At 39.6% G+C, this 55,199-nt stretch overlaps 1 protein-coding gene across 5 annotated transcripts; it reads right to left on the bottom strand.

Moving 5' to 3' along the window:
- Positions 1-4,431: 4,431 nt before the first annotated feature.
- Positions 4,432-48,169, bottom strand: tcea1 (transcription elongation factor A (SII), 1). Of its 5 annotated transcripts, none has more exons than XR_009514164.1 (11): positions 47,957-48,169; positions 38,851-38,913; positions 31,917-32,022; positions 31,245-31,332; positions 30,043-30,188; positions 25,445-25,501; positions 21,048-21,202; positions 17,038-17,183; positions 16,473-16,659; positions 15,647-15,733; positions 9,944-10,082 (listed from the first exon to the last, which is right to left on the bottom strand). XR_009514164.1 is itself a non-coding variant. In XM_059981040.1 (10 exons), exons 1-10 carry the CDS (start codon positions 48,029-48,031, stop codon positions 4,732-4,734), a joined length of 918 nt encoding a protein of 305 aa, XP_059837023.1. In that variant the 5' UTR covers positions 48,032-48,156; the 3' UTR covers positions 4,432-4,731. The 5 variants fall into 5 exon arrangements, 1 of the variants encoding a protein (XP_059837023.1); XR_009514162.1 differs by having other exon boundaries at positions 16,473-16,662; XM_059981040.1 differs by lacking the exons at positions 15,647-15,733; positions 16,473-16,659; positions 17,038-17,183 and adding exons at positions 4,432-4,740; positions 8,335-8,406 and having other exon boundaries at positions 9,936-10,082; positions 47,957-48,156.
- Between the last annotated feature and the right edge of the window lie 7,030 nt (positions 48,170-55,199).

Consider the following 55,199-nt stretch of genomic DNA (forward strand, 5'->3'; position numbering starts at 1 on the left):
TGAGATGCAACAGCTGCAGTCAGGCAAACCTTCCTTTGCTTTCTTAATCCGTCGTATCGGTGTGGTCATTCAATTATGACCTCTCCGTCCTTCTGCTAGACCGTTCTTCTGTGGTGGACTCGTCACTCTGGCATGAGTGGACACACACACAAGTCCCCACCGGCCCTGCGTTAACACTGATAGCCTTAATGGCCGACCTCCTGGTTTGGTCTTCGAAGCCCCCACCTTTTTTGTGGGTTCCAACACTCAACCAATGTCCACTGGTGTGTCTCTCCAGACCTGTCTTTTTATCCCTACTAACAGGGACTCAGCTATCCATCACCCCTGAATGTCCATCAAATAAGGCCACTCCTTCAGTCCACTGAGGAATGTTTATGAGCAAACTATTGTCCTTGCAGTGAAACAGTAAATAATTCAAAAAGGAGTCACAATATGGTTAATCAGCAATTTCCCCGTCTCTCTTATCTGTCGTCGATGTTCTTGCTTGTTTTTCCGTCTCTCTTTCTCATGGTCAGCATAGTAACAGTAATAGTTCGTGGTTCTCAGGAGGGGAATGGTTAACTACCCCATTGTCCATCAGGTCTGTTCATCACTCATAACAATAATGATAAATAAGTAAACAATAAATATTGAGAATGTGAGATGAAGAGTCCTTGAAAGTGAGTCCATGAGTTACGGGAGCAGTTCAGTGATGGGATGAGTGTAGTTTTCCCCATTGTTTTCTCTCATTCAATAGTGCAGAGAATTCCAGTAAACTCATTTATTTTTTGCTGGGTGAGGCATACTATTCATTGATGCTTTCATCAAGGGTGAAAGTGGACACCTGACAGTGAGAAATAGTGACCCAATTTAAGTTAACTCCTGGCTTGAGTCTGAATTTTGTCAGAATGTCTGCACAGAGGCTTTCAACCGACTGGACTTTCTATTATCCAGTGATGCAAGGCCGAGTGGAGAGTCAGTGAGATTCACTGTAGATCTACCATGGCATTAGGCAAACTGAAGAAATTGCAGATCCTTGCTTAAGCAGGAGTTGATACTAGCCATGACCAACCTCTCAAAGCTTTTCACCACAGTAGATGTGAGTGCCACTGGGCAGTAGTTACTGAGGCATCTCACACAGCTCTTCTTGGGCACAATATGATTGCTGCCCTTTTGAAGCAGGTGGGAACCTCCAAATGCAGCAGTGAGAGATTCTGCACAAGTTTTCAGAGCCCTACCAGATACACCATCAGGTGCTGACACCTTGCAAGGGGTCACCCTCTTGAAATGTATTCTTATATCGGCCTCCAAGACAGAGATCACAGGATCTGCTGATCCCTTAGGTACTTGCACAGGTGTAGTTTTATTCCCCTTTTCAAAGGCATTGAGCTCATCTGGAAGTGAAACAGCAGAGCCATTCATGATGTTAGGCTTCACTTTGTAGGAAGAAATGGCCTGCAAACCCTACCAGAGCTGACATGCATCCATTTCTGTCTCGAACCTGAACTGGAAATTGTTTTTCACCCTTAAAGTAAGCTTTTGTAGGTTTTACCAGTATTTGTATACTTCTCAGTCACTGGTCCTGAGTGCTATAGATACAGCCCTCAGCAGACTATGAATTGAGTTCATCCACGGCTTTTGGTTTGGGCATGCCCAATATGTTCTCAAAAGCACACACTCATCCACATAGGCCTTGATGAAGTCTATGACAACTTGGCATATTCATTCAGATTTGAAGATGAATCCCTGTATATCGTCCAGTCCACTGACTCAAAAAGCAGTTCTGTATGCATTCCTCTGTCTCCTTTCACTATGCTTCATGTCCTCCCCACTGGTGCTGCAGCCTTTCATCACTGCCTATACCCTGGGAGTAGAAGTACAGCCAGGTGAATGGACTTTCCAAAGCGTCAGCATGGGATGGCACAGTAATTGTGGTTGATGGTGATTTCACATGGTCAAGTGTGTTGGCTCCTCTGGTCCTACAGGTGATATGTTGGTGGTAGTTTCTCTGAGACTTCTTCAAGCTGGCCTAGTTGAAATTCCCTGTAATGTTAGGGAAGGAATCAGCGTAAGCTGATTCAGGCCTGCTGTTTACAGTGCTCTGGTGCCTGCCTGAACTTGGTCTGAGGTGGAATGTACACCACTACTAGAATGATGGTGAAAACTCCCTTGGATGATAAACAGGACATTTGACTGCTAGATGCTTCCAGTTGGGAGATCAGTACTGAACCATCACATCTGTGCACTATGATAATTATCATAAAACAGACTCCACTTCCTCTACCTTTAAAAGTGAGCTGTCATATCTTTGTGGGGAATGGTGAATCCACCAGGCTGCAGCACTGCATCAGAAATGGTGAGGAAAAGCCATGCTTCTGTGAAGCAGAATACATAGTAGTCCCTTAAGTCCCTCTGGTACAGCAATTTTGCTCAGAGGTCTTCAGTTTTATTTTCCACAGCCAGTAAGATAGATGGAAATGGGAGTCTAAAGCCTTGATATTTCAATTATCCCTGTTAAACAGCATGCCACCCCGTTTCTGTTTTCTTAAAGGGCAACTGCACTCCCAAACCAAGTCTTCAGGTTTTGAGTTAACAATAGTTTTAAATGTCTTAAAATAATGTTGCTTACTTAAGTTCCCATGGTTGTGAGCGTAGATTTCAGCTGTAGTAGTCCTAAACGGGAATACTTGATGATTCCCATCTGAACTGTATATAAAGTGTCACCATCTTAACTGAACTGCAGAGCAAAACCATATTATTATTTTAGCTTTAGTATTTAGAAATCAGTAGTCAAGGATATTTATGCATTGAGAATCTTGGTGGTCAATTCCCAACAGAAAATGCATTTCCTCCATGCCTTCTAAATTAACCTAGTTTTTTCCAAAATCAATTATCTTCCAAAACATTTGAGGGAGCAGTAGAGATCAGTGGGCACTGTTGCAAATTAGACCCTGGATAAGCTAATTCTATGATACTATACCATATATGCATTTTTTTTTACTCTCTTTGGACTTCAGGTTAAGGTTGCATAACTGGACAAGAGAAAATAGTGAAAGTATATACTTGGTATGTCAGCGTTGTCATAGGCAATGTTGGAAATAAAAATTCTGATCCCAATCCCATGAGACTTTACAGAAATCTTACTTTGTTGTATAGCGGACCTTAAAAAAGTTCTAAGCATTGCTATCGATGCTATTGTTTCAAAGTTCCACAATGGAAACTGAACCATTTCCTTATTTCATAAGCCAAGCAAATAACTCCCCTCCTTATTTCTGGTGTCATTGGATTCAATTTTAATGCAGAACTTTCAGCACAAATTTTTTTATCACTATACTGTCAATTTCAAAAATAGTGAAAATATGTGGGGGCATGTGGAGGAAGGCCTGTCACTGAATTTTAGCAGCGATGAAACTGACATACTTGATCTTTAGGCCAAATTATTGCCTCAAGCAGAACACAATTTTTACTCAAAGAAATTTATTGATATGTTCTCACCTGCAAAGTATTTGAAAATTGTAAAATCAGTTTCTTCTTCAATGTTTGCTGTGACAAGGTGATACACAGCTTTACGAGCCACCTACAAGGGACGTAAATAAATAAGAAAAAAAAGGGAGTGTATCTCCATTTCACTGGTACTCTTTGTAACTCTGGCAAAAGATGAATGTAAAATCTTCATTTCTACTGAATTTGTTGAAATTGTAGTAATTCCAAGAACTCTGGCATAGTCATTCCCAATTTGTGTGCTGTAATCATGGGAAAATACCTGATCTAATACAAACTTCCCTTGTAGACCAGAGATGTTTTATAATTCCTTCAATAGTCTCCACTTTAGTAATAATTTCAATTTTGTTTCAAGACGATAGAAATTGTACAAGTAATTCAACTATTACAGAATATAATTCTGGTGTAAATCCCATCTTATTGTGCGTGACTACCACGAGACCCACTGGTTTAAAATGCATGTTGAAACAAAAAAAATTAAGGAATTACGCAATTAAATATTTTGTTGTAGTCTTGTTTTAAATTGTGCAATAAACTTAAATAGGAGTTGTAGGAACACATGTTTGTAAACAAATGCATGTTCCCCCAATAGTCCAGACAATAAAAAGACATGTAAATAATTCTCTTTTCTTTCATTAATATGGAGGCCAAATCATGGAATTTTCTAGTATAAAGAGTCCATTACTTCCTCAAAGTACCACTTATGACATCACCACTCAGTTCCTATGTCTAAATAAAAACAAAACTCCAAATGTCAGCCAACTATAACATGATTTTTTCATCTGTTGGTATTCCATCCTCCCACCAACCCAGAAGACATTAATAGAAGTAATATTATCAGCAGATGGTTTACTTGTGAAAAGGTTTATGTTTTTATTTGCAATCATTTCACAGAATGCTTATGAAGCAAAGTAATGAGCAACTGCCATAAAATATGTTTCAAAAGAAAAGAAACAACACTTAAGGACTTTTAAAACTTTAATGTCAAACTACATATAAAAAGAAATCTTACATACACTTAGATGCTGCCTGGTTGTATAAGTGAAAAGTTTTTTGTTTCAGTGAACTATTTTGCAAGGAAAATACAATAGAATGGTGTTAAGGAAACTAGATTTATACAAAAATGACATGGGGATGTATTGTTCTACAAATATTCTTGAAGTTCTACTTCTCATTTGTACAACTAATTAGAAACTGAAAAATCATTAACTGTTGGTCCAAGGAATTCTCTTCTGCTGCTTCTTCAGGATCTCAACAGAACTGTGAAAAGCAAAATAAAAATTAATCTGCTATACCATATCACAAACAAGAATCAAGTTAGCCGGCCATAGCCACAATACTGCAGACACTAAATTCAGAAATAACAACAGAAAATGCTAGTAATACTAATAGGCCAATTATCTCTCATCAGAACAAGTGTTAGAAATGAGCAAGTTGGGAAAAGTAATAAATGATTAATAATTTGGTGCTTGATCAACTAAGTACTTCCAGCATTTTGTGCTTTAACCAATCATATTAACTATACCAATATTTGAATACTGAGATAACAGTGTCTGAATAATAAAACAAACTAATACACCAAACTTTGCAAGGAATATCTAGCCAAACTAGAAATTCAAATTTATATAATAAATTATGTACATTTATCCCTGATTCTACAGAATACTCCTCCCAGACTAATACTTCACGTTTAACACAGCACAGAAAAAGGCTCCTTGGACAATCAATTATTCCCTGCCAACAGTCAACTTACACTAATCCTACATTAATCCCATTCTTTGTTTCCCCACACTTCCATCAACTACCCTAGATACTGCTACTCACTTATATACTAGAAACAATCTACAACATATACGAAGGGTGACTGATATGTTTGTGGCCTAAGGTAGAAGGAGTCAGCTTTAGAAAACCTAGCACATTTATTTTTCAACATAGTCCCTTCCTACATTTACACACTTAGTCATGGAGCATACAGATCTTGGACTTCCAGAAAGTGTCCACGAATGAGTGATTGATAAGTTTCTGGCCTAAAGTAGAAGGAGATGAGTTATACAGCTCTCGTTACATGCACATGCAGGTCAACACTTTACGTGATTATGCAGAAAGTTTCAAGTTAATAACACACCTCCTACCTTAGGTCACGAACTTATCAATCACCCCGATGAGTTATTAACTTCAAACTTTCTGCATAATCACTCAAGAATTGAACTGCATGTGAAGAGAGCTGTATAACTCATCTTCTTCTACTGTAGGCCACGAACTTATCAATCACCCCTGCTGTGGACACTTCCTGGAGGTCCAAGATTTGTATGCTTTACGACTGCTGGACTAAGTGTGTAAATGCAGGAGGGGACTATGTTGAACAATAAATGCGCTAGGTTTTCTAAAATTGACTCCTACCTTAGGCCACGACCATATAAATCACCCGTTGTATAAGCAAGCTGGAGCACCTAAATAAAATCACAGTCTGAGGGAGAGTATGTAAACTCCACACAGATCTCCCGCACTGAATCAGTGGTTATACTTGCTGCACCACTGTCCTATTTGGTATACGAAGACCACACTGTGTGAGAATTGTTGGGGAGCGGGGAAGTCAATTGGTCCGCTCTTGGGAAACCCAAAAAGGCTAAATTTCTGTTCCAGCCCAAAACACTGACTATACTCTTTTCCACAGATGCTGCCTGGCCTGATGAGTTCCTCTAGAATTGTGTGTGTGTTGCTTGGATTGCCAGCATCTGCAGATTTTCTCTTTGTTTCTTTCAGATATGTCTAATTTAGTGGCAGATGCAGATTTTTATTTTTGTTTTATAGTTCTCAAATATAGTAGGTTACATGGAAGCTCACAAACTATCTGGTAGCTCAAGTGAGACGGGGAGGTATATGGAAAAACTGATTGTGGGTCAGATATCTGAACAGCAGAAAAAACAGAAAAATATGGGGAAGCAGCGGAGGGAGTTATTGGGTGAGTGGAGGAGCATGATAACAATTTGGAAAGACAAGGTGAAGGGGAGATGAGAAAGAACAGTTAGGAAGCACTTTGCCTTTGAATCTTTATGTCTCAAAGATCCTTAACACAGAAGATTCAAATTGACTGAAGGTAACCCTATTGAGGAAGAACTGCATTCTCCAAGGTGCTGGTCTCTTGGATGTCATAAACCCATATACCCATATGCATTCTCCAAGGTGCTGTCTCTTGGATGTCATAAACCCATATGCCATTTCAAGTTGTCATAAGATCAGCAGAGAAGGGTATAATGAAAACGAAGAATATGGAAAGAATTAATGTTCTTAAAATATCCTTGGGTTGAGAGGGAAAATAAATTGGCAATCATTGAATGAAATCAAATATGTGATGAGCGAAATGGCCTAAATCTGCTCCTATGTTTACATCTTAAAGTCTAAGCCCTGGAGAAACTAATGGGGTTAAAAGCAATTTGCCTGTATTTTGAAAGTCCATGCTCTAGCTTCTAAATGAGGTGGTTGCAGTGACTGCATATGTCCTGGTAGTAAACTTTCAGATATTATTGGAAAGCAGCAAATATATTTCTGGTATTCAGGAAAGAAAAAAATAGAATACTAGAGACAAATAGTTTCACATTGGTTGACAATAAAAGGGCAAGCATCTGCCATCAGATTTCTGAACTAACATTGAATCCATGCACAATACCTCACCATTTTCCCCTCTTTTTGCACTATTTACTTAATTTACAGTTTTAAAAATTATTGCACTGTACTGCTGCCACAAAGCAACAAAATTTCATTACATATCCCAGTGATATTAAACCTGATTCTTTCTGATTCTGAAAGTGATATAAAGAAAATCTTATAAAGAAAAGATATAAACAAAGTGTGCCAACAAATGTCTCAATCAACACTTCTGAAATCAATTGTCATACTGCTGTTTACAAGAACTTTTTTGACTGCATTTTGAAGTACTTCTGTAAATCTGGTGAAAGACCCAGACCAAAGTACTAATTCATTATCTTCCTGGATTAGAGAGCGAGCTTTGAAAAGGCCAGGATGACACAATAGAATTCCATGTGGGAAACTGGTTGCCTGCATATTTGTTATAATTGAAACTGGGTTTATTCAGGATGAAAAGAGTTTGGGTTTAAGATTCTTAACATTTTAAACTTCCTAGCTAAACATATTGGTTTAACATCCTAATTTCTGGGTTCATAAATTCTGTAATTACAAACTTAATGCAGCTATACTTGTTCCCAAATTACAAAAGCACTTTTCATGATGCATCTAATTGCCTGTAGAATACACTCAATGGCCAGTTTATTAGGTACAGGTATGTTACCCAGCAGACTTCTGCTGCTGTACCCAAACACTTCAAAGTTCCATGTGCTATGTGGTTTCAGACGCTCCTGCACTCAACTGTTGGGTGTTCTTATTTGAGCTACTGTCGCTTTCCTATCAGCTTGAACCAGTCCAGCCACTCTCCTCTGACCTCTCTCATTAACAAGGCATTTTTGTCTACAGAACTGCCGCTCTCTAGATGTTTTTTTCTGTGTTTCACACCATTCTCTGTAAAGTCTAGAGACAGTTGTGTGTGAAAATCCTAGAAGATTGGCAGTATCTCAGATACTCTGGCACCAACAGAAATAAAACCATCAAAGTCACTTAGATCAGTTTTCCCCACTTTATTGTATGGTCTGAACAATTACAGAACCTTTTGAATATGTCTGCATACTTGCCACGAATGGATGAACAGATATTTGCATTAATGAGCATGTGCACAGGTGTAAGTTAATGAAGTGCCCACTGAGTGTATATACAACTTATATTTTACATTCAAGTTACTCAACTATTGTTCAAATTTACATACTTCAAACTCAATCTTCTTACCTTCCATCTATTTCCACAATTATTGCATACGACAAATGTAGTCATTGGTTCATCAGCACTGCGAGTCTGAACCTAAGAGAACATGTTAAAGTTGCATTAGCTATTTCCTCTACAGAACATTAACCAGGAAATTGATAGGTGACAGAAATTCAGAAAATATATAAAAACTAATTTTAAAAGCTACTACATGGAAATTGGGAGCAATGAAAACAGAAATAGAGACTAGAGATAATAGTTGTTTGCTGGTGACAACTGCATAGTCACTGCTAACTAAAACTGGATTACAGTCCAAATTGTTATTTTTCTTGTCATTTAAACTTCATTAAGATTGCTTATATTTTTGTAATAATCACATATTTGTAATTATTCAGTAGATTATTTTAATAATCTGCAGTGGAGTTGGTTGGGTACTTCTGTAGTTTCTTTAAGCCTGTAAGCCTGGGATGTCATATAGCATAAATCAAAGGTGTCCTTGTTACCTCATAGGCTGACCCTTATTTATCCAGCTTGAAAATTTTTCGGTATAAAGACTGCCCATGAGGCAAGTTTTTTTTTTCCTTTTTCTTTTCTGCCCAATTACAGTAGAGCAGGTTGGTTACGGTTATTCATCTGTGTTACTGTTATTCTTTTGTTATGAACATCTAATAAAATAGTTATAACCACCAAGATTTGCCTCTCATTCTTGACTTCCGAAGAACATTCTGTAAAATATTATCTCCAGATCCAACACTGCTAACCAGATTATTTTACAGTCAGTGGGGACAGAGGCATGCCTTTGAAATTCTAATTAGTTTAAATACATAAGTATGTTTCTAACATGTATGCAGCAAGCAACGTGGAATTAAGTTTCACCAGAAGGTTTTGATGAGTGGGGAAATTCAGCGCAGTGAAGGGAGAAGAGCTGTTTTGCTACTTTATTTCTGCTTTACGATTTATGCAATAAGCACAGGCAAGGCAGAACATCTCAAACCTGTGAAATGTACTTCTAGTGACATTTTGTCCTATGTCCTGGGCAACTACAGCCAAAGGTACATATGAGGCTGTCACCTGGAAGAAGGTCCAAAAGCCTTCAAATTATCATCTTCAAATTTCCATCAATCACCTATCCATTTTTGGAGAGCTATGAGAATGGACAGGATTGTTTTATCACAAGCAGATACAAGCGAGATGGGGTGAGATACAGATGAGGAGGGTTTGGAGGGATATAGCCCAGGTGCAGGTCAGTGGGACTAGGCAAAAAAATGGTTCAGCACAGCCAAGAAGGGCCAAAAGGCCTGTTTCTGTGTTGTAATGTTCTATGGTTCTATGGTAAGCTCCTTTGTGCCATAGTGACTATTATTTTATAAATGAACCTTCAAGAAAACACAGTAAACATCTGAACTCTCTAAGATTCAATTTGAAAATTGGGTATTTAAATATCACATAATTACATCATGTAAAATAATGATATAATTCTGCAAGTTAATGTCAATTAAAAACTTTGTAGGGTATCTGGAAAGTTGTGGGATATAGAAAACAGTTCACAAACCTGTGAGGCTAACTCTTTTTTAAAAAATTCCCTTTGCATTAGCAACATGCAATTCTTATCCACAACCCTTTACCTGAGTATAGGTGCAATTCTTCATCTTGCACTTGCCACACTTGAATAAGTCAGTTTCAGTACCACCAGTCTTAGCCATTTGATGTTCTCGAATGGCTTCTTTGGTTAAAGCCTTGCGCATTTCTTTAAGTTCATCACTTGCCATTTCCTGGAATGATTTATATCAAAGCAATGAGTTATTAAGAAGGCAAATGGAATGTTGGCCTTCATTGCTAGAGGGATTGAATTCAAGAGCAGGGAGGACATACTGCAAATATACAGGGTACTGGTGAGGCCGCACCTGGAGTACTGTGCGCAGTTCTGGTCTCCATACTCGAGGAAGGATATACTGGCTTTGGAGGCAGTGTAGAGGAGGTTCACCAGGTTGATTCCTGAGATGAAGGGGTTAACCTATGAGGAGAGATTGAGTCACCTGGGTCTATATTCTCTGGAATTCAGAAGAATGAGAGGGAATCTTATAGAAAGATAGAAAATTTTGAAAGGGATAGATAAGATACAAGTATGAAAGTTGGTTCCATTGGTAGGTGAGACTAGAACTAGTCTCAATATTCAGGGAAGAAGATTTAGGACAGAGATGATGAGAAACTGTTTTTCCTGGGAGTGGTGAATCTGTGGAATTCTCTGCCCAGGGAAACAGTTGAGGCTTCGTCACTAAATATACTTAAGAAACAGTTGGATAGGTTTTTACATAGTAAGGGAATTAAGGGTTATGGGGAAAAGGCAAGTAGATGGAGCTGAGTTTACGGACAGGTCAGCCATGATCTTATTGAATGGAGGGGCAGGCTTGATGGGCCAGATGGCCTACTCCTGCTCCTGTTTCTTATGTTCTCATATAAAGCAATCAAATCAGAAAAGGATCTCCAAAAGAGATGGCAATTCAGCAGATGAACTACTCAAAAGATCACTATTGATCAAAAAATTATCTACAAATTAAATACAAATCAGACTGAAAGCAGACAGACAAATTAGGATTTGGATAGCACTTGCCACTTCAGGCCATCGTCAAATGCTTACAGCCAATAAAAATACCTCAACTGGATTACCTGTTGCAAACTACAGCCAAATACAGCAGCTAATTTAAATAGAATGAGAATCAGACTCATTATCACTGACTTATGTGAAATTTGTTATTTTGTTGCAACAGTGCAGTGCAAAGACACAAAATTACCAATAAACATTGCAAGATGGCGCCAATAAAAGGAGACTGCGTGAAGCTCTGATGGGAATCATCAAATATTCATGCTTGGGACTACTACAGCTGAAATCCACAGACACAGTGATCGATACTTCAGTGCGCAACATCGTTTTAAGATGAATAAAAATTCTCTTGATATTCAAATCTAGTGATATTGGCAGATGCTAGACTGTAGTCTCAGACTGCGAGTGCAGTTCCCCTTTAAGAAAACAGAAGCAGGGAAGGTGTGCCGCACTACAGGTACAACTGACAAAAAGAGGCTTTAGACCCCCCCTCCCCAACTCCCGACTATTCTGTTGCCACATGTACTGTCTCGGGAAAAAGACTGCTGTATAAAAGGGACATCGGAGACTGCTGTGTACTCTGTTTCTTGGAAATATTGCTCAGCCCTGCCATTTTGGACACAGCTCTGCAGCCTGATGGCTTCACCATTCTCCTCAAATACAGGAGAGCTCAGTCTTTTAAAGGGAGAGGAGGTGTAGTATGCTTTATGATTAACTCATCATGGTACACAGACATGGCAGTTCTGTCTCAGTAATGCTTACCCAACCCGGAACATCAAGCAGTCAAACATTGTTCTTTTTATCTGCCAAAGCAGTGTTCCCCAACATCCTGGTAGTGGTGCACATTCCACATCAGGCAGGCACTGGAGGAGCTGCACAGTGTAATCAGCAGGCACAAAACAGCCTTCCCTATCATTGCCAAAATCAACTCCTGCCTAAGCAAGGACTTGGACCTAGTGCAATTTGCCTACTGCCACAATAGGTCTTCAGCAGATACAATCTCTCCTGCTCTCCACTTGGCCTTGGATAGCAATACTTCTATCAGGCTACTGTTTCTTTCTGACAGCTCAGCATGCAACACAATTAACAAACTTCAAAACCTGGGCCTCTACCTACCTCTGCAACTAGATCCTTGACTTCCCTACCAGGAGACCACAGTCACTGCAGTTTGGAAATAACAACAGCTCCTTTTCACTGACCATCAACCACTGAAGGCAGCGTGGTTAGCTACAGATCTACTCCCTCAACATCCACAACTGTATTGCTAGGCACAGCTCAAACACCATCTATAAATTTGCCAATGATACAACTATTGTTGGCAGAATTTCAGATGGAATGACAAGGCGTACAGCAGCAAGATAGATCAAAAAGGCTGGTTGAGTGGTGTCACTCAAGTCAGTAAGGCCAATGTTCAAAGTACATTTTATTAACAAAGTACGTATATTCTGTACAACTTTGAAATTTATCTCCTTACAAGCAGCCACGAAATAACGAACCCCAATTGAAGCCATTAAAAACAAAAACAGACCATCCAAACACCCAGTGTGCAGAGACAGGAAAACAAATAGTGCAAACAATGAAAGCAAGTAAACAGCATTCAGAACTGAAGCTCACAATGCCAGACATCACAGTAGCTGACCTATCCTGGACCCAATATATTAATAAATTACAAAGATGACATGACAGCAGCTATACCTTATAAAAGAGTTTAAGGAGACTTGTTATGTCACCAAAGACTCTCACCAATATCTGCACTATTGAAAACATTCTAACTGGTTGCATCACCCTCTAATTTTTGCTCAGCCATTAGAGAGAAGAATTTCTCTGTAATCTAACTGCAATCTTAAAGTCTTTATTAGAGCATTTCTTAACTTTCTATTCCAAGAAGAATTGTGCTAACTCTTCCATATTTTGCTCATGATGGAAGTCATCTTCTCATTGCGATAACATACCAGTAAACTCTCCTGTCCACTATTGATTATAAACCCAAGTAAGTTTTATATCCTTTTTAAAGGAAACTATCACATCAGTTTGCTGAGGTACCTTTAAAATTTTGTGATTAAAAACACCATAATCTTTCTTCTTTCAAAGTTAGATTATTTTGAATTAGATCCTTTCAAAATGATGCCATTTTGTATTAGATCACCAAAAGTGGATTCATTTTATTTTTCTGTATTGACTTCCATTTGTCATGCTTTTGTTCATTTCACCATTCTAAATCATCATGTTTTCATCATCATTATAAGTTTCCAGCAGCTGACTCCAGGCAGTTTAGCTTGATGCTTAGGCTTATTGAGAAATTAAGGAGGCATGGGATCCAAAGGCACATTGCTGTGTGGATCCAGAACTGGCTTTCCCACAGAAGGCAAGAGAGGTTGTAGACGAGACACATTCCGCATGGAGGTCAGTCACCAGTGGTATGCCTCAGGGATCTGTTCTGGGACCCCTACTCATCGTGATTTTTATAAATGACCTGGATGAGGAAGTGAAGGATTGGGGTAATAATTTTGCTGATGACACAAAGGTTGGGGGTGTTATGGATAGTATGGAGGTCTGTCAGAGCTTACAGCAGGACAGTGTTAGGATGCAAAACTGGGCTGAGAAGTGGCAGGTGGGGTTCAACCCAGATAAGTGTGAGGTAGTTCATTTTGATAAGTCAAATATGATGGCAGAATATAATATTAATGGTAACACTTTTGGCAATGTGAAGGATCAGAGGAATCTTGGGATCCAAGTCCATAGGACACTCAAAGCTGCTGTGCAGGTTGACTCTGTGATTAAGAAGGCATGCGGTGCATTGGTCTTCATCAAGCGTGGGACTGAGTTTAGCAGCCAAGAGGCAATGTTGCAGTTATACAGTAGCCTGGTCAGACCCCCGTTGGAGTACTTAGTTCTGGTCACCTCACTACAGGAAGGATGTGGAAACCATAGAAAGGGTGCAGAGGATGTTGCCTGGATTGGGGAGCATGCTTTACAAGAATAGGTTGAGTAAACTCAGCCTTTACTCCTTGGAGCGACAGAGAATGAGAGGCGAACTGACAGAGGTGTATAAGATGATGAGAGGCATTGATTGTGTGGATAGTCAGAGGCTTTTTCCCAGGGCTGAAATGGCTAGCACAAGAAGGCACAATTTTAAGGTGCTTGGAAGTAGGTACAGAGGAGATGTCAGCGATAAGTTTTTTCACACAGAGAGAGTTGAGTGCGTGGAATGGGCTGCCAGCAACGGTGGTGGAAGCAGATATATTAGGGCCTGTTTAAGAGACTCTTGGACAGGTGCATGGACCTCGGAAAAACAGACGGCTATGGGTAACCCTAAGTAATTTCTAAGGTAAGGACATGTTCAGCACAGCTTTGTGGGCCGAAGGGCTGTAGGTTTTACTAAGTTTCTATCTACCAAACCACGAAATTCCATTTGCCATCATCTTTTGCTTTGTGTCATGAGTAAAGTTTTTATCTAATCAACTATATTCCCTGAATTCATGGATTTCTATCTTCTTAACAAGCTGGATATGTTGCATCTTGGTAACTGTTTTTGTGAGCCCTACAAAAAAATATATACTGGTAAAATACAACCATAAGATATAGGAACAAAATTAGGCCATTCAGCCCAATGAATACCTGATCTTCTATTAGGGAATGAAACAAGGCAGGTAACAGAAGTTTGTGTAGGGGAACACTTTTCATCTAGTAATCATCATGCCATTAGTTTCAAGGTAATTATGGAAAAGGAGAGGTCTGGTCCTCGGGTTAAGATTTTAAATGGGGATCGGCCAATTTTTGATGGTATCAGGAAGGATCTGGCAAGTGTGGATGGGAACAGGTTATGTTCTGGCAAAGGTGTACTTGTTAAGTGTGACTCTAGTATAGTCTTGGAACATAGACTGTTCCATGTAGCCGACAAAAAGGCAGGCATAGCTGGCACCCATGCAAGTACCACTGCTTCACCTTTTGTTTGAAGGAAGTGGGAGGGGCCAAAGGAGAAATTTAAGAGTGAGGACAAGTTCAGCTAGATGGAGGAGAGTGGTGACGGAGGGGAACTGGTTGGTTCTGGTGTCCAGAAATAAATGGAGACCTTTGAGGCCAACCTGGTGGGGGAATGGAGGTTTCAGGGACAGGATATCCATAGTGAAAATATGATGATGGCGGCCAGGGAACTGAAATTATTGAAAAGATCCGGAGAGTGTGAAGTGTCACGGATGTAGGTAGAAAGGGACTGAACTGGGGAGGGGAATAAATAAATTAGGCCTCACCAGCATCTTATACAATTTCAACATAGCATCCCAACTCTTGTACTCAATACATTGATTTATGAAGGCCGTCATGTCAAAAGCTTTCTTCGTTCTACCACACTCCATGTAAAGCTTACCCAGGTTGGTCCTCCCAAAGTGTAGCTGTAACTCACACTTGTCCGCATTAAGTACCGTCTGCCACTTTTACTGCCATTTTTCTAGCTAGTCCACGTCCCACTGCAAGCTTGATAGTCTTCCTCACTGTCCACTACATCCCTAATCTTGAAATCATCCTCAAATTTGCTGATCCACTTCACCACATTATTATCTAGATCATTGTATGGATGACAAACAAAAATGGACCCAGCAGTGATCCTTGTGACACCCCACTAGTCAAAGAGGCAACCATCTACTAATACCTCTCTGGCTTCTCCCATAAAGCCAATGTCTAATCCAATTCACTATCTCATCTTAAATGCCAAGCGACTGAACCTTCGTGACCAACCTCTCATGTGAGACCTTGTCAAAGGCCTTCTTAAAGTCCATGAGAAAACATCCATTGGCTTCTTTCACCAACTTTCCTGGTAGCTTCCTTGAAAAAAAGATTAATTAGTTATGACCTACCATGCACAAAGCCAAGTTGACTATCCCGAATCAGTCACTGTCTATCCAAATACTTATATATTCGGTCCCTTAGAATACCATTCAATGATGTTCCCATTACTGGTATCAGGCTCACTGGCCTGTAATTTTCTGGCTTATTTTTACAGGCTTTCTTAAGCAACAGAACAACATTAGCTATCCCCCAATCTTCAGGCACCTTACCCATGGCTAAAGATGTTTTAAATATCTCTGCTAAAACGTTGCAATTTCTCAACTAGCCTCCCACAGGATCCAAGGGAACACTTTGTTAAGTCCTGAGGATTTATGCAACCTATTTTTCTCAAGACAGCAAACAATTCCTCCTCTGTAATCTGTGCAGAGTCCATAACCTTGCTGCTGCTTTGCTTCACTTTTATAGATTCCGTGTCCACAGGAACCTGGACTATACCTCTTCCCACCCTGTTACTTGTAGAATCCTACCACCCTACCAACGTCCACATGCAGCAGGACATAATCCTCTGGAACATTTCCCTTCGCCAATGGGATCCTACCACCAAGCACATCTTTCCCTCACTCAATTTTCTGCTTTCTGCAGATATGGTCCATTCGTCCCTCCCCACTGATCTCCCTCCTGGCACTTATCCTTGCAAGCAGAACAAGTGCTACACCTCTTCCCTCACTACCAGTCAGGGCTCCAAAACGCCCTTCGAGGTGAGCCAACACTTCACCTGTGAGTCTGTTGGGGTCTGGTGCTCCCAGTGTGGCTTCCTGTATACTGGTGAGACCCGATGTAGATTGGGAGACTGCTTTGCCGAGCACCTAAGCTCCATCCGCCAGAAGAAGTGGGATCTTCCAGTGGCCACCCATTTTAATTCCACTTCTCATTCCCATTCCGATGTCAATCCATGGCCTCCTCTACTGTCACAATAAGGCCACACTTAGGTTAGAGGAACAACAGCTTATATTCCGTCTGGATAGCCTCCAACCTGATGACATGAACATAGATTTCTCAAACTTCCAGTAATGGCCCACCCCCCCCCCCACCTCTCCTTCACCATTCCCCATCCCCTTTTCCCTCTCTCACCTTATCTCCTTGCCTGCACTTTGCCTGCCTCTGGTGCTCCTCCCTCCTTTTCTTTCTTCCATGGCCTTCAGTTCCCTTCTATCAGACTACCTCTTCTCCAGCCCTGTATCTCTTTCACCGATTGACTTACCAGCTCTTCATTCCTCCCTCTTCCGCTTTCACCTATCACCTTGTTTTACTCTCCCCTACCCCACCTTTTAAATTTACACCTCATCTTTTTTTCTTCTGTCCTGCTGAAGGGTCTTGGCTCGAAATGTCGACTGTACTTCTTTCCATAGATGCTGCCTGGCCTACTGAGTTCCTCCAGCATTTTGTGTGTGTTGCTTGGAGTACTGTGTGCAGTTTTGGTCACTACCTACAGGAAAGATGTAAATAAGGTTGAAAGAGTACAGAGAAAATTTACAAGGATATTGCCGGGACTTGAGGGAAAGGTTGAATAGGTTAGAACTTTATTTTCTAGAATGTAGAAGACTGAGAGGAGTTTTGGTAGAGGTATACAAAATTATAAGGAATATATATAGGGTATATACAAGCAGGCATTTTCTATTGAGATTGGGTGAGGCTACAACTAGAGGTAATCGTTTTAAGGGTGAAAGGTGAACTGTTTAAGCCGAACAGGAGGTCACGTAGAAGGTGTTGAGAGAGTGGAACGAGCTGCCAGCACAAGTGCTGCACGCAGGTTCGATCTCAACATTTGGAAAATTGGATAAGTACATGGATGGGAGGGGTATGATCTGGGTGTAGTTCAATGGGACTAGGCAAATTAATGGTTTGGCATAGACTAAGTGGTCCGACAGGTCTATTTCTGTGCTGTAGAGTTCTACGATTCTATGATACTATGAATCCCCTTAACTTTTTACACCCTTGCTAATCAAGAAGCTATTAACATCCACTATCAATATACCCAAAGACTAAGCCTCCAGAGCTGTTTGTGGCAATTCCAAAGACTCACTACCTTCTAATTAAAGAAATTCTTTCTCATCTATTTTAAATGGCTTTCTGTTCTGAGGATGTTCCCTCTGATGCTAGGCTCTCCCACTGTTTGAAACATCCTCTCCATGTCCACTCTATCTAGGCTTTTCAATATTCAATGGGCTTCAATGAGATCCTTCCTCTTAAGCAATGCCATAAAATGCCTCAGCATTAAATCTTTGTTTTTATATTCTATGTCCTCTTGAAATGAATACCAACCTTGTACTTGCCTCCCTTACTACCAACACAAGTAAAAATTTGAACCATGGCAGTGGCCATAAAGGGACACAAGAACAGTACATTGTGCCAAGTTAAATTCAAAGCTAAATTAGAAATACTGGTACAACAAGGTAAGAATCATGATTATATGGTATTCTCCACTGTAACAGATCAGGAAATATTTACACAGTCAAAGGCAGGAGAACTACAAGTTCTTGTACTCGCGAGAATGTATTTATTGGAGAATGCATCAGGACAAACTAATTGTTCTGAAGTGAAAAGCATTTATTATTTAGATATTTTTGTGAAATAATAGTGTAGGAATAAAAATTTAACGAAGCTTTTAGGAAAAAAAACAGCTGCAGAACAAATAGCAGTTTGGTATCACAGTGAGGGAGGGATGCAACTTAGAACAATGAAACATTGAAAATTAAATCTTGCTTTGGCTGAGGTACTTTGGGGCCCTTGCTACTTATAATCCATCATAAACAGCAATCTTCCTTCTTGCCAGCACTAGAATAGGTAGATTTAATTTTTATTCATTTCTGTATTGATAATTGTAACTTTAAAATTGTGTATTAACTCTGGTTGAATCTAATCAATTCTTTTTAACCATATTGGTCCATGGTCGAATTACTTTTGATTTTCACAGTACATTAAATCTCACCTGTATCTTGAATAATTCAGAGTTAGTTAAATCTCCAATCCTCCTGCATTCCCTCTGATCTAATAATGATTAATCCATGCTTCTTTCCAAAATGTAATCAATCGTAATTAGGTGATTTATCAACTCCAATCCCTTTAATAAAGCACAGGGGAAAATATGCAGCTTTTCAAAGTTTTAAAAATGAAAGGGAAAATGTGGATAATCTCCAGGTAGTAGAGCTCCAGACAAGTGAAAGCTAATCTCAACCCCTTATTTAAGAGTGCAAACCTCTCTGTCTTTCTAATGGTGATTTGAGTGCTTTTTTTTGAAAAAGGTACCAGGATTTATCTGAACTATGAAATTTAAAGTAATTTTACTCAATAGGATCAATTTCTGTAGGTTTAAAGATAGAATTCTTCTCTTGTAAATAGTTGCCACTTCTATTATTACACATTCTTGGAGGTTTGATCATTAAAAATTTGACCAAATGCCATTTAGTCATATATTGCTCATGTGATGTTTAATAACATGATCAAGCCTGCTTGCAAACTACAGCATGCTGTTCAGTTGTCCAGTTAAGGTTAAAAGATTGTTACTATTCCTACATATACAGAGGATTCTGGTTAATTGGGACACATTGAGACCAGTATACTTTGGCCCAATTAAGCAGGAGTCCCAATTGGTTTCATGAAAATAGTTAAAAAGGTATAAAGAAAGACAAACTACCATTTACTCAAGTAACAAATTATGTATTTAAAAGAAATACAGAACGAATTAGAACACTATTACAGTACTAGAAAACTGTAATAGTTCTTAATAGTTATCAATTGAGGAATTCATCCAGTGTATCCTGCCTTGCCCTTTTGATTGACTGTAAATGAACAAAATCAGCAAAGACACCTAGTGCAGCTAATGAACTGCCTTCATACGATGCTTTTAATGATTGCATCCTCCAAATCTTCATTTTCATTGTAACATTCACAATGATTGTTAATATCTGCAAATTCTTTGTAGTTCATAACTTGTTGAAGTAGTGAAATTGTTTCATTTTCACTCCTGGCCTTTCTGGCACCTCCAAACCTGAATGCTTGAAACCACAGTGCACAAGACAGTTCTGAATTATCCTACTGCTTATTTCTTGCCACCTAGCAGTGACAAAAATCACTGTTTTTTGAACACAAAGACTCGCATCTGACATTATTTAAAAAAGTTTGCTTGAAGCATGGTGCAGTGTCTAACAGCCACATAAGTACACACAACTGACACTTGATAGAAACTGTACGACAATAATCTCCTGTCCCAATTAAGCAGCATAGTGTTCCAAATAAACAAAGGGAATCCTAGCTATTTTCTCGATTAGTTTTGGTTCTTTAAGAGTTCTTCCAAATAAGCGACTACGCTGATTAACCAATGACCCATTCCACCAGAATCCACTGTATTTATAGGATAAACAAGAAACAATGACTATTACAGGTAGTGAGGAAGTTAATGGAAACCACCTCTGGGTAAGGTAGAGGCTAATCAAGGGCAGCAGGGATTTGTCTGACTAAATTCAGGGAATAATTCAATATAACAAAAAGAATAATTAAGGTGAAGGACTAGACATTGGGTGATGAAATTTCAGAAAGAAGACAACAAAACATCACATAAAATGGACATTCATAAATTAAGAATACATATTTCACTGCATCAGCTTACATTTACAGTATTAAAGCTCCAGTAAAACATTTGACTATCTGCTTTACAGTGAAGTGGAATTATTTATAAAGCAGTCAGATTTCTACATTGGTCACAATGAGAAAGAGTAATACCATGACTCAACTAAATCTTTAAAGTTTTTGTATAATTATTACTTTTTAAAACAATACACAGCAAGTAATAAAATAAAAATCTGTATCAAACTTAGCTTCAGTGACAAAGAGCCACCAACAGTACCCACCATCTCCCAGAGAAAAATTATACAATAGTTGTCAAAGGCTAAAATGGACAACCTGCTAAGATTTCTCCCTTTTCCTCCCCCCTTTCACCATCCCACCAGCAACTATCCATATTCCTTAACTATTTGCCACTCTCTCCCTCCTCCAGTAACACTTTCAAGATTCGAGTAGTTCCCATTTGATTTCTACTAGCTCTGATACTATCAACCTCACAGGGAATAAATATGTATCCAAGTAAATGAATTACCCCAACAACAACAAATAAAACACTGGTACAAATGGAGTAGTTTGTATGCAGCAACTACACACACAGTGTATTTAAGTCATCAAGTCATCTACAAGACACCAATAACCTTTGGGTTGTGAACCCATTGACTGAGTGAAAAGTTCAATATTGTTCTGGTTGATAATTAAAGTTGAAATTAAATGAATAATGTTAGCTTACCTCTGCAGTCATTTTTGCCAGTCTATCTGGTGCAATATTCCCACATAGGACATTCTTCCTCAGATTGGGGTTCTTTGAATCTTTTAAATTTGCAATTCTGCTCCTCACTCTGTTTTTATATTTCATATCTGTGTTTTTAAATTCTTGATACACACGTTAGAAACTGTTAAGGAAACTCAAAAGAAGTTATAACTTTTGTTAAAAATAGTATTAGATTATTACTAATTGAATACCAGGAAGTTTATGCAAAAAAATCATTCTACAGCTAACCTAGATTATTGCTATTTCAATAATAAGAAAACAAATATTGTAAAAATTTAACAGGAGTCATAGAACACACTTACAGGCCCCACCAACCTCAACGTCCACTTAGCCAGGTCCAATTTCCTACTGTTGCGTCTCTCTCTTCTGTGTATTTATACAAGTGCTTCTTAATGATACTACTGTACCTGCCTCAACTAATTCCTCAGGCAGCTCCTTCCATTTACTCACGTATCAGAATCAGGTTTAATATCACTGGCATTTGTCATGAAATTTGATTTGCAGCAGCAGAACATTGAAAAAACTTCTAAGTTACAATAGGAAATATATACAAAACATTGTTAGTATAAGAAAGCAAAAAAAAAAGGTAGTGTTAATGGGTTCATTGTTCATTCAGAAATCTGACAGCAGAGGGGAAGAAGCTGTTCCTGAAACGTTGAGTGTGTGTCGTCAGACTCCTGTACCTCTTCCTTGATGGTAGCAATAAGAGGGCATGTCCTCTGTGATGGGTGTCCTTAACGATGAATGCAGCCCTTTTGAGACATTTGAGAACTTTCTGCAGCTATTTCCAATCCTGTGCAATGGGCCTCTCCATACCAGACGGTGATGTAACCAGTTAGAGTGCTCTCCATGGTACAGAAATCTGTGAGCCTTTGGTGACATACCAAGTCTTCTCAAATTTCTAATGAAATGTAGCTGCTTTTGTGCCTTCTTTGTCATTGCATCAATATGTTAAGATGTTGACACCCAGGAACTTGGAATTGATCACACTTTCCCCTGCAGATCCCTCGATGATGACTGGTGTGTGGTCCCTTGACTTCTTACTGAAATCCACAATTTCTTGGTCCTATTGACAACGAACGCAAGGTTATTGTTGCGACACCACTCAAAACAAATAATCTATCTCACTCTTGTACCCCTCTTCATCACTATCCGAAATTCTGCCAACAATAGTTCTGTCATCAGCAAATTTATAGATGACACTTGAGCTGTGCCTGGCCACAGTTGTGCGTGGAGAGTGAGTAGGGCAGTGGGCTAAGTACACATCCTTGAGGTTCACTAGTGTTGTCAGCAAAGAGATGTTTTTTCCGATGATCTTCACTGAATGTGGTCTCCTGGTGAGGAAGTCAAGGATCCATTTGCAGAGGCGGGTATAGAGGCTCAGGTTTTGGAGCTTGTTAATTAGAACTGAGGGTATGATTGTATTGAATGCTGTACTCAATAAACAGCAGCCTGACATAAGTATTACTATTGTCCATGTGATCCAAGGCCGAGTGGAGAGCAGTGAGATTTCATTTGCTGTGGACCTATTGTGGTAATGGGCAAATGGCAGCAGGTCCAGGTCCTTGCATAGTCAGGTAGTGATTCCAGCCATGACCAACCTCTCAAAGCACTTCATCACAGTAGATGTGAGTACCACTGGATGACAGTCATTAAGGCAGCTCACCCTGCTCTTCTTGAACACTGGTATGACTGTTGCCCTTTTAAAGCAGCACCCCCACATGAAAAAAATTGTCCCTCAATCGCTTCTGAAACTTTCCCGTCTCACTATAAATCTATGTCTCCTAGTTTTTGACTCCCCTACCTTGGGAAAAACTGTTACTGTCCATCTTACATAGGTCTCTTATAATTTTAAACATGTCTCTAAGCCTTCCCTTCATTTTCCTATATTCCAATGAATAAAGACCTACCTTGGTCAATGTCTCCCTATAACCCAGGCCCTTTAATCCTGGCAACAGCCTCACAAATCTTTTCTGCAGTTTTTCATATAATGAACTTCAAAACTACCTGGTAACAAACCCAAGTGACTTTTCATATCTATATACTTTTGATACTTTTTTTAAAATAAGGGGCAATATATATTTAATAGTATAAAGGGAAACTTGAGTTTGAGATGGAAATGAGCATGTCCCACTTTCTAACCTAAGGTGTAACCATGGGCACCAGCATGGGCCCCAGCTACGCCTGCCTTTCCACCACTAGTGATCCCAAACATACTAACTTTATGACCTAGGATAAGGACAGCAGGTGCAGGGCATCAGAGCCTGCAGTTAACAACTCTACCCCTAGTTGGAAATATGACCATTTGGTCATCATAAAACCCTGGAATCCCATTTGATAGAAATTGCAAATCAAGTGGCTGGATTAAGTGATGATGACTTCCCTGAATGTTACGCGAGTTCACAAAATACTACAGGTTCTGAAAATCTGAAATAAAAACAAAATGTTGTTCATCCCCTAGGCCGGGGGTCGGCAACCCGCGGCTCCGGAGCCACATGTGGCTCTTTTACGTCTGTGCTGCGGCTCCCTGTTGCTTTGGGAAATAATTGGTTGTGGCAACCCTTTTCCTGGCACATCCGAACCGACTCACAATTAGATAGCCTACGGGGGTTTGCAAGAACAGAGCTTTGGAGCCTCTGCGCCATGGGGGGCAGGTTGAGGGAGGCTTAAAAGTGAGGCTGAAGATTTCGAATAAAGTTTTTTCCTTCGACTGCAGTTACCGACTCCGTGTCGTAATTTTAGCGCTGCGTGTAGCACACCGCTACATGGTCAGTATTTAATTAAAATGTATTTTATGTTAGTTTGTTAGTTTTTGAAATGTAAATCTAAATTTGAAGATTATGGTGATCTTGTACAATCTAAATAAGACGTTGTGGCGACCCATTTCCTGACACATCCGAACCGGCTCACAATTAGCCAGCGTTCAGGCTAAGGGAGATAGCCTACGGGGGTTTGTGAGTACGTGTCTTTTGCAGCATCCGCACCCATGGGGGGGCGGGTTGAGGGAGGCTTAAAAGCAAGGCTGTTTAGTTCGAATAAAGCTATCTTTGACTGCAGTTTACTGACTGCGTGTAGCACACCGCTACAACGTGTTTTTATCGCTGGCTGTCCAGAGGGGAGGTGCTGAAACGCTTTGTCGCGTGTCTGGAAGAAGTGAAAACTTTCCTGGGCAGCAAAGGGCTCAACTTTCCTGAGCTGGAACAGCCAGAGTGGCTGGAAAAGCTATACTTCATGGTAGACATGACAGCGCACCTGAACATGCTGAACACAGCTCTTCAGGGGAAAGGACGTACAGCTCTGCACATGTTGGAGGATGTTTTGGCATTCGAGCGCAAGTTGACAGTGCTTGCCAGAGATTTACAGAAAGGCACATTGTCTCACTTCCCCAATTTGAGAGAGTTCAAACAAGGTCACGACATGATAAATTCGGAGTATTTACATTCTGCAATCATCGCAATGCAAACATCGTTTGGGAAACGCTTCTGTGTGTTCAGAGAGGAAAAAAACACATTATCCTTCCCGGTCACTCCCCTAAGCATCGATCCATCCCTACTGAATACGACTGCATTGTCAGGTGTGAGTCAACCTGAACAAGTATGATAAATATTTTAATTGCCTATTATTTTACGTATATTCATATGTTTTCATTGTTCAGTGAAATAGTCCTTTTATTTTTCAGGTTGACAGCTGGCTGATGTTATTTTTGGTTTGCTGCTGGCGGCAAATTTAAGTTTGGCGTTTTTCATAAATACAAGAAGGACTCAAATAGACGTTGAGTATTTTACTTAAAAGTAACCTTCAACCCAACGTCTTTTTTTCGGAGTTCAAAATGTTTTTGTTGCATGCAGAAATGTAATTTCGTTTTCTCTGCAGGAGTTCATCAATTTCATAAATGCAACACATTATAGTTTGTTTATACATAGCATAAAGGCAAAACAAAACGTTGTATGCAGTGTTATTTCATTTTAAATGTCAAACGGGTTTTGCGGCTCCCAGTGTTTTCTTTTCTGTGGGAAACGGGTCCAAGTGGCTCTTTCAGTGATAAAGGTTGCTGACCCCTGCCCTAGGCGATGCCCCAAATTCCAATTGTCCAATTAGTTTCTGGACAGCAGAATCCAGGAGAGGAGAAATAAAAAACTGAATAGTACACCAATAGACTTTAACAAAGAGTCTCAATTTCATTTGGTCCTTTTAACAACTACAGTACTGCCTCAATTTCTCCATACCCCAACTTTCAATACATGTACTTTTTGATACTGCTTTCAAGGTTAGTTACTTAGAAATTTAATATGGTTTTTCAGCCAAATTCTGGCCACTGCAATAGTCAGGATCTCAGGTTATTTAAAGAAGGATATATTCCTCAATTTGAGCTCCAAGCTCTTCACAGTCTGAGCCAATAGCTATGTAATCACCTAAATAGAAGAAACAGAACAGAAATGAGTTACAACACCTATGCTAAATTTCTCCTAAACATACAACCCCTTCCATACACACAAACACACCAAGCACCCCTCAAAACAAAGAAGAAATCCTCTCCCACACCCTCCAATCTCTCCCTGACCCCCCTCACACAAACACAGCAATAATCAGCCCAGCCAACCTCCCTCCTCAACACATGTGCACACACTATTGCAAAGTGAAGACACTATTTCTTTAGGTAAATTGCTGTGACAGCAGTTGATCCTTCTGTCTGAGATAACATGTTGGCATCAATTTCAACATTTGGCATCAGTGCAGAGATTACATCAGATAAATACCATAATCTAATTTCAGAGGATTGTAATAAACAAAATGGATTTAATTTTACAGCAAACTGTCTGAATCCTTTAATTATCCTTACTACATAGTAATCATCACCAAATACAATGTCCTCTCTTGTATATAACAGTATAGTCATTGAATACCAAATATTGTCTGCTAGAGCACTTTCATCTAAACTGCACAACCGGAACACAAAAATCCAACCACCATTCCAATTATGGCTAATCAAAAAGTCAATGGATACAAGTGACATGGGAAGATCCTCTCAAAGTCTCCAGGCTAACCAACTAAATGGACTGGACCTATACTCAGCAGACTTTAGAAGAATAAGAAGTAATTTTATTGAATTTTTGCAGGCTGTTACATGGCAGATGCAAGGATGATGTCATGCCTGACTAAAAACATCTCATACCGGAATGGAGGCTCAGTCATTGCGTATACCAAAATAAACACCAGTAGATTTTTGGATATTAAAGCAATCAAAGAACATGGGAGTCAGTCCAAGAAAGATGCCAGGGTGTGGCCCTGGTACACAGCCCTAGTATATGGAAGACACTGGGATCAGCCCTGCACAGCTAGTGGATGACTGATTCCAGGCCTGATGTGTCAAAGGAGAAGGAACATCAGGATTTTGTGGTGGGGGCTCTCTGTAGTCAAATGACTGCTATCTCTCTCTCTACGGTAGGGAGGCTTGCTGCTGATTTTTGAGTCGGAGAATCTCAGAATAAAAAGCAACGCAGCAGACTGTAACATCATAACAGCAATTCTGAGTCTCCCCTTTTGCTGTGAAATGGGTGACATAAGCCTGTGCCGTGTGTGTGTGTGTGTGTGTGTGTGTGTGTGTGTGTGTGTGTGTGTATGTGTGTGTGTATGTGTGTGTGTATGTGTGTGTGTATGTGTGTGTGTATGTGTGTGTGTGTGTGTGTGTGTGTGTGTGTGAGAATGAGACAGAGAGTGAGAGTGAGTGAGTGAGAGAGAGAGAGAGAGAGAGAGAATGTCTGTGGCATGTCAAACTGTCAGGTAAACAATAGATTTTGCTGACTGCAGATCATGATTTCTGTTTGGGGCTTTGCTATTGCATAGTGGGTGGTGGGGACAGATGCTTTTTTGCTGAAATGGGTGGAGTGGGGAGGTTGATGCTTTGCTGCTGCTTGCATGGGGGGAGAGGGGGCTTTGGCATTATAATGTTTTTCCGTCATTCATTTGGGGTTCTGTTTTCTGTGGATGTCTGCGAAGACCAAGTAAGTCAAATTATATACTGTATACATTCTGATAATAAAACCATTTGAAAGTAAAAGAAATAATAAAAAAAATAACTGCATTGCAAAGTAGTGGCAATGGGCAAATAGTCTATTCCTGCTTCCATTTCTTTTGTTATGATTTGATTATGCTCATACCTGTTATAAATACAGAACTTTATTTATAACAGACATGCATAATTTTGGCACAATTGGGAAACACAAAATTTCTGTGTCTTCCTCCTCATATTCCAAATCACCATGGACAGATGCTTTTGTAGGACAGGCTGATGCCCACACCATACTAGACAGTGTACATTTCAATCACAATACTTCAGTTCAATTGTTAGATACCTCAGAGCAATGAACAGATGGTTCAGAAATAGAAATTTCCTGGAGCTACATACAACCTAGTATCAGATAGTATACTATCTAGAGATAATAACCTAGAGACAGGGTTGTATCTCACCCCTATCTGCATCTGTTTCTCAGAAATGGATCTTTCGAGACAAATGTCCCCAAAACTAACTGCAAATTGGATAGTTAATGTTTTGCAAAGAGCTAAGCCATGCCCCAGGCTACCGCTCATCAACTGACATCCAGTATGACCTGTCCCCTAGTTGGCATGTGCAGAGATTGCATCAGAAATCCTTCCTGGACACTTACATAACAAATTCTGCCCCATCTGAACCTTTTGCTCTAAGGAGGTGCCATTCAGTAGTAGGGAGGTTGAATGTCACCCAGGATAAAATGGTGTCATCTTTGCACCTTTTCAAAATCTGCATAGCAATCTGCTTATAAGACATAGGAACAGAATTAGGCTACTGGCCCATCAAGTCTGCCCCGCCTTTCCATCATGGCTGAGTTATTATCTCTCTCAACCCTGTTCTCTTGCCTTCTCCCTTGTAATCTTTGACACCCTTACTAATCAAAAACATATCAACTTCTGCTTTAAATATATTTAAATTAATGACTTGATCTCCACAGCCCTGAATGGCAAGGACTTTCAGATTCACTGCCCTCTGGCTAAAGAAATTCCTCCTCATGTCTGTTCAAAAGAGACAACTCGGTATTCTGAGACTGAGAACTCTGGTCCTAGACTCTCCACCATTGGAAACATCCTCTCCATGTCCACTCTATCTAGGCCTTTCAATATTTGAGAAGTTTCACTAAGATTCCTTCCTCATTCTTTACTGACACCTCAGGTGTCTCTGTTGCTATTGGAATTGTTTTACAATTAGTTATCTGACAGCATGTCAATTTCAAAAAACGCTGTGAAAGAATAAAGCACTATTACATCCAAAAGACAAAAAATTCAAAAATCACTTACTGTCAGATCAAAATTAATAAAAGTTCTGTTCCATGGTTGGGGACATTAACTGGCGTTCAAGCATTTTATTTTTTATATTTTCCTTAAGACACATAAGGAATCATTAACATGATGACTCTTGAAGCAAACCTAACTGTTCTATTCCTCCATTACGCCCCCAACTATAACCCTGTAACCAGTTCTCTTTCAGATGCCCATGGAGCAATATAGTCACCCTTTAATCCTACCAGCATGTCTTTGGAAAGTGACAGGAGAGTAGAACACCCAGGGGAAACAGAAAGTACAAGGCACACACAGAGATCTAAAGGTCAAGATCGAACCAACCCAGATCACTGCAGCTGTCTGGTAGCAGAACTAACTCTTGTTGTTTAACTTAATATGAATGACCATGGGTGGAGGGTGTTTAGTGATAGACCAATGAGGTTCAAAATATTTTCCAACTTTTACCCTTTTATCTACCTAACAACACAAGAACACAAGAAAATAAGGGGAATAAGCCACTTGGCCCCTTAAGATTGCCCTGCCATTTAATATGACCATAGTTGATGTTTGTTGGTCTTGACTCTTCTTTAGTGCCAGTTCCTCATTCTTTCAAAGATTTATCTGCTGCTACCTATCCATGGTGGATCTCTCCTCCACCACCCTCAGAGGCAGAGAATCACAGTGTTTCATTACCTTCTGACAAATGTTCCTATATATCTAACTTTTAAATGACTGGAGCTCATTTGTGGCCATGTCCCCTTCTTTGTGATTCTGCTGCTAGTGAAAACATCTCAATGCCTACCTTGTAGGGCCTGCTTATGATTTTAGAATAAGGTCACCCTCATTTTTCTAAACTCCAAGAAATATAAACCCAAATTGCCTTGCTTCTCTTGAGAGGACAACCCAAGAATTAGCTTGGTGCAACTCCTTTAGACTGTCCCCAATCTTTTTATGTAAGACAAATGTGGGTGCAGTATTTCAGATGTGGCTCTACCAGCTTCTTGCACACAAAGTAACAAACCCTCTGTATTCATAAATTCCAACCCACTTGTAATAAAGCTCTTAACTACTTGTTAGATGTGCTGCTGACATGTGATTCATTCACTAGAACACCAACCGTACATCCCGAGAAACTTCACTCATTTGTGGTGTCTTTCCATTTAGAATATAACCTGCCTTCTGATTCCTCTTACCAAAATGGATGAGCTCATGCCACTCTGTCATCTGTCAAGTGTTCACCCAATCACTTGCTCTAGCTATAACCCATGCAGAAGCAACGTCCTCATCACAATATGCCTTTCCAGCCATTTATGTATCATCAGCAAAGCATTTGAATCAATGCTTCTACATTCAGCAAATCATGCTTAGGCTGGTTTCCATATCAAACACCTTTACTTAAGTGAATACAAACCTTCATTGACGTTATACACATCTCACGTGCCCTTTCCCAGAGAACCAGCTTGATTTGAAGATGGCATCTTTCTACTCCCATTAGATGAGAGCATTCAAGACCCAGAATGCTCAAGACTGCTTGCTAGGATTTTCTGGAGTGAGACGTGAATGTAGAGATGGGAATGCAGCCATTGAGCTTAAGTTTTATTTTATATTTGCTTGTTTTAAAGTTAAATGAAGTACAACTTACCATCTGTTTTCATTGCAGCAGTTAACATTTCTCTGCACTTGATCCGTACTGAGTCGGTGGTGAAGGGAGCCTGAGGATAACTTTTGAGTTGAAAAGGTGATTGAGTATAGAGTGATTCATGGGAGTTACTAGAAATGCTTCCCGAACTAAAAAGAAAACAAAATGCAAGTGCTTAGTTCGTTTTGATAAACATCACTTCCTATATGTAAGCCATTTTTTAAAATATCATTTTCAGCACAGGTTAATTTTGATTCAATTTGAAGTAAACAGTGAAAAGACATCCATTTCCATCCACTCTTTATCAGCCCTTGAAACGGTAATATATGTGACTCTTAAGTTTCAGTTAATATTGGTAAACATTTCAAAGATATACTTTAAAGGAAGTAGTGTCTTTATCATTATTAGAAACTGAGTTCACTACTGTTTACATGCCATAGTAATGGAGTATTGCATATATGTATTGCCTTGGTTATCATCGATTGTAAGAAGAATCAAATGTATTAGTACATTAAGGTGTGAAGATTCTGTATTGAATAACATTCTGCAGTTTCACAAGTAAGATCTCATTAAAAACCCTGAAGAAAGCCACTGTCATCTGATCCCTCAAGAAGGTGTTTAACTTGCTGCATAGTTTTCTATGCACACATTGCAAGGGCTGGAGAGCTAGAATCTGAACAGGTTGATTTACTCTGGATCTGCAATGACTTCCACATGAAGACTTTATCCTATATGCTATACATATTTTATTCCTGCATCTGATATTAATCTATTTTTATCCATAGGAATCTCATTTTGGTGTGCTCCATCCATTAGTTTTGTCTGTAAGGTGTAAACCATGTTTTAATGTTTCAAATCAGTGAAGACTTGATATGAAAGCACCAACAAGAGAAAATATGCAGATGCTGGAAATCCAAACAACATGTACAAAATACTGGAGGAACTCAGCAGGCCAGGCAGCATCTATGGAAAAGAGTACAGTTGACACTTCAGAACTTAATATAAAAGAACTATCTTGCCAAAATAAGCACTAACTATATTAAGCACAGAGATTAGGGAGGACAGGATATGAGAGAAGAAATGAAAGCGTGAAAGAGAAAAGGTGTTCCATTTCTATGAGGTACCAGGCCAAACAGGAGGTTTACTTATGTCAAAAATCAATGAAAGCATTAATTTTCTTATTGAAATGTTTAAGAGATTCGTACCTTTCCTCTTTTGCTTCTGGGCTGTTTTGTGCCAAGGAAACTGAATCCTTTTTTTTCTCTTCTGAGGATTTCTCAACTGCTGGTCCATCTGCAAAACAGCACTTGAATCAAACATCATTTTAAAATAATAAATTATTTTAAGATGCAATTTACCAAAATGAACTAGGCAGTGGCTAATGTTCAGAAGGAAACTCTACCAAATCTACCCATGACAATTATGAAGATAAAGCTTGAAGTTTGCTACCTTAACCACTTAATGAAGATACTTGAGATTTAAAGAGACAGCACTTTGCAAAGTATGATGATATCATGCAAGGCTATGAAGACCTTAATTAATTTTCAAAACTTATACAACTGTAAATGAAAAGACAAAGACAGTTAGTCATTCTGTGAAAGGTTGTGCATATTCTAAAAGGATTAAAGAGCAGGCCAGTGGCAACTCATTTGTGTCTTTGTTGGATCATCGTTACTCCTGCCTCATACTTTCTATTAGAGGATTTTTAAAATAAACTTTCAAAAGCACTAGAAACAAAATGATTAATCATTTGCTTCTATTGTGTGCTTGGCAAAGAGTTCCATAACTTATCCATTTGTGTGAACAGACCATTGTCATAATACCATAAGTAATCATCGCAAGATGGAAAAATAATGGGTTTAGTTTAAGTGCAATACCTAAGAGTTTCTTCCAGGATTTAATGAGAGATTTTGCCAAAGATATGACATCTTCTTCTTTACTTTGCTTCCTGATAGCATTTACAGACATCCCAATTCTGGTAGACTGCAAAACAATAAATGCATATTACTTGCCAAATTAATTAGTTCCGATGTTTTGAACATGAAACAAATACCATGATTTACAATTAATTTCATTCTCACTGAAAAAACTTTGAACAGGCTATGATCTATGAACAGGCTAAGGTAGTAGTGAAGCATTACAAAGATGGAACTAATTCAACTCTGATAAAATCACATTAAGGTTACATGGAAACCAAAGCCACAGAAGCTTGAAAATAGACAAAATGAAAGTAGAGTTAAAGGGTATGGAGCTTCATTTACAGAACTGAAAATAATTACTTTAATCTTCTTGATGCTGAACTGGAAGAATCTGAGACTAATCCAAAACTAAATGTGAGACAACTCAGGCACACAATACAAAGATCAGTGGAAGAATGTTACCAGCTCATATTCAGAACTGGAGGCCATGCCATCAGATGGTGCTGATAAGAAATAAAAGGGCAGCAGTGTGCAGATTTTAGAAAATGTTGTGGCTAATTGTTGAAGACAAGGACCCAACAGGCAAGACTAGTACTGGGTAGCAGCAGTCCCATTCATTTGGAAAATGGAGGATGTCATGGTTGACAGGTTATAGGAAGTATGTGGAAGAGTAGACCAATTCATAGTGAATTAGTATTTCACTTAAAACTGAGTAGGACCTTATCATTGTAGAGGAAGGGATGGAAATTCAATTAAGAAGTGTGACAACCTAAGTAGGTAGTAAAGATTTGAGCTACTATAACATGGTTAATTGCTTTCATGAAGCAACAAAATGGGAGATGAGCTACCAAGTTATCATGGACAGTATGAAGTTTATGAGGAAAGGACCAATGATAGTGATTCTGAATGGCCAGTTTTTAGTAAAAGGTGACTGGAGGACCTCAAGTTTAAGTTTAATTATCATTCAACCATACTTGAATACAGTCAACGTAACAGCATTTCTCCAGGGCCAAGTGCAAAACATACACAGCACAAGGCACATTTGGCATATACAAGATAGCAAGTAAACATACAAAGTTCTAACCTCAAAGTACATTTATTATCAAAGTACATATACATTATACAACCTTGAGATACTGTCATGCAAAAGAAATATATAGCCCAAATCCCTGAGTGACATATCCTGTAAAAATTATGTCATACGGATGCCACAGGCAAGAGAAAACAGTTCTTGGCAGTCTGCAGATGAATGTATGCATGCATAGAATCCTGCTTGTCATTCCACTGATCGAACACCAGAAGACAGCACTGATGGGAGATGCAACCCCATAACCAAGCATGGACACCATCTCCTCCCCTTGACTGCAGCAACAGGCAAGACCACAGTTTGAGGCTTAGTCCTCTCTACAACTGAGACCACACAGCTCCCACGCCATCTATCACCCACATATACTGCTTAAAAAAGCATATCCTAGCTCATAAAGACTTTGTAAAGTGTCACTTAGAAGATACTGTAAAGATATGGAAGATGGTCTTCTGGTCGGTACAAGTGGCGTAAGTCTAATACTGCACATCAGGCAGGTAACATCATCACTACTGTAAAGTATGGAATTTAGCATCATGCTTTGGAGATGCTTTTCAGAAGGGACTGAAAACATGGTCAGGATTGATGGGAAGATGAATGCTGCTAAATTCAGAGTGTTCCTGGGTAAAAACCTGCTAGCCTCTGCCAGACATTAAACTGGAAGGAAATTCGTCTTTCAGTAGAACAATGACCCAAAGCACACTGCCAGAGCAATCATGGAGTGGCTTCAAATGAAGAAAATTTATATCTTGAGTGGCCCAGTCAGAGGTCCTGCCATAACCTGATCAAACATCTGTGGCAAGACCTCAAGATTGCTGTCCACTGCTGCTCGCCAACTAACCTGGCGTTAGCTTGAGCAATTTTACAAAGAGCAATGGGCAAATCTTGCTCAATCACCTTGTGCAAAGCTAGTATTTACTTAAAAAGACTACAGACTGTAATAATTGTGAGAGATAGTTCAATGAGCACTGAGCAAAAGGGATGAATACTTTTGAACTGTTGACACATCAGTTTTTCAATTTTTAGTTCTTCATGCATTACAATTTTGTGTTTTTTTAAACTCTACTGTGGAAAAAAAAGCATGTGATTCTGAAATAAAAAATCTTCATTCAATCGATCAAAATCTGGTTGTAATAGTAATTTATTTGAACCAAGTTTTGGGGGCTGAATACTTTTTCAAGGCACTGTACTTGTCTTGCAGTGTAGTTCAGGTCTATGATACTAATTCTCTGTATTAGGAACCTGATCAGTTTAAATTAATGAGAGGGAATCTCAGCGAGATGCAAAAGATCCTGGAAGAGATTTGATGGGATGAATGATGCAGAGGCAAGTTCCTCAAGTTGGAAAGTCTAGAATTAAGAGGACAGTCTCAAGATTAAAGCATCAAGACATAGAGATATCTCTTCACAAAGGAAGTTGTAAATCTTTGAAATTCTCTATCAAGATTAAATATATTCACGATTGAGATCAACATATTTTTGAACACACATGCAACCAACTGTTCCAAAGTACAGAATCAACCCTCTGTTAATACACAATAAGTTAAAGCTAAATACTGCTTCCAATGTAATAAATGAATGGAAAACATTTACAATATCACCTAGCCCAGGAGTTAGTGGGAAAACAGATGTAATTTGCTGGAAAAGAATTCAATGAGAACAAGAATACTTCCGATAATAGATTTTCAATTTTGCTCATTCATTTTCAATATTAATTATTGACAAGAATATATTATTGAAGTATGTTTGAAAATTCACCATCTCTTTATCATAATCTTAATGCAACACTAAAGGGGAAAATAAAGTGAAATAATTACTTATAATTTCTAAACACTAGAAAAGAAATTTCCATTTTACCTTCTCCAGATCAGCCTCACAAACAGCATCAATTCAGTTTATGCAGATTCAGAGTTCTATCATCTGTAAATACAGCTCAACTAAAAACTACAGATCAAAGACTCATTTGCCAGGTATACTTACATTAGGAAGGAGCCAGAAATCACTGATTCCATTTCCTTGTTTTAAAAAAAAGTACACCTGAAATTTCATCTCAAGTCAGTCATGCTAAAGAGTCATTACAGCAGTGCCTGTGCATTGTACTATGCCTCTTAAATTCATTCCAGTGAATTTCAGAAGCAAAGGTAGAATGCCCTGATACTACTATACAATGTGATTAGCACTGCTGACTGTGGGTTAAGTTATCTGATTTTACATGGATCTATTTCTGTCTTCCATAAGTAATATTCAATCATATCAATAACTTGCCTGGGTTCATGAGGACTTTATACTAATCCACTGTGGTACTGAATAGAACACGTTTAAATTTCTGATGCAAAATTTGCATAAACTTTCAGTAAAACTTTAAAAAGAACTGATTGCCAATGAATTTCTAGGCAACAGCTCACGTGTTTTTCTAACAACTTTGACACAGTACCACTTGCTGTAAATGTCAATGGTGTAGATCTCCACTGACAGCAGAACGGTCTAAAGAAAATCAATTACTGCTTGACTTTTGCCCTCTAACAAGTGTCCTGTTAATTTTGCATACTTGCAATGATCTATCATAATCAAGAGAAAAGGTAAAGTTAAAAATTTTAGACACTTTATACAACACTTAGAGCAGTTAATTCTATTTTTGAAAATTGTGTATTTGCTCAGATTTCTAGCTTGCTACAAAATGCTAAAATGCTACACCAGAGCAGTTGTCAAGATACTAATTTCACTTTTTAGTGAGGAAAAGAAGTAGCACCTTGGGCACTGGGATTTGTCAGAATTGCATGAGTGCACAGCCATTAACTGCATTTACATCCTTATGAGGGCCTCATGAATAACCTTTCATCAGTAGGTGTATTTTATTCCACATGCAGCTTGTTATGCAAAATGCAAAGAATTTCAGTGATTGCCATGCATGTAGATCACTCAGCTCCTTCATTCTGATGGAGACTGCAATGTCACACACTTTCAGCAGTCTACACTACCCTGGAAGTTAGATTCTCAAGGTGCCAAATAAGGGGCGAGAAAGGGTTACCTTGTGGCGACCCACTTCCCAGCGCACTCGAACCAGCTCACAAAGTGGTACGGGCCAGCATTGAGGCCGGTCCCAAAAAGGGCGGCAGGCCTTCTTCACCAGCAAGGGGAAAAGCCCACGCGCAGGACGGGACTGTGAATACGCGCCCCCTACAGCATTCCCGCCCGGGGAGGGCGGGAACAGGAAGGCTTTAAAGCGAGGCCGCGGTTTGAATAAATCTCTTTTGCAACTGCAACTCACCAACTGCGTGTCGTTATTTCAGCGCTGTGTGTAGCACACCGCTACAACCTTTTACTTGCACAGCTATGTATACTAGTGCACTCCCCAGTCATAGCTGCTGTGAGCAGATGCAATGACAGCCATGACGTTACCAGGATGGCAGTGGTAAATGCCACCAACCGGAGAGGAAATTTCGTTGCTTACACCAGCCCAAAAGCACAATGCAGTACAAGTCAAGCAGCTGCAGCCCGCTGTGTAATTTTACAAACCCAAGACAGAAACGAGACCCAAAGAATGAGCAACAAGGAGACCTAGAATGTGGGGATAGAGAACAACAAAATCTGCACAATTATTTATCTATAATTGAATTATATTGCCTTTCATGTTATTTTCATTACATCTCTAAGCTCTGTATAGGCAGTTTAAGAATACTATTTATCATACTTTCAGAGTAATTGCATCAGTAAAACAAAGAAGATGGTGAGGATGTGGATGTGGTGAGGACCTACAAGTACCTGGGGGTTCATCTGAACGACAGAGTTGAGTGGAGCATCAACCCAGAGAATGTGTACAAGGGTCACAGTCACCTCTACTTCCTGAGGAGACTGATGTCCTTAATCATAGAACCATAGAACACTACAGCACAGTACAGGCCCTTCAGCCCATGTTGCGCCAACCCATATAATCCTTAAAAATAAAGTACTAATCCCACATTACCCCATAACCCTCCATTTTTCTTTCATCCATGTGCCTGTCCAAGAGGCTCTTAATTACCCCTAATGTTTTAGCCTCCACCACCATCCCTGGCAAGTCATTCCAGGCACTCACAACCCTCTGTGTTTTTAAAAAAAAACAACTTACCCCTGATGTCTCCCCTAAACTTCCCTCCCTTAATTTTGTACATATGCCCTCTGGTGTTTGCTATTGGTGTCCTGGGAAACAGGTACTGACTATCCACCCAATCTATACCTTTCATAATCTCGTAGACCTCTATCAAGTCCCCTCTCATTCTTCTACTCTCCAAAGAGAAAGTCCCAGCTCTGCTAACCTTGCTTCATATGACTTGTTCTCCAAACCATGCAACATCCTGGTAAATCTCCTCTGCACCCTCTCCATAGCTTCCACATCCTTCCTATAATGAGGCGACCAGAATTGAACACAATAAACACCTTTGGAGTATGCAGGCCTCTTCTTCACATCTTCTACCAGTCTGTTGTCGCCAGTACAATCTCCTATGCGGTGGTGTATTGGGGCAATGGCATCAACACGGATGATGCCAACAGGCTCAATGAACTGATTAGAAAGACTGGCTCTGATATAGGAGTCAAACCGGACACACTGGAGGCTGTGGTAGAACAAAGGACCCTTTAGAAAATCCTGCCAACTCTGGACAATGTTTTGCATGCCACCTTGGCTGAACAGAGAAGTGCTTTCAGTAATAGACTAAGACAGCTGCACTGCTCCAAAGATTTCTATATGTGGTCATTCTTACTCTCAGCCATTAGGCTCTACAAGTCAACCTAAAGTCAGGGAAGTCATGACCCACTCCTGTTAGACTGAAATAACTTATCTTTTATTCCTTTTTTGGTTCCCTTCTTATATTTGTATATCTGTGCACTTGTAGTGCTACTGTGACACTATAATTTCCTTTGGGATCAATAAATTACGTAATACAAGAAACTTGGCAGCAGCTTTGCACACTTCAATTTCCCCGCAAACAGACATTTGGTTGCGTACCTTACAATTGGATCATGGTAATCCATGAAGATTCACATTAAGAAACATCTATGCTGATCGCTAATTTCTAATTAGACACAAGTTACAGAAGCTTAATTGTTATTCATCTGGACTAGCAATGAAACTGATAAAAATGAATTTGATCATTTTGGTCAATTGCAAGCTATCACCAGGAAACACACTCAAAGTTTGCATTTTGTTATTTAACACCCAGGAGGCTCAGTATAAAGCCTGCCAAACCTAGTAATGCATCACACATTTTAAATAATTTCACAAAATCAAAGCACTTCCCTTTCACAGAAAGATTTGCTTTAATTGTCACATGTACATCGAAAAATATAGTGAAATGTGTTGTTTGTGTCAACAATGAACACAGACCTAGGATTATGGTTAGGGCACTGGCAGTGTCACCACACTTCCAGTGCCCTAACCATAGGTCTTTGGAATGTGGGAGGAAACTCACACTGACATGGGGAAAATGCACAAGCTCCTGGCAGACAGTAGCAGGAATTAAACTCCAATCGGCCATTGCTTGCTCTGTGAAGGGTTGTGCTAACTATAACATTGTTATACTGCCCTGCAAAGTCCATTACGAATGTAAAACAAAAATAATGAATAGTTACAGAAGATAGATGGTACAGAAATAGGTAATTGCAGGCAAAGATGAAAAAGGGCTCAGCTAAAAATTTTATGGTCGGAAATAAATCTAATGTGTACAGCTCTGCAGATTTAACTTTGTCAGGCAAAAGGGAATAACTGCATCCATTATTGTTCCCTTCTCACAAGTTTTGTTTTTGTTGAAACTTTGCTCCCAAGACAACATACCTGTAAAAGTTCCAAGGTCATAGGAATGCTCTTTAGCTCTTTCAGCAAGTCCAAGGCACCAACCTGTAAAACAATGTTCAACCTTTTAGACAGTAAAAATTCAAAATCAAATAGCCAATGTCAGAAAAAGATAAACTGAAAGTACAAGCAAAACTTAGGGGAACAATCTTGGTTGGTAAATCATTTCAGAAATGTTAACATCTCTATGATTGGATTTCAATCCATACTAAGACATCAGGTTATCATACTTCTACATGATAATTTTTGAATTATGTAGGACCAGACAGAAGCTTAAGTTGAACACAGAAATGCTTTCTGGTCCTTATTCATGCTAGTTGTGGTTTGCTTTATCACATTTCTCCAAAACATGATTATCAAGAAGAACTGACAAGGATCATAGCCCCAGATGGCTTCACATCACTTCTACTCACTAGATCTGATCTACAAAAATGCACAATTACCCTAAATTAATTTCTTAATATCTTTGGTAGGCACACCTCTTCAATTCCAAAGCAAGCTATCTGTTCGCTGGAGTTTTCCCTCCAAGGTCCTTTTACTCCTTTTTTCTCATAAGACTTATAGTTACAGTCAGGACTGGGATGTGACGGAAATATTTGCTGGGGTCAATTTAACTATATAATCTGAAATACGGATAAAGTGAGATTGCTACCATATTTTTATTAAACAAAGAGCAGGTTTATTAAATACAAATTACATTTCAAATTGTTAACCTGTGAAACTGAAAGATGTAATGATTTAATTTTATGTTAGATGTTAAAGGATCTGAATGAATACACACATGAAGTGTACATCACTTCATGAATATACAATATACTAAGAAATACAGCTGAGACAGCAAAGATTAGACGTTTTATTTAGAGTATGTATTTTATATTAAAAAGTCCATTTTTAATCTACCAATTTGTAATTGAATTTTTTTTCAATCTAGAATTAAAAGGTTTGTTGTCCTACAGCTTGATAACTGGGCCCACCAAGGTCAAAAAAATCTTTAAACTGTGTTATTTATTGACCTAAACATTTATTAATATTGCATATACCCACATCCAGATCATTCCTAAACACCCAAACCCTTAAAAAGGTTGCTTAGTGTAAAGCTAAACATCACATTCCAGTTAGGAGGGTGTGTGATTAATGTCGCTGATCAGCTAATGTATTTTGCTTTTCTTTGAAAAGAGTTAAGAGTAACACGCATTCCTATCAAGAAATTTAAGTCTCATACTTCCATTACCTATTAGGTGACCAGCTAATGTAAACAAATTTCTTTCAACATGTATTTCAGGAAAGCATTGACCTTAAATACCAGCAGCTAGAAGTCCAAAGTAGCCTTGTTTACATTACAACTTATAATGCATTACTGAAAAGTTAGCCACTGCCAATACACACAAATGTTTTTTTTTGCAAAATTCACAAGCCAGAGAAAAATGGTACTTTGGTTAACTGCAAGATGATTCAAAATTGAGAAGGACAGAGAAAATAAGAAAATTAAGATCATCAAATAATACTTCACCACACACATAACTGTGAATTGAAACTGAAATGGCTGAGACTGTGTGACTATCATTATGTCAATTTGTACTACATTGTTGCATTATCAACAGCTCTTCAAATGCCACAGTAATTGCCCAACAATTTGAATAGCAAATATTTTGGTTGCTTTCTCACCAGTCAAGGTTCCATTGTAACTAAGGCCTAAAATCAGACAGGAAGCAAGAGTATTTACTTGGGGGGGTGTGGGTTGGGTGAGGTGCTGGTGGATAAAAACTGACAAGCTACCATCATTGGTAACCTAGCGCTAAATTATCCTGGTGAGAATACAGCAAGCCTATTTGAATCACAGAGCAATATGGAGACTAGATAAAAGGTAAAACTTTCAATGTGATTAGGTTAACATAGTTCTATTTTAACATTAGGTATTAAAAATATTTCGAAACAAGATTATGATGTTCATTTTAAACAGCTGGTTTGACAACTTGAGCATGGGACACAGCCTTTACTACTTGTAATGTTAATCCTTTTACCCCAGCTAGCCCCAATGCAAGTGGGTTCCAAGTAAAATCTGTGCCCTAACCTGCACAAGAATGCATGATACAGGGAGCAGGCAACTAGCAAACACGAGATAGCTTTAAGATCAGCCCCAATATTTTCCTACCATTTAGTCTGTCCTCCCCCCCCCACCCCCAATCTCTTTCACCATTTTAAGTTCATTCCACTGTTTGGCTGAGTCCTTAATAACTGCTGCATCGAACATGATCCAACATCTATTGGCGACCCATGACAATTTGAGTAGAGCATGGTATATCCGCACAACTTAATAATTCACTTCTACCAATTAGTCATAAAGGCAGATAATACAGCACAGTCTAATTCACAGCAAATGGGTCAATGCCAATCATTCGTCCCTCCCCACTGATCTCCCTCCTGGCCCTTACCCTTGGAAGCGGAACAAGTGCTAGACCTGCCCCTAAACCTCCTCCCTCACTACCATTCAGGGCCCCAAACAGTCCTTCCAGGTGAGGCAATATTTCACCTGTGAGTCTATTGGGGTCATCTGCTGTAATCAGTACTCCTGGTGTGATCTCTCGTATATCGGTGAGACCCGATGTAGGCTGGGAGACCGCTTCGCTGCGCATCCACACTCCCTCTGCCAGAAAAAGCAGGATCTCCCAGTGACCATCCACTTTAATTCCACTTCCCATTCCCATCCTGACCTGTCAGTCCATGGCCTCCTCTACTGCCATGATGCCATAGTCATGTTGGAGGAGCAACACCTTATATTCCATCTGGGTAGCCTCCAACCTGATGGCATGAACATCAATTTCTCAAACTTTCGGTAACACCCCCCCCCGCCCCCCACCATTCCCATTTCCCTCTCTCACCTTCTCTTCTTACCTGCCCATCACCTCCCTCTGGTGCTCCTCCTCCTTTTCTTTCTTCCATGGCCTTCCGTCCTCTTCGATCAGATTCCCTCTTCTCCAGCCCTTTCTTTCTTTCACAACCAATTTCTCAGCTCTTCACTTCACTCCTACACCCCTCCTCCCAGTTTCATCTATCACCTTGTGTTTCTTCCTCCCCTCCCCCACCTTCTTTCTGACTAATCTTTTTTTCTCCAGACCCGATGAAGGGTCTCAGCCCGGAACATTAGACTGTTCTTTTTTCCATAGATGCTGCCTGGCCTGCTGAGTTCCTCCAACATTTTGTGTGTGTTGCTCGAATTTCCAGCATCTGTAGATTTTCTCCAGTCTTTAAAGAGATACAGTGTGCTAACAGGCCCTTCTAACCCAATGAAACCACACCCCCAATTACACCCACATTACCAACTAACTGCCTTTGGAATGTGGAAGGAAACTGGAACGCCCGGAGGAAACCCAAGTGATCACAGGGAGAAAATACAATTCCTTACAGACAATGGTGGAACCCAGGTCATTGGTGCTGCAATGGCGTTATACTAACCATTATACTACCATACTGTGTAGATTTTTCAATTCATCCTATTAATGTGGACACTCTCACACTTCCTCTCAAACTACATCTGCCTAATTTCACCATATTTTTGCTCACTTGATTAACCTCAGCCATCTCTTGTGACTCCTAAATATCTTTAAGAGGACCTAGTCTCTCTCTAGCCCAGGCATGGGCAAACTACGGCCCGCGGGCCATATGCGGCCCGTTAAGCTTTTTAATCCGGCCCACAGAACTTGATGAAATTATATTAATAAACCTTGTTAACGTTTTTTTTCCCGCAATTCTGGCGTTTTCCCAATAGATGACGCACTCTATATACATTGACCTTTGTTGAGGTGCAGAGTATTACTCCACATTTGCGCTTTACTCTTTGTTCGGCTCGACCTATTTGTGTGAACAGGCGTTCAGTGTCATGAACATCAACAAAGCCAGCCACAGATCCAAGTTAACTGACTAACACCTCAGATCCATCCTGAGAATCGCCACAACAAAACTAAATCCAGACTTTGATGCGCTGGCTAAAAAGGGAAACCAACAACACTGTTCCCACTGAAATTAAAAATAAGTTTCTTCATTGTGTTATGTAAAAAATGCATTTGAAAATATTTTTTTCAATAAGCCTTACATGTTACATGTCATTTCTGTTAAGTGATGGACATGAGTAGTGCGCAGGTATACGTACGTTCTCAAAATAAAAAATGCGCTCCAGATCAAATAACGCGCTCCGCATACTGGCGCGCTGTCACTGTTCTGTCTTTGTGCTGGTCGTTGTTGAGTTTTGGCACAGGGGACAATTGAAAAAGAAGGAGCAGGACAAAAAGACCTGCATCTCCTACTGTTTTTGAAATAAAGACAGTCAGGAGGAGAGTGATGATGATAATATCTTGAAGGATAACAGAATTTTCAGTGCTTTAAAATAATAACTGTTACTATTAAAAAAAGCTGTATTTTATTCATTTAATTTTCAGTGTTTTAAAAGTCATTTCAATAAATAGCTAAATACCATGGGACTTCAAAGACAGATATTTTGTTGTAATGCATTTGTTCATTTTCAATTGAAATTAAAGCACATGTTTTCTACATATCCCATGATATTTTATTTTCTCTTATGAGGTGTGTTACCAAAACACTCCGTCCATCTGCTCCTGGTCCGGCCCCCCTGTCAAATTTTAGAACCCTTTGTGGCCCACAAGTCAAAAAGTTTGCCCACCCCTGCTCTGGCCACTAGCTTATTGTTAAAAGAATTGAAGAAACTCTGGGATTATCGTTAATCCTGCCTGCCAAATCTCATACCTTCTTCTTGACCTTCTGATTTCCTGCTTAACCTTGTTCTCTCATATTCGTCAAGAGATTCATTTAGAGTTCAATGATGTGGTATGTCTATTCTTCACCCTAGCAGGAACATGCTGTAGCCCTAGACTCTTGATATGACCTTTTCAAAAGTTTCCCATTTGCCAATTGTTCTAATGCTTTAAAATAAGGTCACCCTGTCGACTCCAGCGAGATGATGCCTAATACCCTCAAAGCTGGCTCTGCCCCAGTTCAGAACTAATCCATGAACTTGTTCTATCCTTTTCCATAACATTTTAAAATTCATAGAATCATGGTCACTTGATCCAAAGTGCTCCCCAAATGCCACTTCAGTTACTTGGACTGCCTCATTCCGAGGAGGTCCAGTATTGCTCATGGGTTCCTCTATATAATATTGCATGAGGAAACTGTCTTGGATGCACTGCACAAATTCCACCCATCCCAGCCTTTGCACTCAAACCCCCCCAACTAGCACTAATCTGCTATTCTCAGAACTACGTACAATATCTCAACACATCTGCTCCACCAATTCCTGCTGACTATTGGTGACCATCCCCTCCTTATTTACATGATCCCTCAAGGATATTCTTTAAGCAGTTTTATGATCTCTCTGACCAAAACACTAGCAACAGTCCCTTCATTCCCATCTGTTACTTTGTTACACCAAATTGTTTCAGTGGCAGTACAGTTGGCCCTCCTTATCTGTGAGGGATTGGTTCCGGGACACCTCGCGGATACCAAAATTCGCGGATGCTCAAGTCCCTTATTCAACCTGTCGTAATACGGTGGACCTTGGGACCCAGCGGATCCCCGGACCTTATTTAACCTGTCTCAGTGTGGTGGACATTAAGTCCTGGCGGTAGAGATCTGAAACTGCAGTGTTTCTGTTTGCGAAAATAATCACGAACACGATTGAAAATAAAGTGGAAATAAAAGCGATCGGAAAGAGGTGAAACGCCATTGGTCATTGGAAAAGCGTTAGCCTATGTCAGTGAACGATCGGAACAATTTTAAAGGATAAAGTGAGAAAGGCTCTTCCCCGATGAAAGCTACAATTATTACTAAGCAACACAGTGGTTTAATTATTGGGTTTTGAGTTTTTGATCCTCCACATCAACCCGGCATGGTGGAAAGTGTGCTTGGGGACAATCTGTCCTGAGTCCCGAGAATTTCTGTTCCCGAGCCCGGTGCTGAAACATACGCTCTTAAATGTTTTATATGCATAGAAAAGTAAAATATATACTATACTCTAAGGCAAACATTTGACTAACTGATGCTAAATAATACCGGATGTACCTGTTCCGACTTACTTAGTAAGAGAACTTGCGTTTTTTTCGATCCTGATCCATAACCCACGCACATCCTCCCGTATTCTTTAAATCATCTCTAGATTACTTGTAATACCCAATATAATGTAAATGCTATGTAAAATGGTTGTTATACTGCATTGTTTAGGGAATAATGTCAAGAAAAAATAGTCTGTGCATGCTCAAACAACAAGTGCTGGAAGAGCACTTCTGGGTTTTCGTGATTTACTGCTGGTTGAATTCGCGCATGCAGAATTTGCAGATAAGGAGGGCCGACTGTACTTATATATTCCAGTCAAGCCTTATAGTTGAAGGTACAGAACCTCAAAAGGAAATTCTGAACAATACTGAAGAAATATTGTCATTAATCTATGGTTTTCATGTATACAAATCTCTGTGCATTTCAATTCTCTCTGAAGAGTACTGCAGGACACCCCTGATCAGTTCAAGCAAAGGAATTTCAATTTGAAAACTTAAAAGATTCTTAGATACGCTATGGCTTTGCATACAATTTTGCCAAGCCAAAAGGAGAGAATATTCCATTCCCCCACCCAAGAAAAAAACAACATAACAAACATACAATGATACCATGTTCACAAACCACCTCAATGCTCAGGGAGTGATAATGCAGTTCAAAAATAGCCGTGGGTTTACATGGAGAGCCCCCTCCCCACCCCCTTGTGTCACACATGAAAAACAGTACCATCTATCACCCATTGCCTAAAATTATACAGAAATAAAGCAACTCCAGGTGATAGTGACCTGCACCTTACCTGCAAACCAACGCTGGTACAAGCGTGTGAAGGGAGAAGGTTCTGGCCATCACTGGGTCAGAAAATCTTATCCTCCAAATTCATTCTGATAGCCAGGTGTAATACTGTGCCTTCTGCTATAGAATAGGGAGGATAACCTCTGTTTCTCCAGCCTTTTTCAGAGAAATCATTCTTGCTGTGAGTTCCTGGATTACTGCTAAAGAACTTTTCTACCCTGCACAGAAGTAAATGCTTGTAACTACTGACCTCATCTACACAAAATACTACTAGTCTTTGGTTCCCTTGTATGAAGAATAAGGACCTGGCACTGACTTGCTGCAGATGCTTGGCACGTCACTAGAGTAGAGACACAGTACCCCATTTTGACCCACACAAACTTTTCTTTAAGTTTTCCATTAGAACCACATTGTAGTCAACATTGACTTGTTATTTGTTCCCAAATCATTGAGAAAATGGTGATGGGTCACTTCCTTGTACACAACAGTTTATGTGGTGAAGGTAGACTATGCTGTTGTATAAAGTGCTACATGTAATGGACTCCACTTTGAAATTCTGCTTATTAGATTTGTATGGGTTTTATAGTTGCAGAATGCTAGTAGTTCCACATATTCTTCATATGTACCAAAATGAGCACTTGTAGGAATAGTAGAACAGGTAAACAAGAGGAATTACCATTATATAGGGGGTATCAGGATTTAGGTTAAGCAATGGCAATGTATTACCAAGTTGAGAGAGCTAGAACTTGGCAGTGAGGAGGTGCAGGCAACTCTACCGCTTTTGTTCTATGTGGTTGAGACTACAAATGGGGAGATGTTTGTAAGAGGTCATCTTGGTTTGTGATTGCACTGTACTTTGTACAGTGCCTCTACTTTGTCTCTACTCTAGTGACGTGCCAGGCATCTGCAGCAAGTCAGTGGCAGGTCCTTAGCCTTCATACAAGGGAACCAAAAACTAGTGGTATTTTGTGTAGGTGAGGTCAGTACAGTAGTTAGCAAGTTAGCAACTGTACAGAGTAAAAAGGCTCTTCACAGTGCACCAATCTGCTGGTGATGGTCATGAATGTTTAGGATAGTGGATATGGTGTCAATCAAGCAGGCTGCTTTGTTCCTAACTTGTATTTTTGGCTGGATTTGCATTCCATCTGTACAATTGGTAAATATTCCAGCATGATGATCACAGTATATTTTGGAGATTATGGAATGCTTTTGGAAGAGTCAAAGGTGCATCTGAATTGCATGCATTTAATTTCATAGAAAAACCTTTATTTTTATGTGGACTGACATCACCTGTACATATTCAACATGCTTCATGGATGTACACCAGTCACACACAACACAGTGAGACCTTAATGCAGATGAGTCACTGCCAGATATTTTTGTAATACCATGGTAACCTGGCATTGCAAATTCCAAAACAGGATATCAAGATCTGAAGGCATTGCAGTCAGGGTACAAGCTTGAAGGCAGCCCAGTCAGTAGTGAGATCCCCAAGTGAATCTCCGATCCCCAAGTGAATTTCCAGGCAACTGGGTCTCTAACAAGGTCTCCTCATCACCTCTGCCCTGCAAAGTCAAGAGCTGTGTTCAACTATTGCTGATATTTTCAACGTGTGCAATTATTTGCTGCTGGTAACCGATTTGTTTCCACCACAAAACAGTGACACTGCACTTCAGAAAAAAAATGCTTAACCTTCCATGTCACTGTGTTAACTAATTACAACAGCACCTGTTTAACTGTTCTACAACTTTTACAGATGATCGGGCCTAGTCATTTTGGTAGATTGTACATATAAAAAACACGAGAAAATCGTGGCGTTTTGCAGCTGTAAAATACATGCAAATTAAATGAGCCGCTCTTCAAAATGTAGCCGTTGGATACATTTAGCGCTATCCACCCGTCAGCCCTTAAACTTCTGTGTCTCGGGGGCTATAGAGAGTTGTGAGCTGATACACTACACCAGGCTCGGAGCTCTCCGCTGACCGCTGCCAGAAGACGCGTGGCACCCCGGCTGGAAAAAGATGGGCGCCGGGCCGTTTTGCCGGGTCCAGAATGTTCGTTCGGCCGGCCGGCAGGCGGGCAGGCGGGCGGGCAGGTCGGAGGAGGGCGGGGAGGGGAGGAGAGGGGCGGGGCGGGGCGGGATGCGCGCCGGCCACTCGAGCGCCCGGCTGCTTGGGAGACAGACGCGCGTTAGGCCCGGCTTGCCTTGACAGATAAATGGCCTCAAACTACTTACCGTGTTCTTTTTCGACACCATTTTGTCTATCTTTTTCGCAATTCGGACAATATCATCTTCCTCCTTTTTACTCATCACGCTCGTTCGTTTGCAACCAACAGAAATAAGTGTTTTAGCAACAAATTCTCCCCCAACTGCTGTGAGTCGCCACGACAGGCGCGAACCGAACCTCTCGTACACAGAAAGCCCAAAGTAATGGAACGGCCAGCATGTAAATAAAGGAAATGATCTGAACAGTCGCGACTAATCAATACATATCAATGCCCGGAGTCGTCGAATATTAAGTATTTCCAGATTTTACTATTGCTACTTAATTAATTGCTATTTTTTTATGAGTAGCTTACAAGTGCGTACCTTTCGGACATTATTTCTGTTCGAAAGAGATTGGAGCCTGGATGAAGGAAATTCGCGGTTTAAAACGTGTCTGGCTTTAATTTTTGAAAAGTAGTAAATGTCTAGAATTATATAGAAGGGATAAATGTGATGGAATTGGGTTTACTGACCGCGAATGTGCTAAACTCAAAGATCTTGTGTCCTATCAGATATAAATAGCCACGAACACTTCACAAAAGGGAGATAATACTGAAGTACCCAATCTTCAAAGACTGTTTACTTAGTTGTTGTGTAAACTTCGCGGCGAGTTTTAGCTATTTGAGCAGTGGGTCCCATCTCTCTACCAAGGAAAAGATACTTGCAGCTAACAGTGTGGTTTAAAATGCAATTCAACACACAAAATGCTGCAGGAACTCGGTAGGCCTGGCAGTATCTATGGCAGAGTACATTTGACATTTCGGGCTGAGACCCTCTTCATCAGAGTCCAGCATTTTGTATGTTACTTGGATTTCCAGCATCTGCAGATTTTCTTTTGTTTGTTTTAAAATACAGTTCATTTATTTACAGTGATATGCATTTGAATCCACACATTCTTAAGATACATTTAAAACTCAATATTTTGGATCTTAAACATTTATTTCCCATTTACAAACTGTTTCTAAAACACAGGGTATTTCTTAAACTCAAAAGGATTTCCAAAACTCAGGTACAATTCCTATCAATTAAGGAGACTTGCCATAATGTAAATGAGCAAGTTATCTAGTGCAGGAACCAAAGATGGAAGAATAGATTCTAGTCACCTTGTCTTCCTTTATTCTTGATGTTGTTTAGCCACTCCTAATAAGCCTGAACTGCCTCTACATTTATACCCTTTTTCTACTGGTTGGGTGACTTCAAATGCATATGCTATTTCCTCAGGTGTCTCTTCAACACAAACAATCTGAAAGCATTTTGGAGAGGTAGTTCTTCAGCTACCTATCATTGAAACCTTCCAATGGCAAACACATAGTTAATGATAAATATGAGAAAGTGTGCAGAAGTTGGAAATACAAAGCAACATACACAAAATGCTGGAGCAACTCAGCAGGTCAGGCAGCATCTATGGAAATGAATAGGTGGTCAACTTTTCTGGCAAAGAAGGGTTTTGGCCCAAAACGTTGATTAGCTAAGAATTGGAATCAGTTTTATTATCATGGGCATATGTTGTAAAACTTGTCAACAGCAGCAGCATCACAATGCTATACATGATAATATAGAAAGAAAAAGTATGTAAATCAATTACAGTATTATATGTATATTAAAATAGTGCAAAAGAAATGTGTGTGTATACAGTAAATGTATGTATATATTTTCATATTCATTCATGGGTTCTATGTCCATTTAGAAATTGGATGGCAGAGGGGAAGAAGCTGTAACTGACTTGCTAAGTGTGTGCCTTCAGGCTTCTGTACCTCCAGCCTGATGCTAACAATGAGAAGAGGGCATGTCTTGGGTGATGAGGGTTGATATTAATGAGGCACCACTCCTTGAAGAGCTAGTACCCAAGATGGAGTTGACTAATTTTACAACTTCCTGTAGCTTCTTTTGATCCTGTATAGTATCCCTCCTCCCATATCAGACAGGGATGCAGCCTGTCAGAATGCACTCCATAGTACATCTATAGAATCTCTTCAAATGCCTAATGACCTATAGCTGTTGTCTTGCCTTATTTATAGCTATGTTGGGATCTGGTTAAATCCTCAGAGATCTTGACACCCAGGAACTCCAAATTGCTCATTCTCTCCACTTCTGATCCCTCTGAGGATTGTGCTCCTTTGTCTTGCCTTTTCTGAAGTCCACAATCAGCATTTTCGTATTACTGACATTGAGTGCAGTGTTGTTATTGCTGGTATATCTCGCTCCCGTATGTCCTCTCATCTCCATCTGAGATTCTACCAACAATGCATGTGTCATCAGCAAAGTTATAGATGGCATTTGAGCTATACCTAGCCACACTTCTTGGGTATAGAGGGGATAAAGCAATGGGCTAAGCACACACCCCTGAGGTGAGCCAGGGTTGATTGTCAGCAAGGAGGAGATATTATCAGCAATCCACATAGATTGTAGTCTTCCAGTTAGAAAGTCGAAAAGGTGATCTTCACTCTCTTCAATCTGCTGCTCAAAAGCACTGTATGATTTCCTGTTCCTCAGTACTCACATCCTCAGTGACAGCTCATTTCTCACATCTCAAAGGAATGTCACCATTATAATTTCTATAATCGTGTAACAACAAGGCAACAATGTCCATATTACAAGTCAATATTAGTCTATCTTTAAAACCTTCCTCATGAATTTTTCTTGCCGTTTCCTTGATGCAAATTCAAATCACTGTCTCTGTCACTATTAGTTCATCAGGTCAACTCACAATGTCTTTCAATAAGCTGAAGATAGTTCATCTCTTTCACAGGGGTGTTTGCATTACTTTTGATATGCTCCATAACTTTACTAAGATTTCCTGAAAATAACTCTCATACGCAAATGTATTGTTGTCTTCTTTTCCCTAAAGATTAGTAATCTCACATTTTACTTATAGAAAATAATATCCATTAGTTACATTATTTCACAACATAATAATAATATACTCAAATAATAAACACTTACAAAAGTAAGGAAGAGTATAGTTCTCCTGCTGAGAATTCCATCTGTATTTTTTAATTCTAAGCTCCCATAGAGAAAAATAATGTCACAACATAGGGATTGGTTATGTCTCTTCTGGGGAGTGTACACCTATTGGTATGCTATAATTTAACATTTGGACATTAACCATACCATCTGCATAAATCTCTTTTCATTTCAGTGATTGTAAACTCTGCTTATAGCTATTTGTCTTCTAGCTTTGTCAAGGATTAGTGAAAGCACTGACACATTTTCCCAATTTCTGTGTTTTACCAGAAAACTTTAGCTAACTAAGACCACTGTCTGTTCTGTCAACCCATAGGATTTAATCAACCAAATATACAAATTGTTCTAGTAACATTAAATATGCTGTCCTATATGTTGTATTGTAGGAGTACCACGTACCCAATATATATGTATACCCAAATAGAAGCAAATAACAAATACATTCAAATAGTTCTACCTTTTGACAGTATATTGCTTTGTAGACCTCAGAAGTCCTAGGAATACTGTACATCTCCATTCTCAAAAAATTGCACCAAAATAGGTTATCAGGAGTATAATATTCCTCAGGAGTAGCTATATTTCTCCTCTTAATAAGTGTTTTACTATTGTATAACATAACACACAAAATATAGTAAGATAGATGGTTTCAAATGTTGAAAAAATAAACCATGACTGTATAATGCCATGGTGATGGAGGCAGATACAAAAGGGTCTTTTAAGCAACTCCTGGATTGGTACACGGAGCTTGGAAAATTAGAGAGCTATGGGTAACCCAGCCAATTTCTAACGTAAGTACATGTTCGGTACAGCATTGTGGGCCAAAGAGCCTGTATTGTGCTGTAGGTTTTCTATGTTTCTTAACAAAGCACATTATATAAAATCTTAAGAACCAAAGGGCATACAACAATGCAAAAATAGGTGGGAAGAAAGAGGATTTGGAAGCTTTTTAAAAACCTACAGAGAGCAACTATAAGAATCATTAGGAGGGAAAAGATGAAAGCAAGCTAGCAAACAATATCAAAGTGGATATTAAAAGCTTTTACAAATATATAAAAAATAAAAGAGGGATGAGAATGGATATAGGACTGCTAGAAAATCAGCCTGGAGAAATAACAATGGGGGCCAAGGAGATGGCAGATGAACTAAATGAGTATTTTGCATTAGTCTTCACAATGGAAGACACTAGCTGTATGCCAGATTTTGAAGGGTGCGAGGGAAGAGAATTGATTACAGTTATTACTACAAGAGAGAAGGTGCTCAAAAAGCTGAAAGACCTAAGGGTCCATAAGTCACCCAAACCAGATGCACTGCACGCTAGGGTTTTAAAAGAAATAACGGTAGAGATTGTGGAGGCATTAGTAATGATCTTTCAAAACTCATTGGACTCTGGTATGGTGGCAGAGAACCAGAAAATTACAAATGTCACTCCACTCTTTAAGAAAGAGGAAGGCAACAGAAAGGAAATTATAGATCAGTTAGCTTCACCTCAGTGGTTGGCATTCTTTGAGGAGATTGCAAATAGGGTAGATAAAGGGGATTCAGTGGATGTTGTATATTTGACTTCCAGAAGGCCTTTGACAAGGTGCCACACTTGAGGCTGCTTACTGAATTAAGAGCCCATGGTCTTATTATAGGAAAGATACTGACATGGCTAGAGCATTGGCTGATTGGCAGAAGGCAATGAGTGGGAATAAAAGGATCCTTTTCTGGTTAGCTGCCAGTGACTTGTGGTATTCTGCAGTGCTTGATGTTGGAACTGCTTTTTCTGCTGTATATTAATGATTTAGATGATGGAATAGAGGGCTTTGTTGCCAAGTTTGCAGTTGATACGAAGATTGGTGGAGGAGCAGGTAGGGTTGAGGAAACAGGTAGGCTGCATAGAATTTGGACAGAAAGTGGCAAATGAAATACGATGTTGGAAATGCATGGAAATAAATGGGCAGACTGTAGTCTAAATGGGGAGAAATTCCAAAAATCTGAGATGCAAAGGGACTTGGGAGTTCTTGTGCCCAACACCCTAAAGGTTAACTTGCAGGTAGAGTTGGTGGTGAGGAAGCCAAATACAAAGTTAGCATTCATTTCAAGAGGTCAAGAATACAAGAGCAGGGATGTGATGCTAATGATTTATAAGGCACTGGTGAAGCCTCGCCTTCAGTATTGAGAATAGTTTTGGGCTCCTCATCTAAGAAAAGATGTGCTGACATTGGAGAGGGTTCAGAGCAAATACACAAGGATGATTCCAGGTTGTCATACAAGGAACACTTGATAGCTCTGGGTCTGTACTCACTGGAATTTAGAAGATGAAGGGGATCGCATTGAAACCTTTCAAATGTTGAAAGGATATTTCCCATGGTGGGGGAGTTTAGGACAAGAGGGCACAGCCTCAGGATAGAGGGGCATCCATTTAAAAGCAGAGATGCGGAGAAATTTCTTTGCCCAGAGGGTGGCAAATTTGTGGAATTTATTACCGCAGGCAGCTGTGATGGTCAGGTCATTTGGTGTATTTAAGGCAGAGATTGATAGGTTCTTGATTGGACACGGCGTCAGAGGTTACGTGGTGGAGGTCAGGGAGTGGGGCTGAGGAGAGGGAGAAATGATCAGTCATGATTGAATGGCCGGGTGGACTCGATGGGCCAAATGGCCTAATTCTGCTCCTATGTCTTATGGTCTTATATGTATATAAAGTTACCCATGCAACATCCTAAAAAGTAAGTAAAAAATAATGTTTGTCATCTTGCCTTTCCTTGAAGAAGAAAGCCCTTAACTCCGAGTGGAGTCATCAGGACACTGTCGTGACGGTGTTTTTTTAGCAGGCTTTCTTATTTTTATGAGGCCAAGTTACTAGCTCAACACTCAACTCAGCACAGATGGAAAATGTGCAAGGGAGCCGGCTGGTTTTGAACTAGGAAGCCTTCACTGCAAAGTGCAGCACTGATGCCACTACGCCACCTTTCCTTGGGATTGTGTTATGTGTCTGTTGCAATAGAATAGGTAAATAGGTGAGTGTGAGCACCAAACAATATTATTATAAACACATATAGTATACAGCAAAAGTAACATTTCTTTCTGGAGGTTGAGACTGTCTTACTCTATAAACACCAATGCATTATCCCAGGGCAATATATCCATGGAGTCTTCCTAAAGTAAAACAGCCATACACGAGTTAGTAGTGCAGATCAGGTCATAGGTGTGGAGCTATCCTTGCAGACTTCAATATTTCTGCAAAAAGCACTACAAAAACAATAATTCCAATGGCTAGGGAAATTGTCCATTTGAAAACTGCAAAACAAAAGTCTTTAACTCAATTTAAAGTACTACCAATCTACTCAGAAACTGTATTCGCTGCTGGAGAAACTAAATTTACAACAGCTGGAAATTCCTTGGCTATTGTTTCAGCTCGAGCATTACACCAATCAGGGGCTTAGTATGAGTTTCCAAAGGAAACTTGTGAGAGTAGCTGCCTTGCTTGTCTGTGATTGTGTCAGTTTTGTGACTCTCATCATGTACAGAAGAATAATCTTTTAATTTGACTGAGTTTCTTCCAGCTATTGTTGACAAACATCAAGGACTTCTAGAACATTCTTTGTTCTAGTATCTATCATAAATCATTCCTTAAAACTGGACTTGCATCTCTGTCTTGAGATGTCGTTGTCATCTGAGCCCTTAGAGCCTAGGTGGCACATGGGGCCTCTCGGTTTCTGTAGTGGTAAGGATTTTACAGGGTAGGGTTGCTGGCCTTACGCCCAACCCCCAACCTGGAGACCAGGTGCTGTATTCGTCTGGCCCTTCACCTGGAACCTGCCCAGCAAGGTTGAACAACTGAAGTCCCAGCAGGTATAGCTCCCAGGATCATTAAGGCACACAAACCACAATAAGGAACAGCACATGGGCAAGGTCTTGAGATGTACAACATAGATTAAATCATCAAATTACTTTTAAGAGTAATTTCCTTTATAAATGTTAAAAAGTCAGTGATCCTCTGATAGCAGTATGTGTATACAACTTTCAACATCAGATATTTCTACCTTCCAGGTGAACCAAAGAATCACATCAAAGCTATTATGAGAGTGAGCACTGTTAAAAAGTAGGGCTGTACAGGTACTTTTATTCTAATACTTTTTTTTTAAAGTCGTGATAATTCTTTAGGGAAATCATATTTTTCTCTACTTGCAACTGAATATACAGCAATAATTGAAGGCTTTTCTGTGTATGTAACATTGACCATTTAGGAAGTAATGTTATTTATGTA

Source organism: Hypanus sabinus, chromosome 1 (genome assembly GCF_030144855.1).
Source record: "Hypanus sabinus isolate sHypSab1 chromosome 1, sHypSab1.hap1, whole genome shotgun sequence".
In the NCBI taxonomy this organism is placed as follows: domain Eukaryota; kingdom Metazoa; phylum Chordata; class Chondrichthyes; order Myliobatiformes; family Dasyatidae; genus Hypanus; species Hypanus sabinus.

Excerpts from the sequence above, each read along its gene's own strand:
- tcea1 (XM_059981040.1), bottom strand. The coding sequence starts at position 48,031 with ATGAGTAAAAAGGAGGAAGATGATATTGTCCGAATTGCGAAAAAGATA. Across the intron at positions 31,333-31,916 it reads ATCCTGGAAGAAACTCTTAG|ATGGACCAGCAGTTGAGAAA; the intron begins GTATTGCACTTA and ends GCTGTTTTGCAG. Across the intron at positions 21,203-25,444 it reads TGGAGCTCAAATTGAGGAAT|GTGTGTATCAAGAATTTAAA; the intron begins ATATCCTTCTTT and ends ACAGTTTCTAAC.